Source organism: Fukomys damarensis, unplaced genomic scaffold (genome assembly GCF_012274545.1).
Source record: "Fukomys damarensis isolate Sample0158 unplaced genomic scaffold, DMR_v1.0_HiC HiC_scaffold_21, whole genome shotgun sequence".
Lineage (NCBI taxonomy): Eukaryota > Metazoa > Chordata > Mammalia > Rodentia > Bathyergidae > Fukomys > Fukomys damarensis.
This window is the reverse complement of record NW_022900933.1, coordinates 9,314,140-9,386,228: the sequence shown is the minus strand read 5'-3', so window position 1 is coordinate 9,386,228 and position 72,089 is coordinate 9,314,140. Positions and strand designations below refer to the sequence as shown.

General features: G+C 45.4%; 1 long non-coding RNA gene across 1 annotated transcript; it reads right to left on the bottom strand.

Annotated features, from left to right (window-relative positions):
- Nucleotides 1–28,598: 28,598 nt before the first annotated feature.
- LOC104847570 lies at nucleotides 28,599–65,328 on the bottom strand. The gene is made up of 5 exons (XR_776187.3): nucleotides 65,166–65,328; nucleotides 43,966–44,168; nucleotides 43,223–43,302; nucleotides 29,660–29,853; nucleotides 28,599–28,972 (listed from the first exon to the last, which is right to left on the bottom strand). It is a non-coding gene; the product is annotated as an uncharacterized LOC104847570 (long non-coding RNA).
- Nucleotides 65,329–72,089: the final 6,761 nt, after the last annotated feature.

The window sequence follows — 72,089 nt, the reverse complement described above, 5'->3', positions numbered from 1 at the left end:
CAGTTCTATCATTATTTTGTTTTTCAAATTGTTCCAGATCTAACTATTGGCTGCCCCTTCAGATGGCTTCTTATATCTTTTTTACAAGCACCTCCTTAATTTCTAGTATCACATGATTATCAAGCTCATTTTGTATTTTCTATACCCATATTGTTTTCCCCCTAGAATTCTGGGTCCTTTTATTAGAGAAACCAAGATCTGAAAACTAGGTGTGTTCATTGCTTATTGGGACAGAGTTAAGAAGCCACACACACACACAAACACACACACACACCCTTCTATATTTATTTCTATAGTGATCTGTGTATCTCAGAGTTCATACCAATACCTCTGATTCTGATCCAGCAACACCGACTTAGTCTCCTATTTCTCCTTGCATTATCTGTAGCTCCTTTCTCTAATGTGAGAAGATGGATTATCTTGATCTTAATTCAGTTATTCAATTCTGGTGCAAGCATAAAGAAGTTACAGAATTGCTCACTTATGCCCTATGAGAAATGGACTTACTAACCATAGAACAATATCTGGGTGCATATTCTGGTTTTTTGTTTTTGGTTTGGGGTTCTTCTGTCTTTAATCCTACAGAATCGAATCAAAATAACTGTTGTCCAAAGTGACTTAAGTCAGTTCTTTCCTTACCCAACCTCTGTAGTGTTTTTCACTGTAAAACAGTTATGTTTGCATCCCAGTTTTTGTTCTGCCTACATCCCAGTTACTTTTAAGCAGGTGTATATTTTGTGTGCTTGTATAGCATACGCTGAATCTCAGAGTCAAGGCTGTACAAAAGATGCACTCAGAATCCCGTTACCTCCTCCCTCCATCACCACATCCCCATTCCTACTTCTTCCCACGCATCCCTTAAGGTAGACAATCTCATCAATCTTCCCTGATCATTTTTACATAAATAAGCAGATGCATGTGTGTGCTTTGTGCCCTTCTTTCGTGCTTTATACCCTTCTTTCTTACATAGTATGTAGCACACTATTACTATTTTTGATTCTTTGCTCTTTTTCTTTTTCTTCTCTTAACAGTACATCTTAGAAATCACTCCAAATCAGTTCTTGTATATCTTCTTCCTTTTTTCCTAGTACTGGGGATTTAATCCAGAGTTTTCAGACTAAACTACACCTTCAGTTTTGTTTGTTTGTTTTTAGATAGAGTCTCACTAAATCACTAAGTTGCCCAGGCAATTTAAGTTCCCTTGGGCTCAAACTTTCAATCTTCCTCTTGAGTGCCTTCCAAAGTGCTAGGATTACATGCCCAGCTTAATTCTTTTATACAGCTCTATAGTACTCCATTTGTAGAGATGTCACAGTTTATGTAACCACTCTTCTATAGATAGGCATTTAGGTTGTTTCCAATATTTTGCAATTGTAAATGATGATGAAACAAACAAACTTGTATGTACTCATGTTTATGGTGTTTGTTGGAGATATACATAGCTTCCTAGAAGCAGAACTGCTGAATCAAAAGTAAGTCATATGTTATTTTGTAAGTCTTACCAAATCCACCTTCTAAGGGGTTATAATTTTTAATATTCAGGGTGATAAAATGGAAGTATACACAAGACACTTTTGCTATGTGCCCTAGAACAATAGATCCCTTGGAAACAATGTGCATCTATTTAACTTGAACACTATTCATTTTTTTCATGAAACCAAGTTTTATTTGAAAAAAAACCTGACATATCAACAGTTGTTGTTCAAACTCGGGATCTTGGCAGATTTCCTCAGTAACAAAGTGAGCCTGAGAAAAATGACAGCAAATGTTGCCAATGATACAATCTGAGCTTTCAAGCAAAAATGAGAATCTTTAAAGCGTGAACTCACCACTATGAATTTCTCAAAACATAAAGAATCTTTGGATGAGACTGATGGTGATGTTTATGGCGGTGGTTCCTTATGCTGGATAATGAAATGCATTGACATTTGAGGATCTGCATAACCCAAAGGACCACATTTTCTCCATGACGAAGGCATGTGTTATAAAGTCATGCTCAGGTAAAAAGATGCACCCAAGCAGTGAGATGAGCTACAGGACATGGCATGAAATTCCATACTGAAAAAAAAACCAAAAAACAAAAACTAAGAACCTGCAGTTTGTCATCTCCTTGCCCATGTTTATCACAGTGCAGTTCACAATCATCCGGCTATGGAAATAGCCTAAGTGCCCATCCACTGATAAATGCATAAAGAAATAAGATATACATACAAGTACACACTGGAGTATCATTCAGTCACAAAGAGGAATAAATAATCTCATTTGCGGGAAAATCAGCGGAACTGGAGATTATCATATTAAACAAAATAAGCCAGACAGCACATTATGTCTCATATGTATAATCTAGAAGGAAAAAAGAGAGATGACATGAAAATAGAAGGAAGACTATCAGAAAAAAGAAAGGAGCAGGAAGGGGGAGGACAGGAAAGTCAAAGGAGAGTAATAGGAGGTAGAGATTAATGATTATTCTGTAACTAATATGAACAATAAAAAGACACAGATGTCTATCTAATTCCAGTGTAATATCCAAGAAGAAACTACACAGTTAACTGGAAAAGCCATTCAACTACTCCTTTTTCCAACCCCATAATTATGTGAGGTCAGATTTTTCTTCAGATTTTTCGACCAAAATATCACATCACATTGAATGCAGAAGCAAATATGAAATGAATGGTCTTCTTTTAATCCAGATATTAAAGGCTTGCAAAGTAATGTCAATCTTGTCATTCCTTTCATGGTTGAATAATATTTCATTGCATATACTATATTTTAATGGTGTTGGTATTAGTTTGTGGACATTTGGGTTGTTCTTTTGTTTTAGTTTTTAAAAATACTATGCAAGCATTGTACCTATTTGAGTCGCTGCTTTCAAATCTTTTGCACATATACCTAGTAGTAGAATTGTGTTCACATGGTAATCCTGTTTTTTAACTATTTTTGCTATTCCTAATAAATTTAAACTTTTAAAAAATGTCCATTTTAGCTCATAATACAGTAAACATGAATGGATGTAACCCATATAAGCAAAAGATATTTGGGGGATCTTCAATAATGTAGGTGTGAAGAGATTTTAAGATAAAGAAGTGTTGAAAACATTGCTACATAGCAATTAACATATTGTGATTTTTTTCAGTAACATAAATGTACCTCAAAAATATAATATTGAGTGAAGTAGCAACTTATGGTAAAATTAGGAATAAACATAACTACCAAAAAAGTGAAGGGAAGTTTGGGTGGAATTACACATCAGATACTGATTACCTCTAGGAGGACAGACATGGTGACAATCAGGCAAGGACACTGTAAGGGATGCTCACAGCGTCTATTTCCTGGGTGATGGTCACTGTATTTAAAGCTATTCTTTACTTTTATGTTTTATGTGCTTTCAGTGTTATGTGTTTTCACAGTGCAAAATAGGTTGTTATTTAAAAGAAAAAAAGTTAAAGAATGTTAACAGCAGTGAAAGACAATAATCCAACGGAGAGATGATAGCGCCAGAAATAGAGTGATTTGGGTGGAAAAGGAGAAAAAAATGGGGAACGGAATCACCATGACTGCTTGGCCCACAGCCTGAGACTGAAAAAAAAAATGGAGCTGATCTCAAAAGAGAGGCAGAGGTGTGGCTATTAAGACAGCAGCCAACAATATCACCAATACCATCTTATTTAGTCACATTCCCCCTGCACCAAATTCTTTCATTGAACTCAGTTTATTGTTACATATTCACAACCAAAAATCATTTATTTTTGTTAATTGACATGGCTTTTGGATATCATGCTGGAATGGAAGTTCCATGAACTTCCAAAGGTCTAAGTCTCTCTTTGCAATGCCCCTACACACACACACACACACACACACACACACACACACACACACTCCCCAACTGGGTGTTGACCTAGGTCTCCAAGGACCCTAACACTTTCACTTTTGCATGCCCTAACCCATTCCACACTAAATAAGTCATCATAAAACACACCAATCGTCCGCATTTGCTATAAGTATTCGGCTGCAAAATTTCTGAAAATATTAGTGATTTATATGATTTTTACACTCGTGAGCTATTCTTACGGACCACAAAAAGAGATGATGGTGTATCTTCGGTGGAAGCACAACCTTTCTCAGGTCTTCTGATCCATGAGGTTTGTACCTTTTATTGCCTTTGAGATATTTTACAGCTCTGCAAATTGTAGAGAGGTGACGGCAATGCAAATCATTCGGGTTGATAAACAGGAAAATACATTTTGTCAGGTGAAGAGACAATTGCTTTCCTTCCCCCAGTCACTATAGAAAAAAACGGCTCCATGTTCATTTACAAATCATGGAAATGCCCAGCAGGGTTCAGGGCATACTTCTGCAAAATATGGCATTTTAGCATATTGCATCTCTAAGATGAAGGAATCTGAGGTCTCTCTAACATTCCCCTGCCCTTCTCCTCTGAAGCAGGGCAGAAAACTCTCCTATGCGGGGGGCTGTCCCTACATCTGGAGGAAAGCTGTGTCATGATCTCTGAAGATGAAGGGACACAGAGGAGTCTGAACAAACGGACCTTGCTAAGTTCCCTCCAACTCACTCACGCCCTTTGTCCTACCATAATCTTCTACAATGTCCACTCTAACATCAGACCTACGTTAAACACACACACACTCAGGTTTAACCATTTTTGTCAGGTCTTTGTTTTGTTTGTTTGTTTATTTGTTTGAGACAGGGTCTCACTATGTAGTTGAGACTGACCTGGAACTCACTAGGTAGCCCAGGCTGGTCTCGAACTCACAGTGATCCTCCTGCCTCAGCCTCCCTATGTTGGGATTACAGGTCTATGCCACCATGCCCGGCTTTTCAGGTCTTTGTTATATGAAGGCTTCTGTGTCACGCACACACAAAAAAAACTTAAATTAAATAAATGTGCTTATTTTCTTCTTGTTAATCTGTTTTTTTTACAGGAACCCAGCCAATTACCTTGGGATGGATATAAGAAACAATATTTTTCCTCCCCTATATCTGTATCTGCCTCTGTTCTCTAAAATCTCTTTTGAACTATTTGTAAAATTCTAATAATTCTCCTTTCATTGGGTTAAGTAAAATTATTAACATGCATTCATTTTATATTTGCGTGAGAGCCATGTTTACCTTTAAAAATGCCATTGTTAGCTGGATGTGGTGGTGCATTCCTGGAATCCCAGCACTTGGGAGGCTGAGGCAGGAGGATCACCAAGAGTTCAGGGCTATCCTGAACTATGTAGCAAGAACTTGTCTTAAAAAGAAAAAAAAAAATGCCATTGTTCTTTATCAGCTTTAGAGACTGTCCACCCCTGAGCCCAGTGGATTCATCTGACAAGCAAAGGAATCACACAGAACAAGAGAAGGGTATCCCCAGGCAGCCCAAGCCCTGCTCTGTAAATTTTGGACCCCCAGAGATGAATTTGCGACAGCTTAGAACTTTGTTGACTCCATTTCTCTGGCTCCCCTCATCCTACCAACGTTGTGTTTTGCTTTGTTTCATTTGTTTTGTTTATAGCTGAGAAGTTGTTCCTCCAGGGTGGCAACAATAATTAAAATTTGGTTTATGGCCTGATCATTTAATGATCTCTGTAAATAGATTAATAAATTATAGAAATCTATTTTCTGTTAGTAAAGAGAGAAGAGAGAATCTGGTTGGTTAGTCTGATTTGTTTGTTGATTTGTCTATTTTGAGTTCAAAGAAATGTGTGCCCACTAGGAAAGAGATCAGCTCTTTGATACCTGCCCCAGTGTGTTTTTGAGCCCCTTATGTCCCTGAACCTGAGTCAGAACTTATAGAATTGAAGCTCTGAGCTCTCTTTGTGTCTGTAATTCAGACTTTTACTTCTTGTGTGAATGTAAAATATTTTCCTACCTTGAGAGAATATCAATAAATTAGAAATCATCTTAAGGAAGTTTTATTCTGATCGACTTAACCAAATATCCCCAAATTTTTATAAAATGAGACAGGCTTTCTTATATTTTAAATGTACTACATCAAAAAAATTCCTTTGTAAATTTAATTTAGAAGCACTTTAAGAATACAAATTCATATAATTAAGGTAAATCTTTGGCAAGTGAAACTAGCTTAATGTTTGGTTTAATAAAACAATTATATCTTCTCTGATTTATCTGTGTTGAGTACAATAGAAGCATGCATTTTATTTTACTTAGCTTGCTTTTTCCTATAATTATCAGGTTACTGGCCAAATAAACTATGTTTATGTAATGTAAATATGTGTCCAGAAAAATTGGATCAAGATTTTCACAACTTATTTCAAATATTTTTTTTTATTTTTATTGAGTTTATCGATACTATACAGTACAGTTGCATTCATCATTGGGATCTTGTACCTCTACATGATAGATCTTAGTTCTGAGTTTACCCCCGTACCCCTGACCTCCCTTCACCCGCTCCAGCCTCCTCTATTTACAAAGACTTTGTTTCCATTTTTTCCTTTTCTCATATTTTTTCTTTTCCCTTTTTTCCTTTCCCTACCCTTCCCACTTCCCCTACACCTCTAGCACTTTTCTTCCTATTTCACATTATCAGTTATACAATTTGGATCTTATTTATACTTTTAGTTTTCACACCAGAGAAACTATTCCAATGTAAGTTTTTATGTATATGGCTGAATATTGAACCCAGGGCCTCATGCATGCTAGGCAAGTGTTCAACCCTTGAGCTACACCTCCAACTCATGAGTAATTATGTTTTCAGGATCCTTAGGTAGGTGTAAGGCTGTAGCTCACTGGTGAGTGCTTGCCTAGGAGGGCATGGAGGGAGAGGCGAGGAGGGCAGGAGAAGGCCCAAAACCCTTGGGTGGTTTGAAGTCATGAATTGGCATCGAGTTGAGTTAATAGATATTCATTTGCTAGATAGATAGTTTCTAAGATAGAATACTACAACTTATAATTAATTACATACTCTAAAGGGGCTATGTGATGGGCAATGTTAATGAGCATGTTCACTTTTGCCACTTTAAGAACACGTAAAAGACGTGTATAGCAGTAGAAATTTGAATTCATGAGTTTCTCTAGTCTGCTATAATGCTGGTATATGGCAGAATGGTCACAATTATCCATCCTCGCACAGTTTTCAAAATGAATGTTAGTGATTTTCTTTAAAATTATAACTAATCTGATTTGTGGCTGCACTTAAGAATAACAGTGACTAAAAAATCCAAGTGCATACGTACTTTGATTTTTCAAGAGAAAAGAGTACTTTTATCCTAAAGCTTGTCTTCAAGCTTTTGGGTGTCCATATGATTTCACATATTTGGGACTTGCTGAGGACCCCAAACAATGTACGTATACGTGGCTATAGCTATCGATATCATTAGAAATTAGAACTGAGACCTTTTAAATAATTACTTATTTAATTTGAGGATAGTATTGATAAGCTAATTCAACAGTTACATAAATGACATCTTGGAATTATTGGATATTTGTTAGGATCTCTGTCACTCTCCTCATCAATGAGACAAAACACCCGACACTCACAACGTAAGGGAGAGGAGGTTTATTTGGGCTCAGGCTTCAGTCCATAGTTGGCAGGCTTCAAGGCACAACGGGAGGGCAGAGGGCCCTGGCGGAGGACAGCTGCTCATGGCAGGCAGACGGGAGCTGTGAAGGAAGGGGCAGAACCAGCAAGGGAAATAGCCCCTTCCAGGCCACACCTCTTCTGACCTGCCTCCTTTGAGGGCAGCTGTCATCCTAACAGCAAGTCGGCTAGGAACCCCATAATCTAATCAGCTTCCAGAAGCCCCACCTATGAGGTGGGAGCCCCCCTTGGGGGATATCTAGATATAAACCATAGCAAACCCCCTGAGATCTGTCCTAACACAAAGTTCTAATTTTTTGTAGAATACGTTAGCACAAAATGAAAGGCACAACTTGGAATGTAAATTCCACTTGCCTTTATAGGTAATACCTCTGTCAGAGGAAGTCATGAAATGTGTAGAAGTCTTAGCAAAGTTCACTTTATTCTGATGAGTTTGCTTCCTGCTTTACTGATGAATGCCTTTGCTTATGATGGCAGTGGCTAGTCTTTACTTTCTCTAAAGAATGCTTACTTTACAAAATTAAATAACTTTTTCTGTCTAGAGAGAAAAGATTCTATCCTAGAATTCTTTCTTGTGTTTTGTGTTGACTTTACTATATCCTTGATTATTTAAGATGTGAAAAGAACAGTTTCCTCATTTATGAAAGATGTAAGTTTCTTTGCAATTGTATTGCCATCAATGTGAATTTTCAAACACTTTATTGTCTCTCTGATTAAGGAAGTCATCAAATATTATCTCTCAGGCATCCATGAACCAATTTTAAGCAAGAGTTCCAATTCCACTGAGAGCTTTTTTAAAATATTGCCTTCCCCAAATAGGGTCCTAAATACAGTAAAAAAAAAAAAAAAAGAAAAATTTCAGGATATATTTTACACCTAAAACTATCTTTGAGATTTCCCAGAAAGCATTTGGGGAAAAAATAGCACAAAGGTTTTTTTTCTTTTCTTTTCTTTTATGCTGTAAAAAGAGAAGTATTAGAAATAATTTTGCTTGCTTGATATGTGATTTATGTAAAAAATTTCATGGGAAGAGCTTCAGAAGAGACATAACCTGCCCTGAGTTGAATTTCTAAGAGTGAGATAAATACCTCAAAAATTATATTCTTTGTGGGAAGTCCCTGGGGATTCGTCACTATTCTTACTTTCTATAATATGTTTTCCCCTCAGGGGAAGCACTGATCAAAACTTGTTCCTCTCAAGTTTTCCTATATTTATTAGTATCCTGTGATGCTTTGCATGATGATATTAAGCAACAGCAGTCTGGTATTATCAGTCATAAATTCAATTATTATTTGAAATGCTTACTTAGCCTTTCATCTGAAGTTGCAAGTTTCAAGGCTATTGGTTCTCGGTTGGGAATACATATCAGATTTATCCATGGAGTTGTTTTAAAATATAAAATAAGATCCAGACTTATCAACTTTCTTCTTTGATATTCTTGGCTTTTTTTCTGGGTATACTGCATACATTTTATCTTGGGATTATTATATTATACCTCAAGGTTTTTCCCTTTAAAAAATTATATGCATACATTTTTCAAAATCCAATACAGCATTTACTGGCTTCTTTGCAAATGTTTGAGTTCCTTAGAGATGTTTTGTATATATTTTTGAATGGCTCTATCATTGTTTTATATGCCATAAGACCTTTCATATTTCCAAAGTCTGAATCATAAATTAATCACAACCAGGTGACTTTGTTATCCCCAGATTGCTTTCGCTTTACTCTAATGCATCCCTGACACAAAGCTAGGAGGTTCAGGACAGAATTTATATCTTAAATAAAGAAACACAGTCAGAGCCTTGTAGAAAGAACCCGACCAGGTATAAGTTACATAACCCTAATTTAAATGTCCAGAACCCAAAATGCTCCAAAATCCAAAACACTTGGGAGCACTACTTCATGCCACAAGTGGAAGATCCCAAAACTGACTTTAAGCTTCAAGTCATGGTCAAAACAGAGAGTCTGGGAGGGTAGCTCAGCATTAGAACACTTTTGAAGCATGTACAAAGCCTTCCTTAACTTCAATCCCCAGCACCACAAAAGAAAAAAGCACTAAAAATATTATACAGAATTGTCTTCAGGCTCTATGTATAAGGTGTATGTAAAACAAACAGTGAATGTGGGCTGGGGATTTAGCTCCGTGGTGCTGCTGTCAGCCTCCCAAGTACAAAGACCCGAGTTTGATCCCTGGTACTAAAAAAGAAAAAAAAAAAGAATGTAGCACTTAGATTTGGATTCCATCCCCCACAATATTTTATTATGTGACGTATTATCTCTTATAGCAAATATTCCAAATCTGAATGTGGGACACTTCTGGGCCCCAGTATATTGGATGAGGAATACTTAACCTGCACTTCAAACTACTGACTTTCCAAGAACAGACTTGCTTCAGAAGTGACACTGTTCAGCTGTCAGAATGGTCCCCTGGCTGAGCTAAGATCGCCATACTCTTCTTAGTGAAGACTGCTCCATGAGACTGCTAAACTAAGTCTGGAAGAACAAGAATATGTTATAGGACTGACTAAACTGGTGATAAAAACTGTGTGGTTGTGTGGAACATTGTTAATCTCATTTTAAAGTTTTATTTTCTGGGTCTATAAGCAAGCCAATCTCTTTTTTCCTTGTATTTCTAAAAGCTGCAAAAATTTAGTAAACTCTGCTTTTATAAGCTCAAATGAAAGATTTTAAATGATATCTGATTCTCACTGAGTCCCCCAAGTCCAGAAATTCTTAAAGGGTCTCCGTACTTTTTAAGGCAGATAGTTACTTGCACAATTTGGTAAGAATTGGTCCTGCTTTCACAGGATACAATTAGGCAATTTGACTGTGCAATCAAGTTTTCGTCTGAAGCATTGTGTCTGAGAACAGAGGTCAATCAGCTGTGACCACCACTTTGCTTTGAGAAACAGGAGTCAGCCATATTAATGGCAGCAATAGCCATTAATGGCCTGTTCCTAGCTGACAAGATTCCAGGCTTTGCAATAAAACAGTTGTGTCCTAGCAGACCAGGACCTTTGGAGTAATGGGGACCTTAACGGGAGGAATTCACCTAAATTCATAGGTACTGCAGGTGATATTTAGTTGGGAGAGTTTATTGAGATTGGTTTCCTAGTCTTAAAATGGTAAATAGAAGAGACATTGAAACCTATCTGAGATGCCTTATGAAAACACCCAAGGTTAACTTTTTGACATTGGTAGATACTCAATACTATGTGACTAGAAATTTGCAAGTTTAAACAAGATTTTATGCTACATGTTACCCTCACAGCACTCCTGTAAGCAGTTGGGCCATACCTAATTGAAGTCAATCTTATTTTGTTACCTAGCATTATCTTTCTTTGAAATTATATAATCACAAAGGGAGAGGGAGAGACAGAGGAAAACTATGGATGACTCTGAAATGTATCAAAAGATTACCGGATACTTTTATTGGAAAACTTAGTGATGGCTAGAGTATCCCACTTGGCTTAGCTGATTCTGCGTGCTTTAAACAAAATTTTCTGTGTAAGTTTTAAACACAGAATGATAACACTGAAAATAAGTCTCGTCTATAAAAACACAAATTCTGGCTGAGGGAGAGACAATCGATCCCTATCCCCTATTATGGAAAAAGCCAGTTTTGTAAATTCATGGTACGACCTACATATGTCTCCAATCTTTGAATTCTCTTTTGAACTAGTTGCAGCTTCTTACTGACTTCCTCATTAATTGATAAGATAAATAAAACATTTGACATACATTCATTTTGTATATTTATATGACAGTCACTGTTTTGTCTTTTAGAAAAGTATCCATTCACATGTTCAATTCCTCACTTTGTCCTTGATGTGTAAACTCCATTATATTTATTATTTATATATACATTGTGAGAGTTACATTGTCAACAGTTGACTGGTTGTATAATGTCACTTTAACAGACATTCAATTAAACATTTATTAAAGTTTGCTTCCTCTCCTGGAGTTAATTTAAACTTTCAGACATTCTCATAGCTACTTGACAAGCTCTGAAGCCCTGGGCATTGTGCCTACAGGGCAAAATCAATAAAATAACTGAGTAGTCCACTCCACAAATATTTGTTGAATGAACGAATGAATTATAAATAATATTTACCATTTTGGTGGCACTTCTCAAGTTCTGAACACTAGTATATATTTCAGAAATAAGGAATACAACATGAAAAGTAAATTAAGTAGGAAGGTTTTTCAGAAATAATAATAGTTATTATCATTATCCTTTGACATATGCAAAATAGGCTAAATAAGGTTGAATATTTTGCCTATTGTTTCATAGCTCTAAGTACCTGGAACAGTACTGGAACTCAGGTCTCTTGACCTTTCCACTACCCAGGATACTGTACTGGGTCTCCTGAGGCCATGCCATCAAGGTGATTAAAACCTTTTCCTTTTGTCCCTTTACCCTCCTGCCCCATTATCCTTGATATCCATAGGAGACAACTTGCTGGAAAGTGCAAGTCTCCTTGGATCTTAAATTCTGCAAGTCAAGATAAGAGCCCAGCCTGCCAGGAGTTCTGCATGTTACTTAGTTCCTGGATGAAACTTAGATTATTAACAACCTTCAACCCTCTCATTGTTGGGAAGGAAAGTGAAGTAATGAATATAACAACTCTGTGTAGTCCCTGGAACAGAACACTCACGAAGCAGAGGACACGGTCACATGTGCTTCCAGAGTCCCCCTCCTCTGTGACCGCTCTACAGCCTGGGAGCTGCAGTGGCGGCTGTGGTTCTGCGAGTGGGGATGGGGCACAAAGGAACTGGGTTAGGGAGGAGAACATGGTGGTAGGAAGGCATAACTTGTGTAATCGTTTACATCTTAAGGGGACTTTATTTCCCAAGGGAACAAGTTATTGGAAAATTAGAAGGAAACCGCAGCAGGAAGAAAATTGCAGCGGGAAACAGGGCTAGAGCTTTCATTGGTCAAAAATCTCAGTGCTATCGAGGCAAATAAGATCCAAATCTGCCTGAGCTCCCAATGTACTGAGTCTGAATCCTTCTCCAGTACTCAGCAATAACTGGAAAAACAGAGACGAGACAATCAAGACAAATGGGGATACAACCTATACTGAGAAGTTGTTTGTTGGCAAAAGGAGTAAAACCTCTGAAGGGTTTTTGTGGCTGGGGAAATATATCTGTCCCTAGTGTGCACAGAGTCCCAAAATCCAGCTCAGCAAAAGTAGCTGACGTGTCTTCCATTGCTTCCGTGATTTATCTAACTACATGTTGTACAACAGGGAGCTCCGGGTTAGGGCTTACTTCAGAGACAGAGGCCTTGACCTGTAGACCAGGAGAGGAACGGGCACAGAAACTAGGGGTCTAAACACACTTCTGAGTGAGCAGACTGATGACTGCACTGTCATAGAATCACAGGCAACTGAGTTAGATAGAAATATTATAGGCAGTCAGATAGGGCTATGTCCTCAAGAGAGTCACGGAAAAGGTAAAACACCACGACTATGGCTGGAGACATATCTGTTAAAGACCGGGCCATGTCAGGCGTGGGGGCACTCGCCTGTAATCCCAGCACTCGGGAGGCTGAGGCAGGAGGATCACTGTGAGTTCGAGACCAGCCTGGGCTACATAGTGAGTTCCAGGTCAGTCTCAACTGCATAGTAGACCCTGTCTCAAAAAAACCAAAGACTGGGCCTCAAAATAAAGACAAGGTGGCCTGACCTGTATACTTCCTCAAAAGCCAAACGCTGGGCCTAATGAAGTTTAGATAGATAACAGCCACCCCAGTGGGTGACCACCTTTTCCTAGGAGAAATCTTTGTTCTTTCCATCCACACTTATGTGACTTGTTTCCAAAGAGGACTCTATCACCTAAATGACTGGATTTGCAACCTTATTGGTTGATCATGGCTGTGGCCCATATTATACCAGTATGGGTTTTGCTCTATAAAACTCTGTAAAATGAGGTCCCCAGCTACCCACTCAGGACCCCTCCTACCCCTCAGAAGCGATCCTATCAATAAATATCTTCCTACTCTTAACCTCCACTGTTTCCGTAATTTATTCTTTGATTTTTAGAGAACGCGAGCTTGGCGCATTAGCTAACAGATTGGGGATATAATAGTTCATGTTTAATCCCCAGTATTATTTCCTGTATCGATAGCATGGGCCTTGCACTCAATAGTCACCAGAGTTTGAGATCAAGGACAAAAGGCTTGGAAGAGATACAGAGGGAAGGTACCATTCAGCATGAGACGGGACCCTTACTCGGATCACACCCTCCAGGGGTCCTTCCAGACTCCACACCTGCACTTGAGCCACGGACTTGAAGGTGTAGCCCTGGCAGCTGCAGTGTAAAGGAGAGAAGAAGGGACCTGGGCTTTGTTGGCCACTAACAAGACACCAGCCTCCAAGTCAGCACTGCCACTTACTAGCAGAGCGATTTTATTTATTCAGTTTCTCTAAGCCTCAGTCTCTTGATTTCTAAATTAGAGTTAATAATATGTGTCACTGTAAATGATTGAAGTAAATGGAGATTAGAACTACTTGCCTCCTCACGGGCTGTCTCGAGATGAAATGGCACAGCCTAATGAAATACAGACCAGGTACCTGGTGCTAACAAGCCCTGAACTGGATCCTGGGTTGTTCTGAGGGAGGCAGTGTCACCCCATCTTCTCTTCCAGAATCAGAGCCAACTAGATGCAGAAAACATGCAGATCGAGATACCACCTTTGGAGCCAGTAGAGACAGACCAGAGATAGAGGCACAGACCTGCACCTAGGTGGCTTCCTCACATTTTCCCTAGAATCAGCAGGGGCAGGAGGTTTTCCACTCCAGTGCTGATGCTCGTAGGGAGAAGATCACATTCTTTAGAGAATCATGAAGACAGGGGAGTTATGTTCTTCTTGATGATAATACACTGGACTTCCCTTCAATCAGGCAGCATGCACAGTTAGAAACCTCACACGGGATACAGGTGTGAACCTTCCTTCTCAACCCAAACCCTAACTCTGCAACTTGTGGTCCCAGAACATTTATACCTCCCACCCACATACGCGTGTCTTAGCGGGGAAAGTCTTCATGCATCTGGTTTTCGGCAAAGCACAAGATCCCTGAGTGATTGGTTTATCTTCTTCACACTGAAGCCACATTCGCTGACTTTCTGTTCTCATCCATGACTGTAAATGTCAGAGTAGCATTTGAAGCACATCTTTGGTTTTTCCCTCTGCATCTGCTGTTCCTAAGAAACAGGTGCGGTGCAGGAGCCTCGCTGGAAATCACGCCCAAGGCCCCAGCTTCCTCTCCTCTCTTCAGTGGAGGCTGGTTTCCCACCATACACCTTGCACTGGCTCCTTCTGCTCTTGTTGATTTGAACTTCCTGCTTAATACTAGGTCATTTCAAACAATCTAGGACAGTGGTGGCGAACCTTTCAGAGCTTTCAATAATAACAAGCAGCCCGCTGCGGCAGGCATGCCATAGGGTTACCACCACTGTTCCAGGCCTTCCTCAAAGTGATAACATGCAAGCTCACACACTTATGTGTGCACACACATGTGTGCACACACTCACACTCACCCCTGATAAGTGCTCTCTCATTATAAGCAAAATAAATACAGTGGACCCTCAAGTCACTACTGGCCTGACATTGGAACACATTGGGTTGACTCGTTTAATAGACAATTCATCTGACTCTTGTTAGCTATAGCAGGTACCCACGTAAACATCCAGATCTCGGCTGTATTGACTTACAACAAATTTGAGTTACAACCAGACCTCAGGAACCAATCAAGTTCACAAATCAAGGGTCCACTGTACTCACTACATCCCACCCCTTCACCTAGGATCCTATTTCTGTCCCCCGAGTCAAAGCCAGACTTCTCTGGGGAGAGTCGTCAAGACCCCCTCAGCCCATTCAGTCTGGCTCTTTGGTCCCCTGAAATAATCCTCACAGAGGCGATCAGTGAGTGACCCAGAAGGTGTTAAATCCAGCAACAGCTTCTGGTCCTCTTCCCTGATGCGCCCAGGAATGTTCCACACTCTGCAGATGCTCCTGACTATCTGAAGGTGACTGACATCACAGCCTTGCCCCACAGTGGTCCCGATCGGGTAACCCCAAGTCCAGGAGTGGTACAATCATCTGACCAATGGCACCATTCAGAATTAATCTGGAGCCACCCACAACACCTCTTTCTCTCTTACTCTATCTGACCCATCCACAAGTTGTACTGATTTTGCTTTCTAAACCTTTCTTAATTCTATATCCATTTCTTCCTCAGTCACTCTCCAAACCACTATCTTCTTTCCTCTGGTCAAAAATAGCAATCTTTCAACCAGGCTCCCCCACAGATCCTCTAACCCTGAGTGAATAAAAGTGTACTCTGCACCCCCACACACAGACACCTTCTTAAAGTCAGTCTGTGGTTGTCCATTGCTCTTAGAATCCAGATCCAGATCCAACAGGGTCTGGACCTGCAGAGTCACAATGTTACTCAACTCCAGGGGCCACCATTCATATTATAGTCTGGATGAAAGGTCCCTTTGAGGTCGTAGAGTGCACAGCCTGAGCAGCTGTATAGCCCTGGTCTCTCTCTCTAGTTTCATCTTTAACTGTCTTTCCCTTGTTCTCTGTATTCAGCCACGTAGCAGTTTCTCAAATGTGTCCTGTTCACTCCAGCCAACAGTGTTCTTTCTTCCCTACTTGGTACGTTCTCCTCATACCCCATTCCTCTTGATTAATTTCCAATCAAAAGTAATTTCTTAGTTGGGACTGGTGGCACACACCTATTGTACCAGTATTCTGAGAGGTCGAGGCAGGAGGTTTGCAAGTTTGAGCCTAGCCTGGGAAACAGCGATTTAGTGAGACCCTGTCTCAAAGTTAAAATTTTTTTAAAAAAGGGCTGGGGATGTAGCTCAATATGAAGGCATTAGGTTCAATTCTAGGAAAAGAAAAAAGTCACTTCTTCAGGGAAGACTTCGGTATCGGTCAGGATCACCCAAAGGAGAGAGCACGCTCCAAGAGTGATACAGGGAGCTTAATGAGGGGCCAAACTGCAAGGCTAAAAGACACCAACAGGAGTCTGTGAATGGGTGGAAAGTACTGAGAGGCCAGAGGAGGGATCTGCGGCTGGGGAGAGAGGGCTCCTGGCCACATCTCTGCCACCAGCACAGCAGCATAACTCTGCCCAACCACAGCCCAGCAGAGGGCCAGGCACACAACGCCCCCACTCTGTCTTCCGTGCTCTGAGCTCCTGCCACTGCCCTCTTCCTCAGCATCCACTGGATGGGAAGCATCCATTGGCCAAGCTCTCCCAAGAGTCAGATGGAACAGAGGCCAGGGCTGCTCCGCAGGGTCAGAGCAGCATGGAGAAGAGGGGTGGCCTGGCATGGGAGAGAGCGTCCTGACCCCCTCTTCCCGAAACTCACCTCTCCTGATACAAATGCTTTTGTAACACAGCATTCCATTCCCTCAGAAGTGTCCTTGTGTGCAATTACGTTTCCTTCTGAGAGTAGTATTTGCTTAATAGCAAATCCTTAGCAGTAATTATTAGTTATTTGATTACATAATTTTTCATTTCAAATTATGGACAAGATTATTCCCTGAGTTTATGCTAGTGAGTGCCATTGGATTTCCCATGCTGGTGTGGAATAAGGACTTGCCCTGCATGTGTTGAATGAATAGCAACCATCATTAACTACTGATTGTTTCTATACTCTGGTCCAGTTGTGTGAAGACCAAGGGAGAGTAGGGCTGGCATTCATGGAAGGGCAAGGCTCATAGCACAGAAGGGAACACTTGCAGCAAGGGCAGGGAAGTCCAGAACCTTCCTTCCACATTCGGTCTTGGGTCTTGATGAAGCTTCAAGGCCAAAGCCCTGGCTTTTCTTCTGCCCCATAGACAGCGTTCGTGACAAGGGGCTTCAATGGAACGACGCAGAGGGGTACAAAACAGGAAATGCATCAGTACTTGAGTCCGTCTGGGCCCTGCCCTGCTCGGACTGATTTTGCTGTGTGCCTTTGGGTAGTTATACAGCTCTGTATGCAGCTCTCTGAATCTGTCTCCAGGGAACAGGGATCATGACTCCCCTTCTCCCTGTGATGACGGGGAGCAGTGCGTGATGCCCTGCGTTATGTGCAAGATGATTTGTAACTGAAGCCTGGAAGATTATGGCTCCCTGGGTTTCAAAGGCCCACAAGACAGTTTGCATAAAGCTCGCTTTCTAATCTTGGCTGGGGGGAGGTTACTCTTTCTGGAAGTAAAACACACACCTCCCCACCTCGTTTCCTAGGAAAGTTCCTGGTGTGACTCTGTTCCCAGAGATACCCCACTTCCAGGACAACCGGAAACTTCCCTTCATTTCTCACCGTGCCCCCTTCCTCAGCCTGAGGGAAGCATCGAAGGGCCAGCAGGAATCCTGAGCCCCCACTCAGATGTTCTGCCTCTGCGTGCTGCCCACTCCAGTCCCTCGGGAGTTAGGAATGCAATTACGGAAGATGAAGTCACCTCTCGTTATGTTCTTGGATCTTGCAGCTACAGCAGCTTATACCCGTGCTTGTCCCTGCTAACTGATAATCAGCCTTCATCCCCACAATCTTAATGTAATATCCGTCAAACAAAGCCTCTCTTTCTTTCCTCTTTCTTTCTTCCTTTCTGTTCCTCTTTATGGTTGATCTGCCCTGTAGATTTCCGTTACCTCCCAAAGTCATCGTGGATCTCCTTGCCTCTCCGAATAGAAGGCCGGGTGCCGTTAGCTTTGTCATTTTGCCTTCAAAAAGTCTAATCTTTGTGTTACTCCCCTCTCTACTTTCCTTAAGTTTTTAGTAACAGAGACATGTCAGAACGGAAATTGATTCTAGTCTGGAACAGGCTGCATTACTGATGGCAAATATATTGCTGAGGCCGAGTGCTTCACCTGCACTTGACACAAACCCAATCAGGATATGCGGACCCTAGGATATTAGTCTTTTCTGCAACTTCACAGTTGGTACAGAAGAAGGCACAATATTGATGTGTGTATATCTCCATGTAGTTCACACCCAAAAGTGAATGAGGGAGAGAGAGATCGCTGACATTTATTCTTGAACAAGACATGTGAACAGCCCAATGCCATCTGACAGAACAAATATTTACTGTCCCTGCAGCAGCCCTGAATGTCAGTCCACAGAACACAAAGACTCTGATCCAAAGCTGACCAAGGCTCACCAGAGATACCAGCCCCCATGAGCCGAGGATTAAGGCTATTACATAACAAACCACAGACAAGCTCTGTCTCATTGGCCGTGTATCCAAACTGGGCATTTTATTTTCAGTTCCTGCATTCTCTACGGGTTCTCTCTCCTAAGGGTGAATACTTGTGAGGCCTTTCCATTCTCCTACACTATGATCTCCAGGCTAGCCTTGCACGCAGCAGTCAAGTGGATTATAGGAGCAGAGTTCTCGTCCAAAGAGAAAATTGCACTCTTAAAGACCTGTAGGGACGTCACTGCTGACTGTAAACCAGGAGATGAGAGGCTGGTTAGAAAAGCACTCCAGACATTTTTGAGGCAGAATCATCAGCAAACTGCACAGTGAAAGGGTGGGGTGGGAGGTTGCCACTAACAAGCCTGACAGATGCACTGGGACCTGTCAAGAAGTCATGCTTACTTCAGCAACATTATTTCTTTTAAGACAAGAAATTTCTGATTAATAGCTTCCTCAAGTGATGGTGTTTAGTTGACACTGGCCACAAAGACGTCTGAGAAGTTCTGTGCTCTGTCTCTTATATGAGATATTTCAAGTGCTGCTGGCAACACTGGGGAGCAGCTCTTTGTCTGTCTGCCCCCTACTTCTCTAGCCGACCTGCTTTTCCAGGGAAGTGGTATGAATCAGTCAGGCTGCCTGCTTCTGAGGCTTCCCGGTTTGATTACACCGAGCAAGCTGTTTAACCTCCCTTGCCTCCATATCCTCCACTACCTAAGATCTTAGAAAGGAATTAAAGGAGAAAATGTATCTAAAGCTCTTCTGTGGCCTGGGATTTTTGTGGCAAGCACTCATTAAATGCTTGCTCTCATTACTGTCATTTTGACACACACCAGGCTGGTTGGAGCTGAGCAGGGGAGGTGATGGCGTTCCCTGGCCTCAGTCTCAGGACAATGGGCTAGGCCGGGCAGACAACACTCCCCGAAGATGCCACATAGCAGAACCTGGGTGGTACTTTGCATAGCAGGGGGCTTCGCCAATACGATCGAGTTAAAATCTGGAGATGGGGCTGTGATCCTAGAGTGCCCAAGGGGCCCAGTGTAATCGTATGATCCTCATCACACGGAGGCAGGAGGACCACAACTGGAAGCAGACCCGACAGCAAGAGCAGACATCAGAGAGGAGAAAGGAGTCCATGATGGAGGTGGCAGGGTGTGATCCAAGGCGTGCTGGCTGCCTCTAGAATCTGGAAAAGCCAAAGACACAGACTCTCGCAGAGGTGCCAGGGGAGCACAGACCTGCTGTGCTTTAAACTAGTGAGTCTTCGAGCTCCGGAACCGTAAGGTAATGAATTTGTTATTTTAAACCATGGTGTTTATGGTAACGTGGTGTGGTAGCCCTGGGAAACAGTTACACTGAGTGATGGTGGGGACCTGTGGGGCCACTCAGGAGCAGAGGCAGGAGCACTGCAGACAGGGAGGACAGCCCGGGATGCGGACCCCATCCCACAGGGGTGGGAGGGTCACCCCACAGAGAAGGGCAGCTGCCCGTCTTTCCGTAAAGTATCAGTGCCAGTGGAGGCCTTCACACAAGTCCTTGGGGAGACCGGAAACTTGCGTGTCACAGCGACCGCATGGTAAAGTGGAAGACAGGAACTGGGAACGTAGAGAGCTCCTTCACAGTGCTGGGCTGCTGGCATCTCTGTCCTCAGAATGCCCTGGAGGAAGGTAGGTTGGGAAGGTGCGTGCAGTTTCACGTCCTGCTGAGGGACTCCTGGTTTTCTGCACAGGCTTCTGAGACCGTCTCACTGTGCGCTCCACAGCTCTGTTCTTTTTCCCATATCCCCTCCCCGCTCGCTCATCAAAGGTGCTCAGTGAATGGTTAAATGCATGGACTAGTGAGTAATTGACTGGGCAAGGAAAAGGAACCAAACATTATCGCAAATATCACCATTTCTCTTAATTTGGAGGTGGGAGGCAGGAAGTAAGATGGAGATTGGGGAAGTTCCTTTTCTCCTTTAATCTCTACAGGAAGGGTCAGCTGAGCAATTCCCCTGCCTTCAGGAAGACATGCTGCTGGTGTCCTCGGGTCTCAAACAGAAAGGTGGTTCCAGGCCTTTTGTTGCTGCTACAGTTGCTATGCAGACAAACGCTCCCAGCTTGCTCAAAATCCGAGGGGGTGGATACAAATAACCCCTAATCAATGTTGCACGTGCCAATGGCCAAAACAAAAATGAACCTTAATTGAGCAAGATTTGGCATTAATCAATGATGTGACTTTAGTCAGGCAAAACTGACAGATTACTGAGCTTGGCACCCAACTGTGAGAATTGTTCTGCAGAATGCCGGCTGTGGGTACGAGGCACATCTCGCCAGGCCCAAGACCATAATGCACTGTGAAAAAGCACTCCTGTTCTCAAATCTTCGGTTTTCTTTCTTTCTTTTTTTTTAAATTATGTTCTAGCAGAGCTTAACATACTTTGTAACTCCAAGCCCCTTCACAGGGAGCTTGTATTCCATTATATTACAACAATCATTTCTAAGAGATCGTTGGAGACAGTACAATCTACAGCCAGAAAGCTGAGAGAAAGAAGAGCTCAGTCACCAAGAGCAGTGAGCCCAAGAAGTACATTGGGTGAGACGGTGGCCACCCGAAAAATACATTATAGATCTTCGTAAATCTCCACCTAAAAACAGAGCTACTAAACAGCACACCAAGAAAACCTAGCCATCAACAACCTTATCACAGAACTAGCTGGATGAGCTCCATGCGCAAGCAGGTGGGAGTTGGCCGCCGACAGCGCTAAGCTCAGTGGCTGTGGGGGATAAACAGGGGAACCCGACAGAGCCAGCAGAGGGCAAGCACTGCAGGCCTGGCTGAGCTGTGTGCAGTCCCACTGGGGAGCACAAGGAACGTGCAGTGGGCTCCAGACTGTGAACCTGGAAAATGACCAGCAGGGCTTCCTTCCAGGCCAAGGCCCCCTGTGAGAAGAAACTGATAGGGGAATCAGAACCAAGCAAGGGTGATGTGCAAACTGACTCTGCAAAATCCGGCTGCAGACATGTGTGCTGATGTCCCTCTCTCCTTCCTGCATGGGTGCTACACTGGCTGTTGCTTTCCTGGGCCCTCTTGTTGCTCTCAAACCACTATGTGGGCACAGTTCTGCAGCTCCCGCGCTCATTGCTCTCTTTCACACTGGTTTGGTACTCACTCTCTGACGTCATGCACAATGCCAATCTATTAGTCCTAATTCCACCCACTAGAGCTACAAAGAAGACTCCTTCCTCCCTTCTCCATATGATGGGCTTGAAATATTTGACAGCACCTCTTTTTTAGGCCAGGCATCTTCAGTTTTTTCAAAAGTTCCCTCCAGGTTGCGGCTTCCAAAATCCTCAGCCTTGGCCACCTGCCTCTGAGCTCCATGTAATTCAGAGAAATAGCAGGGCAGACCGAACCAATGCTACTCCTGGTCCCAAAGAGCTGGTGTTTAAGATCTGGAACTTCTACCTCCTGGACAGCCTGTGGCCCTCTCAGAGCCTCCATTTCCTCATCTACTATATGGTTAGATTGAAATATCCCCCAGAATTCTTACGTGTATGGAAATGATTGGATCGTAGGGCCAATACAGCTGCCTTATGCTTAGAAGTTGGGGCCTGGTTGAGGTGGGGTGGGTCACTGGGGTTCTTGTCCCTGACTCCTCCTTTTCTCTTTGCTCCCTGGCTTCTTTGGGTGAAGCACCTTCTCCTCCATCGTGCCCCTCTGCCATCCTGTTTCTGTCATGGAGCCAGCTGACCATGGACTGAAACCATGAGCCCAAACTCACCTCTCCTTTAAATTGTTTTTTTTTTTAATTTTATTGAGTTTATTGGTACATTTTAGGGATACAGTACAGTTACATTCATTGTTGGGATCATGCACCTTTACATGGCAAGTCTTGATTCCCATTTTTTTCCCTTCGTCCCAGTAAGGGGAAAGTGATGAAGACCGGGGATAATGTTAAATCACAGGTTTACTGTAAAGCTCATGAGCTAATGAATGCATCCTCTCTGAGTACTCTAGAGGTGAAAATATACATGTGTTTGGGTATCATTTTTCAAAGTTGTACAATTGGTGACACCTCACATTACATCTCTGGAAGAGATCATTGCAGAAGTGTCTGCTCGGGGGAACATGCAGTGGGACCATCTCCTTATTGTATTCTCTGGGTTTCTTCTGTTGCAGTTGAAGTTACACAAAGTTGGCAGGTCCTTACTGAGCTGGTGGTCAACTGAGCCAGAGCCACTGCATTTATTTTAGGTTCTTAATTATCTTAGACAAGGTCATACATATTATCACACATCACCTTAATGAAGACAGCTGCTGTCAGCCCACACAAAGGGCCTCCTATTTGGAAACAGATCGGCTCATCACTCTTTCCCCAACTTGGTCACAGGATGCTTTATTTGAGGGGTGAGAGAGTACAGAGATTATTGTTTCTCATTGTTATGTTCAAATAGATCCCAGTCTCATTTTCCTCAATTTAAACTCTAAGTTATTCTCGCCTTTGGCCAGTTCTCCTTCTTCTGGATAAAAACTCCATACCCATTGTAAGATTTAGCACATCCTTCTACTCAGCCACGACTTCCCTCTCTCACATTTCACTAGGGATTCCTACCAATGACGAGACTGTTAAACACATCTACCACAGGGCCCGTAGGTTCTTGAGTATTTCCTTAATTACTGCTCTCAAATTCAGCCATTTTTAAAAGTCAGCAATAAGATATTAGGAAATACTTGTGATTAGCTGCTTTAATGAAAGGGTGCTTTAAGAAATAAGAGGCAAAGCACGTTATTCACTTTGGTTAAATAAACTGAACCTCCTGGGGGCCTGGTTGCTTGGCTCTACAGGCCAGAATCAACAAGCTGATGCCCATGTAGCTTGAAATGCCAGCCAAGAGCTTAGGAAGAAATCAGCGGCTTCCTGGGGACTAGTGTTGAAAGTCAAAACACTCACATGTTACTGGGGTCATTTTCCTGTACACACTGAGAATGTACACAGCTTCCTTTTATACCTGATCTCTAACAAGAATACTAACCTCACACATTTTATTAGAGAAACAGTGACAATAATTTACTTCTATATAACAGCACCATATAATCATAGTAAGACAAGGAATGAATCCTCACCTCGCAGGACTTTAAAGAGAAAAGATGTTGGTGATAAACAAACAAGGAACTTTGGTGAAAAGTGCCAGTGGTGAAAGGCCCCGGGTGATATTGATGGAACACCCACGAAACCACCTTTTTTTGAGAGCATTTGAGAAGCTAAGCAAATAAATGACCTCCATGACATTTATGCCTGTGTGGCCAACTCTAGGTCTTGTTTGGCTGTGTCTTAACTCCAGATGTGTGTGCTGAATGGCAAAGACAACGTGGACGGACTTTGTCTCAGTGCCCCTTACACTGATGCTGCATTGTAGTTTATGATTTTGGAGAACTGCCTTTCAGTTGGCTTAAGGGTGTCTCCCAAAGAGAATGAAAATGCTGTGAGTAGAAGAGCTGGACTTCAGATTCCTTCTCTGGCTTGGCACGCAGCTCTTCATCCCTGGCCCTACCTAAAGCAAATACCACACCTAACAGACATCGCCTCACATGGACTCCAAGAAATCAATGTGGTGCAGTCTTGAATTGCACAGCACTGCGTAAAAAGGGCTATTAAGAGGAGGGGATTAAGGCTTGGGAACTTTCCTCTAAAACCATCTCTTTTTGAGCTCATTGCTGACCCTATGGTTTATTTGTCCCTTGATATATTTTTGCCTTGGCTATATTTCATTTTTAATCAGACCATTAGGGTTTAGTTATTCTTTCCAGTAGTAAGTTGAAGAGAGACCATTTTTTAAATTGCCAGTATTCCAGAGAGTCAGGTTTAAGGTCAAAAGTCACTCCTAGATAAGAAAGGTTAAGTGTGGATGTTCACCCAAGAACCAGCAGGGCAAGCCACCTGCCTCCAGCCAGAGACAGCATGGATCACAGAGAAGCCTGCTTGCCATCTGCAGCAGTTATAACATGGCTGTTGTTGGAGGCCAAGTCAATATTTCCCCCATTTCACAATCACCTGATTATATGCTCCCAGGGAGTTCCTGGAAGAAAACAATAGATCAGCAGGAAAGTGAAGAAGATAAATGAACATAGACCATGGAACAAGAGCCAAATCCTATTAAAGGCTCAGCTAACCTCATGTCATAGGGGCAACAGTCTGTATGAGGCAGCTGACTCTGTTCTAAAGCTAGACACACCTGGAAATGATCCTTTTGCAGCTTGCTTGGCCTCTTTCCCATAGCCAGACCTCACTGCCTTGCCTTATACAGTATAGACCACAAATTCATACATGATCTACCTGACCCAGAACCTCCCTGACAATGACTTCACAGTTAGGGACAGGTCACCATGTTTACAAACGGGTCTCAAACACACAGAAGAAGCTAGAGAGGAATGATAGAGGAGGAGCAGGCCCATCACCCAGTCACCATCCTTCAGTGTGCCTTTGGCTGAATTTAGTGCGACAACAGAGACCCTCTCATAACGGACTAGCAGCTCCCCATTGGTCCACATCACAATGGTTAAATAGTGGTCTCTAGAGGAGTAGACCTGAGTTGGCCTCAAAGACCCTAAGTCTAGAGGGGATCTAAATGAGGATGATGGGTAATGCTTCGGCGCTCTCTCTCTCTCTCTCTCTCTCTCTCTCACCATCACATAAAGGAAATTTAGAATATGGATCTAAATGAGGATGATGGGTAATGCTTCGGCGCTCTCTCTCTCTCTCTCTCTCTCTCTCTCTCTCTCTCACCATCACATAAAGGAAATTTAGAATGTAGCTTTCCTCAGACCCACAGGGCTAACCACCATTTATGAAGACTGAGTCTAAGAACTTCTGGCAACATGTAGGCAAACATATTTGTTAAAAGTTGGAGAATACAAATAAGGAAAAGCAATCACTGTCTATGTCCCAAGCTACGTCTGTGATGAAAAGCACCACTTCTCTCTACTCTAAACTACTTTCTTGTAAAAGCAAGAACATTAATAGGCACAATTAGTCTCCATGCCAATTGGTGGGATGACTGAAATACCACTGACTAGGTAAGCCCAAGACAGAGAGAGGTAGCCCTTTCCACAGCCACCTCGGCAACTGGTAAAGAACACTGGTGCGACAGTTTGGAGACATGGACAATGTGAGCTGCACTGGGAGTGGACACAGGTGAAGGCAGTCACATTAAGTTCCATTCCATTTAACAACTAAACCTATAGAAAAAGGAATTAAAGTGTGCTATGTACATGTACCAACTCCACACAAGGAATGTAAGCATGTACTGTGGCCTAGTTATTTTTTTCATTGCTAGGACAAAATACCTGACACCCAGAGTTAAAGGAGGAAGGGTTTATTTACCTCACAGTTTACAGAGGTTTCAGTTCATAATTGGCTGGTTCCAAGGCAGGGTGGTGTGGCAGACAAGCATCAAAAGAGAAACAGCTCATGGTGGGCAGAAGGTAGCAAAGCAATCAGGGATGACCACAGCTCTGTCTCTCCCTTACATCTTATCCAGGCTACTTAGGGGAGGCAGCACTCACACCCTTAATCTTATTGTCCTTGATCCTAGCACTGCACCATGAATCAATTCCAGCATCACACGCTCTGGATCCAGCCACCTCTGAAAAAGGCCCCCACACCTATGACTGCAGGAGACTTTGGGAGGAATCTAGACCCAAGCCTAGCAAGCTAGTAAAGAAAATTATCTTAAAAATGAAATAAACAATAGTAGAATGTTTAAAAATAATTGAGCTTGACCTTCATTCCGGCTCAGGAATGTATTCTAGTACAGGAATTAGCTTCTGACATTTCAGGATTTGGAGGACAGCCATAGTGGGGCAGACATGTGGCTTCTGTTATTTTCCTTTGAGGAGAGAAACAGAGTAAGGGGAGATACCAGAGAGGAATCATTTGATTGCATGAAAGTCACTCATTCAAATTTAAGTACAGGGAAATGTATCCTAAACATCTGATCTATATGAAATATGATCCAAGAAAAAGGAAACCAAACAGACTCCGAAGCCAGGACCAAAGCCTAGACCTCCTCCCTAGTGAGGGTGAGTTCTGACCCTTCACACCTGGCCTTTCAAAAGAGGAAATCTGACTAGCTCCCGAGCGGTCTGGGTTGGGTCCTTCTTGGTTGACTGCAATGACGGTGTGAAGGAGATGGCAACTAGGGTAGAAAGACAACCTGTTGGCTGGTTGGGATAATGTACAAGGGGTGATTGAAAACTAAGGTGCATATTTAATGTTTTTTAAATGTTTTGCAGCATTACGTTTTCATGAATCCCTTTTAAAACACTCCCCTTGCTTGGAGCACAATTATCCCATGGTTCTTGCTATTTTCTCTAGAAGTTCTGGAAATCCACCTTCATGAGTATCTTTATGAGATATGATCAAAAATATGGTGCTGAGTGCTGCTAGGTGCCATCCATTGGAAAGGCAGACCCCTAAAAACATCACTAAGTGTTCCCGTGCACCTTATTCACCAGATCTGGGGTCGACTTCTGGCTCTTCCTCAATGCCAAAATGACCGTAAAAGGTAAAGGTCAGGATATCAAGGCAATCATTACAGTGCAATTAAAGACACTAGGGCACAGTATTTTGAGGGAAACTTTGAGGGGGATTAATGGCATTGAATCTTTTACTGTAATAAAAATTTTTAAATTTAAACTCAAACTAATATTTTTAGTTTCCTGATACAGGGCCTTGCTATTTAGGCTGGCCCTGAACTCATTATATAACCTAGGCTGGCCTTGAATTCATGGTAATCCTCCTGCCTCAGCCTCTGGAGCACTGAGATAATAGGGATGTACCATCATGCCTGGCTCACACTAATTTTTTTTGGCCACATCTCATAATTGCTCCAAGAAGGAAGAATGGGAGCAGGAAAGGTTTGATTGGCAATTCTGCTGCAGAAAGCTTTCTGAACCCTTTAGCAATGAGACATGATTCTTATTTGTATCACAGCAATATGAACAAAAGGGTAGAGCTGGAGCCAGGAAACCTTCCCAAGCTGGGCACTGAGGCAGTCTGAGAGAGACCAGGTGCCTTGGGTCAGTGCACAGCTATTTGGGAAACCCAGATGGGCATTAGAGGAAAGGCCAAGAAGAGCTGCACGCTGCAGATTAATTACAGTCTTGAAAGAGCAGACTCTCTGCCCTCTCTCAGACCCTGCCTCAACTGTGTTCTTGCTGGGGGAATGGTAGTGGGTTGGAGGTCAGTGCCTTTACCAGGACTTGTCCCAGTGTGTCATAAAGTCTCGAGGGCAAGGCAGGAGAGGCAGGTTGACATGCTGTTCTACAATCATCTGGAAATCTAATTTGTGGAACCCGTAGCCATCTGTTCCGTGGATAATGTGCCAAGGTACCTGCCAACAACAGTACAAGTTTTCTGCTGTTGGGTAACTAATTGCATCTATGGGACCAACACAGCGTGAGCCTCAACTGGTAGAACGTGACCTTCCACTACATTACTACTTCAGATGCATGTTCTCTGACATTCAGTAGGTATAGGACAGCAGGATAGAGAGTCTCTAACAGCAGGATAGAGAGGCTGGAGCAGCCCCGTGACCTCCAAAATGTGACATGATAGCAGGTGTCAGGGCAAGCATTTTCCTGGAGCTGGGCAGGAGATCATGGTTCAGTTCTACCTCATTTTTCCTTCCTGAGAATCTGGGAAAGGATGTCAGAGTCTAGAAGAGCTTTGACAATGATACCAGTGGCTCCTTTATACCTTCTGATATTTTTTTTCCTTTTAAAATCACCTTGTTTAGAGACTAACAGGAGTGGAATGGGTTAGGGTAAACTGAGGCATGACTGGGACCACTGAATCAGGCAAAGTTAAAGCAACAAATGGAGTTTATTTCAGCCTAGGTGTAGGTGGGCCAAGGGCGAAGAGACCATCAGTGCCAAGAGCGGGGTGATTTGGGTAAGGGAGGACAGGTGCTCGGGGGAGAGCAGAAATTTTTGAGGCTTGAGGAAAGGAGGTTGAGACTTGGGGAGGGAGAAGTCTGTAAGGGCACAGGATGTTTCTTGTGGTTGCTGGGCACCCAGGCCTGCAGGCATTGATGGATGCAGTGGGCACATGTTCCTCTCAAACCTGTGTCCTGGCTCTGTTGTTATACACTTCTTGTAGGTACGAGGAGCTCGGTGCAGGGCAGCGTGGTGCACAGTGCTGTGAGATGTCTTTCCTGTTCTGCCTGGGAGAGGGTATACAGGACCTATGAAGTAGGTGTCCCTCTCTCTGGAGATGACGTGGTAGTCAGAGTTTTCTAGTTTAAAGCTTTGATTGTAAATTTCTCTACAGTAATGAACTCCTCGCAGGAAAAGACCTCTTATCTTTTGCCATCACCCACAATATAAGCACCCTGAAGGGAGACAGGCAGTGGCAGTGGCACTGGCTTCTTACCACACTCTGCAGCCTCCCCCAGAGCCTATTCACCCACAGGCAAGGTGGTCGGAAGATGCTGAGTAGACCGATCTTAGCTATTCTGTGATGTTTATCATGGAACAGGTGGATGAATGGATATCTATGTTACCTAAAGGGACTTAAATGCAAGTGACATTACATTTTGCATCGTTAGCTTTGGGGTTTGTATTTAAAGAATATATCAGCATCAACAATGTATCCAAACCATGAAGCATGGTACAAGCCTTAGTATCAGCTGCTCTGGTTTTCCAATGGACCCGGGACAGATCTATCATACCTGTTTCCTGGGCTCTTTCCGCCTTCTCATTAAATCCATATCGTGCTGGACTGGCTCTGAGTGTTTTCCAGACAGAACAGGGCCTAGCACACTGCCCTTGTGTGCAAAACACTTAGCGTTTGTCTCAGTGCAACCAACGGAAAAAACCAAGGGATTAACCAGCAGGGGGGATATGCTTACCACTGCAGAAGCTAAGCCGATAACAAGCAGCATGGGCGAAATGCACTTCTGACTCTCAGGACCTCCGGGGGTCAGCGCCGAGTGCTGCATGGAAGCTGGGGCCAAAGGAGCTCCGCAACCATTAGGCTGGAACCACCGTGAAAGAGAAATCCGGGACGACTCAGGAGGACTGGATTGACCTTCAGAGATGTCTCCTTTATCCATGGAAACAGAGGTTTCTAGTCATTTCAACAATCCCACAAGACAAAAATAACATACCTAACAGTCAGTTATGGAATGGATTCTATGCAGGAGTTTTGGTGCTTTTGCTTGTAATTTAAGAAGTGACTATAGTGGGCCTTCTGGCTGTGTCTTGCTTAGACCTGGGTGTGTATAAGCTGAGTAGCAAATGGCAGTGACAGGAATGTTGACCAAGGATTTACAATTCACTTCTGCTGTCAGTCAGAGGTGACATCTGCCCCAGGATTGTGCTGGTAAATGTCTAACAACTGGCTGTCCAATAAAACTCTGACATGTAGTGTTTGCCTCTTTTAATAGTGTAAATACTCCCAGCATGGCCGATTGCAAGATTCTAGCATGATACCACTGAATACAGCGCTGAGAAGACATGCAGATAGACAGACACAATGGGCACTAAAAAACTCAAATGCGTAGGTGATTATAAAATGCAATCAAGTAGCAAGTAATACGTTTTGAGTATTTATTACATTTGTTTGAAACATACTTTACTTAGGGCCGGGGATTTAGCTCAGTGGTTCAGTGGCCTGCCTTGCAAGTGCAAGTACCCGAGTTCAATCCCCGGTACCAAAAAAAAAAAAAACATACTTTACTTAGGGCCGGGGATTTAGCTCAGTGGTTCAGTGGCCTGCCTTGCAAGTGCAAGTACCCGAGTTCAATCCCCGGTACCAAAAAAAAAAAAACATACTTTACTTAAATGTGACTTTTCACTATTTAATTTTGAAACATGACTCTCACAACTGGTCCCAAAATTTCTGAAAATTTAGCATGACTACTGTTCTGTATGACTCATCCCCAAAATACCACCGCATTCACCATCACAGCAGCTGAATGCAGATGACAGAAAGCAAAACCCACCAGCTTTGGTGGGGCTGCAAATCTTTATTTTTCTATAACTATAATTACATCCAAAGAAATCAATTACTTTTAACAAAAATTGCTATATAAAAATAATAACAAGGAACAACTAAAGAGTTCTTGTATAGCTTAGTGCCCTATTAGAAACAAAATATTGGTCAATAAAATTCTCACATTGACACAACATTGCTATCTAAAGGCTTTCAATGTCATCTGATATGGAATAGAAATTGCAGGGCTGGAAAATTGCACTAAAGCAAGGTAGCATTAGCAGAACTCTAATCTTAACTTAAAACCCTAAAAGATTTCAAAAGTACTAAGAATTTTCAGAGTCTCTTAATTTCTATTTTATTCTGTTGACTATCTTATATTCTTTGACTAAAGTCTAAAAATATGCCTTTTCTCACTGATGTCTCGGAGAGTATCTGAGAATGCTTTTTTAATATATCTACAAACAAAAAGAGGTAAAGAGTCATTTTCCTCTCCTGGGGAGGCCAGAAACAGATATAACTAAACTGCAAGAAAGAATTACCCCTTTCTTTATAGTCTCTCCAAGTCTCTTCCAGCTCCAGAGCTCTGTGAGTCTACATTTGCCAAGAAATATCTTCTTGCCATCAAGCGGCTGAAGGAGTTTGCTTGGAAACTTTCCTGCAGTCAGGACTGCTGCCCGTGGCAAGGGATTCAAGGACTTGGCTGCAGGTGTGTGCTCAGCTTCTCCCACGTAAACAAGACCCTGTGGTCCTTCTTCCTGGGACTAGCACAAGGTTTTCCCTTTTTCAACCAGACTGTCACCATCAGAGGTGGTAAGAAGTAGAGAGATAATGAGAAGCCAACGGTCACACTCATGCCGATTTTTGTCTGTGTCTGGAGGTATGATGCTTTGGAATTTCTTGGGACACAGCAGAAGCCAGTGATTAAGTGCAAATCTCCAAGGGCGATGCCCCAACGCCTAATTTCCCACCTGTCAGCTGTAAGAACTCTAAAGCTTTCTGGGACAGGTGTGGCTAAGGAAATTACTTGATTCCCTTTTCCCAGAATGGACTTCCCGGGCTCCTCCTCTGGTTCCTTGAGACTGTCTTGTGCCTCTTTACTCCTCAGTGTCCAAACCCAGGTCCCAGGGAAAATTAAGATCCAAGCCCCTAAGACTGCTGCCACTTTTATTTCCATATATCACCTTTGTTAAGTTCTGGTGAAGGCAACTACTTTAGACTTTTGTTCAAAAGTTATCAATTTCAAATGCAGTTTTATGTGGTGAAATGCTACCTTAAGTAGGCATTTACTTGACTCATTTTTCTAACGGAGTAAGGTCTGGTTCAAAACAGCGGAGTTAGCTGATTGTCATCTAATGATGGTTGCTAGGAAACCATTCTGCAGCAAATTAGAATCCCATAAGCTCTTCCCCTTCTTCTGAAGTCCTGTAGAATTAATGTGTGCACGATTCATTCATTGGTGAATCAGTACTACCTGGGGATGTCTTTCCCCTCTTATTGTTAAATTGTTACTTAAATAATTAACTTTTTTATAATTTATATCTTAGCTGTGCAATTAGTCTTTAAACTCTCAGCAGATGTCTCTTTGTGTTTATACCTTTGAATCTCTACTCCCAAATGCCTAGCCACCAAGGCCTGCCCAGTATGTGCTGATTGTGTTTGAAAGGAGGTGGTCCCATGGAAGAAATGGCTCCAGATAAGAAAAAGAACACTCAGAGTATGTTCCACTGGTGATTAATGAGTTTGCAAAGCTGTTTTGTTATCCTTTTGCTTTTATTTCTGTGTTAGCCTTTAATTTGGAGCCCACAGAAGAGAAAACTTGCTAGAATATGCAAGAAGTAGTTCTAGGAATCGGTGCAATTTCCCTGGAAAACAGTTTGATAATATTTGATAATTTCATACACTATGACACACAGTATCCATTCTGAGACACAGAAAATCCTCACACATCTGGAGAAATTTGCCAAGAGTTTATCCCAGCTTTGTTCATAACAGTTAACAAAATGGAAACAACTTAAATTTCGATTAAAAAATAAATTAAAAACAGTGTCACTTTGGGAATACAGCATGCTGCACTATCATTCCACCCAAGACTAGGTCATTCTGTGCCACGTTATACATACTTCAAATAAGCTGGAGCTGCATACGTCTACCTGGTAAATCACGGAGCAAAATAAACCAATTTGCAGAGAAATGCATACCATATTGTACCATTACTATTAAGCTTTAAAACACGTCAAGCCAAACTGTATATGAATGTACCATACAATCAAAATTTACAAATATGGATGGAAGTCACATCAGTGAATTCAGCACAGTGATTCCCTTTGGGGAAAAAAAAGAAGAATGGGCAAAGGTAAGCCACATAAAATTTCCTGGAGTGTTTTATTTATGAAAAAACTATATTCAAAGAATGCATAGTGGAATGTTCAGCTGGACAAAGCCGGCGGTAAGAACATGGATGTCTGCTGTACTGTTCTCCGTGCTTGTTCACTTTTGATGCATTTATTCACTTTGTTTTCAGAAATCTGCTTTAGGAACAAAAGACCCAAGACTCTTTTGCAGGAATGGGACAACGTTGCACCAAGCTGATGGGGGAGAGATACAGGGTCATTTTCAGTTCAGGGACTTGGTTCCTGCTGAGTTAGATGAATTCATTAGAAGTTTTATCTACGTACTAGAAAGTTTACATGAATTGAATCTTTTAAATACTGGCAGTAAAACAAAGGAAGGCCAGGCAATAAGGCTTGTTTTTTTTTTCCTTTAATATAGTAAATAATAAATCTTCCTTTATTTTGCTTTGTTTGAATAAAGTTAATTATAAAAGCAGTACATCATTTTGGCAGCTAACAATGCCTTAGAGCAATGGATCTGAAGCTTTAATGAGCATAAAAATCACCTGGGATGCTTGTTAAAATGAAGATTTCTGAGCCCTAGCCCCTCCCCATCCAGTGCGAATCCAGTACACCAGGGTGGGCCCTGTCATTTCTGTCTTTAGTGATCACCCCAGCTAGTTCAGTCCTTTAACAGAGTAACCAGAGTAAACTGGGTCTCACAGGCAGATTGTCCTACCCACGAACCAAAGATCACTGGTGCCTCCAACTATGAAAATATACTGCAAGCACTGCATTACATTAGCAAATAAATGGATCCTTGAAAATTCAAATCTACAAAACTATCATACACAGCACACTGTTCAGCATACATCTACTCATTTGCCAGATATTTACTGGCCATCTATTTTGTGCACGGTACTCCTTTGCTCATTTTTATTTGTGCTCTATGTGAATTTCTTTACACATGCACATATGCAGAATTTTATATAAGTGCATAAATATGCCTGGCTGATTCACCATCTTTCCCAACAGACACACACACACACACACACACACACTCCAAAGTGACACTGATATGCTAGGAATACTTTCTTGGGGTAGGAGGGCTTTCGAGAAGGGAGAAAACTTTTTACATGTAGTACTTTTGTTTCTCTTCTTTGTTTAACCACCCCTCCCACTCTCCTTGCCTTCCATCCATATGAGCCCCTGCCCGATAATCCATGTCAGGGACCTAGTATGTACCCATCAATATGTTTTCTGATGCCCACTGATCATACACACATTTGTACACACCCGAACACAGCAGACCTGTGCAGACAGATGACTCAGTGTAGTGAAATGAACTGTCCTCTGCCAGGAGCTCATCTTTTGGGGAGACAATGTACATCTGCAAAACTATCAAGACGAAGGGCATTGTACCCAAATGGCACATGATATAATAAAAGATACATAGGAAAAATCTCAACACTTCATGTGCTGTAGGCTTAGGAAAAGCAGAAAATAGAAAGTATAAGGAGACATCAAGAACATTCTCTCATTGCATGACCTTCACAGACCACCAGGTCAGAATCAGCTTAAAACCTGGGTCCCACTGCACGTGAAGGAAGCCTCTTGCCTTTGGAAGACAGAGCAGATGGAGGGTCCTTCCCTGAGGCAGAGCTCCCAGACCCCAAGAGACCTGTGGGGCTGGAGCAAGGGGAAGTCCAGGCAAACAAAGGCACAGTGTTTATCAGAGCAAATGCCATGGTGATGTTTTCAGGCACAATCACGTCAATGTTATTTGCTCTAAGAAATGCATTTCCAAAGCAGATGCTTCCCACCATCTATCCACTTGGCTGCCTCAGAATGAAGCCTTCCCTTCCTCGGCCCACCAGGAGGGTGTCGACTTGTGTCGGGGGCTGGTGTAAAAGGGCAGCTGACACCTCCTCTTGGCTGGTGAAATGGGCCTCTGCCCTGGGAGTGCACGCTGAACTCACAGGCCTTAGAGGTCACAAGTCCTTTCAGGTCAGCCGTGGGACTGCAGCGAGAAGGGGGGTGACACTTTGGGAAGAAGCAGATCAATTAGAGCCTAAGGTGAGCAGCAAAGGAAAAGAAAAGACGCAGAGACCACAAAAAAGCAGCAAAACTCAACCAGCAGCTGGGTCAGGAAGGCCAGGGAGACTGTGTTGCGTCAGTGGTTCTCAATTCTCCTTGCTTGCCAGGCAGCTTTGTTGATCTAGGCTGGCTGTTATTTTCTCAAGCTTATTAGGAGAACAGAAATGTAGAGTCATAGGGCTCCTCTGTCCTGGGTGGCCAGGTATCAGATGGAAAAATAAAGTCTTCTAAGCAAAGAAATCTGAGTTAGCACTTCAACCACTCAGTGGGGATAATCAGAACTGGCCAGGATCCGTGGAGAAATAATTGTTGCAGTCCTACCAAAGAAAGGTGGTGTAATTTAAAAGCTACTGCACCTGCAATGAATACCTCAAAAAACAATATATAGTACAGGAGGAAGGAAATGCAACAGCAGTAGCTTATATCCCAGCCCTAACACCCACTGGGAGACACTGGGCAAGCCCTTAACCTCCCTGAGCTTCTGTTTCTTCATTTGTAGAATGAGGACTTTAACATCTTCCCATTTAACTCAATGATCACACAGGACGGTGGCCTCCAAAGCAGTTTTAGAACAGTAAAGGTTATAAAACAGAATTATTTATGGAACTGCATTAAATCTTCTGCTATTAAATTTGAGTCTAGAAGCCCATGATGAGGCCTCAGGAGAGATGTATAAACTCGGGAACATTTAGTGAAGACACCAAGGCAGTGCCTGATTACCTGCTGAACGGGGCAGAGAAAAAGGGGTCCCAGTCACTCAGAGAAGCAAATGATGGCTCTGGGCCATGCAAAGTGGAAATCTGAGGGAGAGGATGGGCATTGAGTCAGTCCTGGAGAACTTGAACAGTTAGAGGAAGAACCCAAGCGATGGCTTTAGTAGAGGGCAGAGGAAAGTCATCTGTGCCCCCAACAGGGAGAGATCTCAGTGGAGCTGAGCCTAAAGCTCTCCTTTACTGAGTGACCTTCTGGTGTCCTCTGCTGACCACATCGCCACTGAGATAAAAGATGGAGAAGCCACAGGGAGCCCTCCAGCCCTTCTTTCCCCAATGCCCTTATATTAGGTTTATCTCCCAAGACCCCAATGTTGAGAAAATGTTTTCTACAATTACAAAAAAAAAATGTGAGCAATTATTCAACTACCTTCAAACTACTATGTAATAGGATAGAGTGAAGATGACAGATAAAAAACGTATATGTTATCACCTTTGCCCTATTTTCTGTGTGTGCCTGTGTGTATGTAATGTACAGTACTGGGGATCGATCCCAGAGGTGAACCTACACTGAGGCATATCTCCAGCCTACTTTAAAAAAATTTTTTGAGACAGGGTCTCAGTGCTGTTCAGGCTGGATGTGACCCTAAGATCTTCTGCCTCAATCTCCCAAGTTACTATAATTATAGGCATAGCCCATCATGCCCAGATCCCCATTTAATATTAATTCAAAATCTATATGGCTCCCAATCGCCTTTTCAGATTGCCATGGGGTAACCAGTGCCGCCACGCCAAACTAAGAGCAGAATGATACCCAAAAAAGCAAAGCACATTCAGCACTATCTGTGAAAATTTCCAAGAGACTTTAAAATAGTTCAAATATCTTTGATGAGGCCTACAAGTCCAGATCTCCAGACCTAGAAGGCCATCATTTTTCTAGAGGGTAAGGTATATTATCTACTTAACAATAACAGGGAAGTCTAAATAAAAATATCTCGACCGATTTTTATCATGATTCTCAGAAGTGACATAAAGAAGCCTGAAGAGAAGCAAGAATGTTCCTCTTGGACCTTGTGCTCATTTTTCACATGCTTCAGAGACTAGAACCACTTGAAAGCACTCCGAACCTATGCTTCTTGGCTGCTGGGAACTGTCTGATCACCTCCTGCCCATCCTTCAGTGCTCCTTTTCCCAGCCAAGGGTCTTAATTGTCTCTTCATCCCAGCTCCAAGCAGGACTATACTCTGACTTGCTTCCAGGCCAGGCAGCTCAGCAAGCAGTAAAGTGGAAGGATTGGCCCAGACCAACCAAACCCCTAATTGGGCTGACTTATCCAAAACCGCTCAGTTCCCTGTGGCTAAGCTGAGCTCAATTTTTCTGCCTCCTAACATATTTTACTCTCTATTTCTTTTGGGGGTGGCAGAACTTTTAATATATTAATGTAAAATAAAACTAATCTCAGAAATTCTACCGTGTTTTCACAAAGCATTGTTATAATGACAGAAGGTTTGGGGCCTAAGGAAGCTCATTGAAAAATAAAAGTTGAACAATGAAAACATATTAGAACCTCTCCAGAAAAGATCAAGAACTCAAGAAAAGTCCCCTAAATTCCAGATAAACTGAGAACAAAACTAAGAGAAGAGCAGTTTGCTGATGGGAATGTCCTTTGAAAAACTTTCCTATCTGTCAGGTCATCCGAGCAGACTGCCTGCCAGGAGAGATTGCCATGGATGGGATGGCACGGATGGCTCAACCTGCAGGCTGACGGGTCCGCTGCTGTCCTGAGTCCTCTTTTGGGGATCAATAGGAATTCTCCCCTTCAGGCCCAGTCTCCCATACATACACTGAGGACCGAGCTTCTGAATTCACGGCACCAAAGCCCCAGTCTGGAAACGGAGAAGGTCCCCTGATGAGCAAACCCAACTGGAGGATGGGGCCAAAGCCACCTCCCAGCCTCTGTTCTCAGGTGACCCAGACTGCACCGGGGCACCCGTGGCTCAAGGGCCTTGGGAGGATGGTAGTGAAGTGCAGTGGGGAAGGATGCGAGCATTGGTGTCAGAAGCCCACAGTAGCTGTGTGACTCAGGCAAGCAGCTCAGCCACTTTTAGTTGCATGGTCTCCATCTACAAGAGGTTGGCAGTGATAATAATAGCACCTCCTTCCAAGGGTCGTTGTGAGGATTAAATGGTGCTTAGCATGGCAGCTGGCACATTGTAAATACTCCATAAATGTTATCTGTTGCTATTAATACCCAGCAGGCTTCCACCTCATTGCTTTGCTTTGGCAAGGATGCTGCATTGTACTTTGCAGTATTCAGAGGCAGCCTTCTTTCAACCCTGTCCTTCAGCACCTTGGCCAGAGACAGCGCCAGGCTCCCCACACGCACACCCTACCCGGAGGTTGCTGGAGGAAACTACAGAGCAGGATTACAGGATCCATCCTGCCTTCACGGTAGTCTTCAGCCTCTTGACTAGCCCTGGGCCTGTCTGTCTCTCTAGGGGACTAGGAGCTCAGAACTTCAATCACATATAAATGGCAACAGATCTGGGAACAAAACCAATACATCTTCTGTCCCTGTGGTTGTTCCAAGAAAAAGAAATCCTTTGATGGCCAAGGGGAGCCCTTGATTCTAACCTCTGTTCTGGCCAAATCCCAGTGTGGTGGAAGACTTATCTGCCTAATATGGTGGAGTTCTGACAAAAGAAGAAGTCACTGAGGACTGACCCAGCCACTCAGGGCTCTTTCCTCTCCTCTCCCAAAGGGAATTTGGGTGGAAAACATCGATTCAGTATCAAAATGCTGGTTTAATGAAGGCTCCTGGAGGCAACTGGGGTAGCTGTGACTCCACAGCCTTCTGATAGAAACGGGAGCCAACAAGTGCGTCCTGGGTATTTTCTCAAGTTGTTTTCTTGAAGCTTCCAGTGCAGCCAGGCAATTATTTCTTTGCAAAACACGGGAAGAGCTGAAGAGAGAATTTCTGAGAAAACAGGATTGCTGCAGCAGGAAAGCAGAGCCAGGAAGAGCAGAGAGCATGGAGACTATGGTAGTAAGGGAGCTTGTCAATGGCATATATCGCGCAGATGAGAACACTGGACTTAGGAAGGTCACAGCCAAGGGAAGCCGACATGAACGAACAATAGAAATAACGTGACAGCATACAGTCAGGGTGTTCGGGAATTTTTATGTGCCTTGAGCATGTTGTTCAACTTCTCTGTGCCTCAGATTCCCAGTCTACAAAGTGAGGATATATTTATTGTAAGGATTAATCCTTGTAAGCACCCTCAAACAGTGCCCAACATACAGTATGTGGGCTTCTCTACTCCTGTCATCACAAAAATTATTATTATTAATTATTATTATTAATCATCATTACCTTCTCAGTGTGATGCCAAGGAGGAGTAAAGAAGATGTCTCTCATAAGAAGCGCAAAGTTTGGGGCTCATTCAAAATTGAAGGCAATGCCTCCAGCAGCCTCTTACGTGTGGCTTTTACGTCCAGAAAGAAGACATGACCTCCACAGGAGGGTAGAAATTCCACCTGCCAAGAAAGGGGTCCCCGGCCAAGCAGTGGCCTCTCCACAATGCTGCAGGAAGCCCCACCTGGCTGAAGGGAGACAGCAGTGATGAAGGTGGGGAGCATTCAGAAGGCCAAGGAGACCCCGTGGGAGAGGAAGAGTGGGAGAAGGGTGACTCGGCAGAAAATGGACAGAAGGGGAGGCTTCTGATGTCCCGGGATCCAGGGCACCCAGAAATCCCCTGGGAGTGGCCAGGGAGAGATGGAGATGAAGGGCTCAGCAAACATGGCTGAGAAGATGAGCTTTACAGGGAATTTCGGCAATTGATACGGGAGGCTGCTTCTGTCCAGTTTTTTTTTTTTTTTTTTTTTTTTTGGTACCAGGGATCGAACTCTGGTCCTTGCACTTATGAGGCAGATGCAGAACCACTGAGCTAAATCCCTGAGCCCAGCTTCTGTCCAGTCTTTGTGGCGTTGTTTTATCAAGGCACTGTTTTCAGTGCACGTCTCTGCAGAATGTTCTTTCTGATATCTGCTGCAGCAGCCTGACTTGGGATCCACCCAGGAGCTTACGCTGGTAAATACGGAATGGAACTGAGGGTCTCTGATGATGGGCATGCAGGGCCCAAACATTCTGCAACCCTGGCCCTGGGAGCCCTTGGGCTTTGAGACTCAACCTGGCTAATGTCTTCCCTCCAGTCTTCAAGCCAAAGAGGTTGCTCCAAGACATAGACCAGGACCTGTTTCAATGTTCTGTCCAAGCTATTCTCCTCTGGTTTAGTCGTGCTACCAGGTCATCTCACAGGGACCGGGATGGCTCTGGGATGCCTGTCCTTTCTCTTTCCATGCAACACTGGGCCAAATGTAAAGCAGTAAGGGGCAAAACTCCGGGCTCCTGAATACCGGAATGATTACCACTGCACATCTGCAGAGACCACATTTTCATATCTGCACCTGCGTTCCAACAAAACACTTAGTGTGCACAGGGACCCACAGTGATTTCCATCAACTGGTATCTAGGTTGTAGGTCTTTTCCTGGTCTTGCCTGGCCAGTGTGGGGCAGGAATGGAGGAGATAGTGAGACAGAGTGTTCTAGAATCCCCAGAGGGTTTTAGTGGAGATTTTCAATTAGATTGCAAATAATTCAATGCAGGAAGATAAATACATGCACAGCTTGCCCTATAATAGGCTCAATATGCAGGATACTCTTCTCTTCTGTCCCCTTCCTTCCCTCCTCCTTCTCGTTTTTGCTTACATTGTTTCCTTTGATGATTTTTTTATCCACTCATATCCCTTCAAACATCATCTGGAGGTACATAATTCCCAAGGGCACGTTTCTAGCTCCTCCTTTGCCTTGATCCTGGTTCCACAATTCCAGACTTCTCCTAACTCTCTCCCCACAGTGTGGCACCATCTTTTCCAACTCCATATCCCAGAACTAAATTCGTCACACTGGAATGCCTCCGAATGCCTGCTGCTTCTCCTGAACGCCTTTCCTCTGCTGGGGCATCACGTGCCCTCAGATCAGAAACTCCAGTCATTTGATCTCTTCCTCCTCCCACACCCAATATTCCATGAGCTTCCAAGCGTTGCTAATTCTACCCTCAAAAGGCTTCTTGCTCCTGTCCTCTTCTTCCCATCCCCACCATCACTGCCATTTCCCTCGCGTGGCCTTCATCACTTCGAGCTCAGTAGTTTCCTAACTGGCCCGCTGGTCTCATTAACTCCCTGCCTCCCCCTCATCCTTCCAGATTCTGTCAGCAGATTAATCATCTGAAAGATCGTGTTTGACTCACGACCCCATCAAGAGAGCAAGGAGACCGTCTCCTCCAGTCACTGCCTCCAGAATAAAACATTAATTCCTTAGCCTTCAAAAGGGCGGGGGTGGGGTGGGGGGGTACGGAATGTGCCTTTCAGGAACCAACTCCAAATCATAAGTGGTGGCTGAGTGGGTGCAGCATGGAAAAGGACTCTGAGGCTCTGCCCAGCTAGTGGAAAGAGTGCCAGGATGCAGTGGTCATGTCCTTCCCGAGCGCTGGCAATGGGATATGAACGCCTCCAGTGGCCCCCCACCACTCAGGCTGCCATCACTAGACCTACCATTGTCACCCTTTAACCCTCGGAGCTCTCCAATCTTAAATGCAAAAAATAAAAAAAAAGTGAAGCCCCTTCCTCCAAATCTGCCCTATACCTACTCATTTCTATGCAGGGTTTGTTCTTTCTTCCTCCACTGAATGTGCCTCCTACCATGTTAAGCTATGCAACCAGTTTCTCAAGGCCCTATTCAAATTCCATCCACTCCCTGAAACCATCCTTTTTTCCCCCAGGCTAAATGACATCTACCTTAAACTTCCTGATCTGTAGTTCCTGTCTAGTGTCACATTTCCCTTTTCATAAGCAACTCAGAAGCACAAGTCATCTGGTTTGTCCAATGTTTTACATATAGTAGGCAAATATTTGTCAGGTGAATAAAGATTTAATTGTGATAGGTGTCCTTAATAAAGTCACGATCCATCAGTTGTTTTAATTACATTAATAATGCAAACATCCTAACTGAAGCACTGGATCATTATTAGCAATCAAAGCTATAATAAAATTACAATCTGAGCACCAACTTAGCTGCTCTTCACTTTATTCCGGAACCCTGGAAGCTTTATTTTCGAGCATTCCAGCCCCTCTCTTACTGGGCTCCCTAGAAACACATGTGTGGAGCATAACTGAACCTCTCCAGGGTTTGTTCTCCATTGAGGCGGTATCTCTTTGGAGATCTGTCTTGGTAGCATGACACCATTCGGGGAATGTGGGCTGATTTTGTTGCAGATGGGTGTGCAGCTTGCCTCCTACAAGTTCGTTTTCGTTGTCCTCTAGCTTTCCAATACTCAAAATAAGTTCACTCAGAGCACCCCCAAATTAAAAGGAAAAATACATACCCCGAATAAATGCACTAAAAGTCAGATGGTGGCTTCTGACCCTGCAGAATCAGTTTAAGAGAGGATCATCTACTGGTGTCACTTATATGACCCATTAAAGGTAGAGCCCAGTGATCCCTCTGAGCATCAAAGATTGCCGGAGAGATTTTTTTTTTTCCTCAGAATTACGTGTTGATTCCTGGGCCCTGTCCTGTGAGATTTTTGATTTAATGTGTCTACAATGGGGCCTGAGTTACACATTTTAGAAAAATATGTCCAGGCTATTCTGGCATGCATTTTTGGAAGCCAACAGGATGGGTGAAAAACAGGTAATTGTGGGGACTTCAGGGAGCACTGTGCTTGCCTCCCAGCTTGGAGCCTGCGGTCTAGTAGGGCTAGGGCTACCGGAGTAATTCCTAGTTCTCTTCATTTTCAGGCAAGTAGGTGTGGGAGGCCCAGGAATCTGCATGTCTAACAGGCCCTCCATGAGAGCCTGGTACAGGTAACCAATGACCAACCAGGGTAACCCTGCCTTTCTAGATTTGAGTTCAAGCCTAGCTTTGGGGTGCCCCATACAAGCAGTAAGAGCTTCTAAGGATGGTTCAAGGGCCCCCCTCCAACCTCTTTTGTACACAGAGCAGCCACCCCTAAGTGACCCCCACCCCATGAGCAGCAGAAATGGCTATGGTGCCTTGGTTCCTTGGCACCTGTAGGCACAGTGGCCTTTAGTTCTGAAACATGTAAGATACTTTGCCTAAAGCAACAGAAAGTGGAACCAACAGCCACAGTCTCGCTCACAGACAGGCTCTCTCACACTCTCTTCAATAACTATACAGCAGGAGGTGATGATGATATTATGAGAACTAAAATCACATTTCCTCCTTCTCAAATCCCAGGGCAATGCTCCCACACTTACATGACCTTCTCTTTTCACTGCTGCCCAAAACTGGTCTCTCCTTAGTCTGAATTGTCCTCGTCTTGGAGTCTTCACATTGCCTTTGAATTAAAGGAGAGAATTCAGCAAGGCAAGACCAGGCCTATCTTGCCCCTCAGCCACACCCTCCCCTTAGGCCTGCTGCAGACTGTCACTGTGGTTGCCATAGCAGTGGCCCCTTCCCCCACTCCTAGAAGCCTGGCACAGTTGGACCCAGTCCCACTTCCGCTACCTCATGTGGGTCATTTGCTCAGGGATTATCCACATCCTTCTTTACCCTCCCTGATCCTGGCAGGTGGACCATCTTGGAATTCTTAGGAACCACAAGCCAAATTCTTCCAGGCTTGGTGGCCAGTTTTACTGGGTCTGTCTACTGCTAAAGTATATGTGACCTCCTTGGGAGAAGTTTCGGACTTAGTCTGTTTTCCAATTGAAGTATTGACATGTATTCCTGTTGTGTGTTTGTGTGCACCTACGTGTACGTGTGTGTGTGTGTGTGTGTGTGTGTGTGTGTGTGTGTGTGTACACATGTACATGTACAAACCTTAGCTATTGCTGTCTAAGAAGCCATTCCAAAACTCGTGGCCAGAAACAGTGAGCTTTGGTTGCTGGGTACAAGCCTACACGGAAACCAGGACATCTTCTGGTCCCAGGTGGACCTGCTCACGCAGCTGCAGGCAGCAGAAGATCAAGTAGGCAGTTTAACTTAGTAGACTTGTACATACCTGCGGCTCAGCAGTGTGAGATCTCTGATGCTTGCAAGCTGCGACAGCTGGACTCTCCTCCGAGTGGCCTCTGTTCTTCCAACAGAGAACAGAGCATGCTGGTCTTGTTCCCAGGGTGATGGGGTTGTAAGGATAAGAGCAGTAGGGTGCACGGCTTCTGGAGGTGCAGTCTCCGGAGGTCACACCACCACTTCTGCAATAAGCTACCAGCCAGAAGATAAGCCTATCTTCAAGCGCAAAAGAAACAGATCCCCTCCCTTCTGTAGGGAAAGTGGCAGAGTCACAATAAAAAAATAACCAAGTGGATGTAGAGAGGGGAGAAATGGAGCCACTTGGGCCAATAGTTGACCACAGTATGGAAAGTTTCAGAGCTGTGAAACAATTCAGCAACTAATTCCTAATTATGTTAACGTCTCCTGAAGGAGCAGACAATGAATAAATGAATGAATTGAGTGTGTTTTAGCCTTTGGATGTGGAGTTAAGCACTGCCAGCCCATCCCACCCCTGCAGGCTCAGGACTCACGCCAGATGCTTCTATCACATCACCGATTCCCATTGCAACCGGAGACCCATCGATTCAGGGTTTCCCAGCCACTGGGGTGCACTGAAGTCAGCAGGACTGCGGTCCAAGCAGTGTAACCCAATGCTGGAAAGATGTCACCAACCGCACGGAGCTCAGCAGAATAACAGGATTCCTCCCTGGCGCTCTGTAGCCCCAAAAGCTGCTGAGCCCAGAGAATAAATACATAGTGATGACGTCCTTTTTAAAAACAAGTGGAACCGATGAGCCTATCCAGGGAACTCCGGATATAAATACGAATGACACCTGGAAACACCATCCTAGCCCAGCTGGAGGGAAGCTGTACCAGTCCCTGGGCAATGCCAGCAGGTCAGATGGCAGGGAGGGGACTCGATACACTTCTACCCTCTCTGCCTCCCCTCGCCCACGCATCCAGAGCCTACAGCCACATGGTCTCTAACCTGCCCCCTCATGTCTCGTGTTTGAACAGTCGCCTCCATATTTCAGGTTAAAACATAAAACGTCCTGTTTCCAATGCAGATGGAGCTTTTTAATCCTGGGGATGCAAGATAACTCCATCCAAAAGAAATGATTCCTCGGTGCACTAAGTGGCTGGCCACAGGGACCCCGGAGTCACCAAACTTCCTCTGTGCATGAAAACTACCTACTCTCCTCCCCTGTGCACCGTGGTCCTTTGCCCTCCGCCGGCTCAGCCTCTGACGGAACCTGGCACCTCTCTTCCTGGTGTATTTCACTGACACCCCCAGAGCCACCTCAGGATCTTCACAGCCCTGAGTCCAGGCAGCTGATCTTTTTCCTCTCCAAAACACAAGCAGTGAGAGCAAAGCCCCCAACCTGTCTCCTGCATACATTATACATAAGCCCCACACACTCCGTGCTACTGCGATCAATTTGTTCATTTCAGAAACAAGACTACAGCTTGAAAAAAAATCCAAATACTAAATAATTAACTCGAGGACATCTTCCAAGAAAAATATAAGAATTCAAAAGAGTAATCTTCCACTTCAGTGATTTGGGCCTCTGTTAATTATAACTTCTTATTCACTGTGATTAATGATTGCTAGGATGACATTTAGAACAGAAAGTTGAGGAAGAATAGCAAGGGAAAACTTGTCTTCATTCATGCTAAGTCCTAACCATAGAACAGTCTTTCCCAGAGGAAGTGGCAGGACTTTATGTCAGGATCCTTTGAAAACCAGCTGTAGCAAAAACTAGGAGAACTTGCTAAAAGGAGCAATTGTCCTCTAGGGAGAGGTTAGAAAGGATTCAAAGAGCCATTTGCGTCCCCTTTCTGAAGTGATAGGCAGCAGTGGTAATGGTGGTGTCAACATCAATAAGAAATATAGACAATACAGATTTGAAGAGAAGATTTTATTTTATTTTTTTAAATAAGTTACTGCTACCAGCTGAACAATATGAGACTCCGTTTTGCACCAGGAAGCCTTTCTTTCATATATTGTATTTGAATCTATTTTCTTTTTCTCTATGGGATAGACAGTTCTGTTGCTCAATTTGAATGGAAATCATAAAATTCATATGTCACCAGAGGGCCTAGAGAGGTCCCCCAAAGAGAAGATGGAGATCTCAGCTGGCCCCATTCCCACAGAATAGGTTCGTCAACTCTCATCACAGAAAAAGTATTTCAGGATGCATCTGTAATTGTAATTCGAAGAAGCACGGACAGATTTATTGGGCAGAGTTGCAAAGTAAGAGAAAATAGGCAAGCGGTTTTCACTTGAGGAGCTAACTGAGGCACAGCTCTAATGGCCGACTAACAAAACAACTGGCTTTTACGTCTTCACTGAGGCGGGCTCAGAGGCTGGTCACTTCACTGGGGCATGAGTATGGCCTCAAGTGGGAGGAGACTTCCTCCTACTGTAAGATATGGATCAGCGGCGTTCTCACCCCTGGAGACATCCCAGGAATCCCCCTCTGTTCCGGCATTCCTGGTCCTTGCATTCCTGGTCCTTGCAATACACGGGGCTAATGAGAAGCCACATTCCACACACACTTTGATAGCAAGGGAGGAGGGGAAAATGCTTCCATCTTTAGTGCATGGATTAAGCCTGCCAACGGATGCTTCTTGTCCCATGAGAGTATCGGCCCTATTTCAAAATGAAATGAGGGATCCATGGAGGCAGGAACAGTGTTGAGGGTTACTGTGCACTCAGACACATGTTCACCAGCTGAGCAAGATCTCCCAACTCCCTTTGCCAATGCAAATGCGGCTACAGAAAGCCCCACGTAAGGCTCAGCCTGAGTCCCCATTGGGCACAGCTCCTTGCACCACACACCAGAGGCCATTCTGCCGGGATATATCTTGGGCAGGAGTAGGCCACTTGAACCCATCAGTGTGGAGAGGGGTCTTTCTCACCGCATGCCAGCCAGCACATCTCTTAGCATGCGCCACAATTCCCCAGGCCAGGCTGGGAGAGGCACCACTCCAATCCCGGCAGGAATTCCCCTGAGGGCCCCTGCTGTCCTTTGCTGGATCATGCCGGCCCACACTGTCAGACTGGGCTTCCTATCTGTACTCCAGGGTGTGTATCAGTGCTGAGGGTAACGATGATAAAGGTAAGAGGGCTACAAGGGTGCTGGTCTTATTTCTTCCAGGCTTCTCTGCCTCTGCAAACCCAGACAGCTGGACAGAAGCACTTCCTCTAAGCCCCAAGGGCAAGTGGCTGTGTGCTAGAAAGCCCACAGAGTGAATGCTTTGCTTTGCACCGGTAGTCAAAAAATGAGAGACGTTCATCTGTCTCCTGTCCCAAGAGGCCTTTTTATTGGGCGTCTGGACTTCCTAGTCTGAAGGAGTTTTCCTGGCACTGCAATCAGAGTTAGAGGCAGGAGTTCCAAATGCTCGGGAGATGGCCACAACCCCGAGGCACCTCCCACAGTGGAAGACTAGGACAGTTAAGGCTAGTGCAGGGGCCAAGAGGAGGACAGTCTGTTCCAGCAAGGGAAATGGTGATTTCCTCAGGGCCAGAATGAAGGGGTGACAGTGTCTATAAGAGGCGCACACTCCCCATCCCCCGAAGCAGAGTGCCCGGAGGTGGCTGGATCTCTCTCTGAAGGGACACCCTGTGTGCACGGCCGGGAGATAGCGTGCCTGCCTCTGCCAGGTCCCAGTGGTCACACGGCCATGGGCCTTGCCCTTCCTCTGATCCTTTCCACAACAGAGACCCTAAGGCTGTGGTGACCAGGGGCCCTGCCCCAGAAGCCCATGTGCTGCCTGGGTCCTCTGAGATTTCCATAAGTTTCCTTCCCAAGGGAAGGAAGGGGCTAACCGCTAACTCATCCAACTTGCCATTGGTGAGTGGCAGCTCAGAGTCAGATGGAACTGTCTTTAGAACAGTGACAAGGTGGCGGTCATTATCACTACAGTCACAGTGAAGAAATTAGGGGAGATGAGACTTCCAGACCCAAGGACAGCCAATGCGTCCTCCTACGTGGAAACACAGAACCAGTGCAGAGGCTGTTATTTCCACAGCAAGTGAGAGCCCAGGCTACCTTCTTGAACACAGGGCCTTCCCTCCCCTCCTTCCTACCTCCGCCCCCTGGCCTGCCTGGGTGGGCCTCAGCTGCTCCAGGGGGCGCTGGAGAGCCACTGCTCTGACAGAATTAGAGGAAATACTCTGGCTTCAACTTCTTCCTCTTGTCCTTCCTGCAGGGTTTGGCCCAGAGTGGGCAGTCAGTGAGTGATTTATCAGCCAACCTTCCCCTCTCCATCTTTAAAGTCTAAGCCAAGCTCCTTGTCCATCTGCCAGAGGACGAGCCCAGGCCTGCCTTGTTGGGCCGCGCCTGCCGTCCCAAGCCCAAGTCCTGGGCCAGATTGTATAGTCTGTTCTCAAGCAGCTGCTCTTGACCAAATGAACAGGACCTTTCCCGGACAGCTTTGATGTGGTTCTCTGCTCACTTGTTAATTAATTGTATCCTTCAGGGCAAGAACCTGTCTTCTACTCCATTGGCATCTGCAGTAAATACCAGGTGAAACACTGCCCCCTCCAAAGTCCCAGGGCCACTTTCGTACCCTGCAGGAAGATGGTCTCTGGGTCTAGAACTAAACCCCACTGACCGCCCCCCCCATGCCCTTGGTCTTTCTTGCTTAAAGCCGAGGTTGTGCCACCTCCTTACCCAGGTTTGAGAGGAGTCGGGGAAATCGAAATTGCCCTAAATCAGTATTGTGGGGACATACTGATTTCAGGAATGGAAGCAGCCAACCAGCACTAGTCTATTAAGGCCTGATTTGCTTGGTTTGACTCTATAAGTAAACAGTTTTCTCAGCTGGGATGGATTTATAGCCCTGCCAAGGATTTCCACAGCTAACTAGACCAGCCTCTGAATCCCTTTCTACTTTTGGGTCCTACCAGGGGCAAAGTCCTTCATGTAAAGGAGATGCAATTATCTACTTTGCCCTCCAAAATCACAGCTCTCATGCCAGGGTCATGGCATGTGCCTGACATCCCAAGCACTCAAGAACCTGAGGCAGGAGGATGGGGAGTTTGAGGCCAAGCAACCTAGCAACTTAGCAAGGGCCCTGTGTCAAAATAAAAAAAACAAAAACAAATAAAGGCCGGGGATTTAGCTCAGTGGCTCCACCGCCTGCCTTGCAAGCGCAAGGACCTAAGTTTGATCCCCAATACCAATAATAATAAAATAAAAATAAATCACAGCTCTCTTCTGAAGAGAGTGTCTCCTTTTCCTTTAACTCATTTCTCAGCCTAGAATTTCTTGCCAACCTATTTCTGCAAGCACCACACACACTGAGGAGGACACAGGAATCTGAAATGGCACCTGGGCTCCCCAAAGATACTTTCCAGGCTTTTCCAACATGCCCATCCCAGGAAGGAAGCAGCACCTAGAAATTCAGTAATTAGACTTCTTGCCAACCTATTTCTGCAAGCACCACACACACTGAGGAGGACACAGGAATCTGAAATGGCATCTGGGCTCCCCAAAGATACTTTCCAGGCTTTTCCAGCATGCCCATCCCAGGAAGGAAGCAGCACCTAGAAATTCAGTAATTAGATTTCCTGGAATTAAGTAACACATTCCGTGCTGAGCAGCCGGGGTAAGCAGTGTATTCTCAGCTCATCAGCATTAATTAACAGCTGCTTTTTTACACCTGACCCATTTAAGGCACTAAGTCCCAGGTGACAGCTTGTAGCCACCGCACACCTGTGCTTTGCATAAGGGCCTAAAACCCGCAGCAAGGGCACCCACAACTCACTGGGCCCTCCTTTCTCACTCTGCTTAAGCCAGGGTAGGGAGGAGCTCTGCCAATTAACCAAAAGGGAGAATCAAAAGCCTGCAGGAGGATCGCACCTCCGTGAGCCCAGCATGTGAGAGGTGGTTGGTGCCGTGCACCTTTCTCCCCTTTGCCATCTCTGCCCGACTGCCCTGCCCTGGCTGCTGGCGGCCTGCGCCTGTCTGCTTCCAGCACAAGTCTCAGCAGCCGCCAGGGAGCTGCTTTGGTCTTTTCATGAGAGTACAGCAGATGCTCCTGGTCCAGCTGTCCCAGGTGGAGCCGAGGACCTCTCCTCTGCTGGCCTGAAATGTTACCTTCCCGTCACTTCTGTTGCCTAACCTGCCTCTTCAGTTCCTTGTAGCCAGCACTCCAGCTGATACGGCCTCCACTTTCTGTCATCCTAGCTTTTGGTCTCCAAAAGACAGAGGAAAACGTCCTTCTTCCAGATCTGTGGTGGGGACCCTGTGTCTGCAGTTAGGACGTAACAGCCTCTGGGTCCCCAAGAGGAGCATCCGTGCCCCTGAACACAGCAGCTGGTTCACTCCGGGGTGGTATGAGCATTGGAAGAGAAAGGTTATTTTCCTTCTGTAGCGTGAGACCTACAGACCTCAAAAGCCAGAAGCTGTTTGCCTGGGATGGGGTGGGGTGGTGGGTGTATGAACCACACGCACAGCAAGAGAATAAAACTAGCACGGGGGAGGGCAGAACAGCAGCTCAGAGAAAACTAAGATCTTGAAGACACCATCTGCGAAGCGGAACTGGGCGCCCAAAATGAGAGCTTCTTCCCAGCCTCCTCATTCTGTGAGCTGCTGCCTTGCCCTACGTTTAGACTATTAGACGATGGAATTTCTTCACTGGTAACCACTGATTCACTAATGCACCTCCCAGCTCACACCCTGGAGGCATTTCTAGTATTATTCAAAGTTCATTCAGTTGCAAGTAACAGAAACTCTGTTCCAGACAATTTATACCAAAAAAGGAAAAAAAACACCACTGGCCTTAGGGACATTCTCAGACAGCATCGCTGCTCCCTGGGATCTACAGACCCCGACCAGGCTGGCTCCTTCGCTGCTGGGATTCAAGACTTTCAGCCTTGCAGTATGATGGAGAGATCAGCCTCAGAGAAGGGCACATGACCCTACTTGTCTGTCCCTGGACCACCCTTGCAGCTGGACTGAGGGACTGTGATCCGTCTCTTGTGCATCACAAGCCCACCACACAAGCAGGGAGGGGAGGTGTGTCACCAGAAGAAGGCACAGGAGAAAGAAGGCAGTGAAAACAGAGCCCATCCGATCTCCTATGCAGAGATTTGGGGAAACTCTGCCTCACTAAGGCACCCCTGGGGAGGCCCAAACCACACACACGCACACGCACACGCACACACACACGCACACCTACGGTCATCTCCTGCCTTCTGCCAAGAAGGCTCCTTGCAGTTGATGTCACTGGATTTGAGGGCTGCACTTGGAGTGTTAAAATAGGGTTTGCTTCATATTGAAGCTGTACACATTTACTTGCAGCTTACTTTTTTTCCCTCCTCTGTTATTTGAGTCTGTTAATTAGAGGGAGGGGCATCAGTCTGTTTCCAGAGAGCGCTGTCCACTGAACAGCAACCTCAACCAGCGGGTGAGGCCTCGCCCAGCCTGCCCACTTCTCTACAGTCTGGTTAGTGTGCACCCACCTCTCTGTGTATGTGTGTGTGTGTGTGTGTGTGTGTGTGTGAACGCACGCACACCTGCATATGGTGTCGCGCATGCGTGTCTAGACCTGAGGCGCGTGGGAACCAGGAGAAAGTAGCAGTTCCCGTCTCTGCGGTGCCCCTGGACCTGCTCACCACAGCCTAAAGGGCCGAGATGGTGGTAGAGCTCTTACTTGTAAATATCACTGAGACTTTTGAGTGGAGCTTCTAAGAACCAGAACTGGGATCCTGGGTTTACAGACTCATTTTAACAGCCTGTTTGTTTTACCCAATCCAGAGTACTTAGGCAAATCTACCAAAGACTCTCCTGCCAATATTTCACACATCGACAGGGTCCTGGTTAGAATGTGAGGAAGCTGGACGTTGTTTCTTTCACAGGAATATGGAGATCTCATTGGATGAGACCTGAATAAATACACACACCAAGAATCGTGTATGTCTCAGAGCGAGCCCCACAGGACTAATTGAAAATCATTCATAAGTACTATTTAGAAAATTACCAACCACGCCATCATAAAATTTTAATCCCTCAAATAATTTTTAATACTATTTAGTAATTGACAGTATTCTGAGTAAGTAGTAATTAATTATTTTGATGAATCATATTTTAGTGTTAATGGGCCTCCTTCTAAAGGAGTATATCTTTTGTAATTAAAACATTTAAATTAGTTATAAGCACCTCTATGGGATTCAAATCTATTAGAAGCAATTTAATCACCAAACTTTGAATGTTATCATTCTCATCTTAAAACTATTTTAAAGTCTTTCATAGCAAAACCCACGTTTTTATTCAATATCTAATATCCATGCCAGTTACTCATATCTGCATTTGAAAATATTGTAATTGTTCTTAATAACAGCTGCTGATACCAAGAGATTTGCCACATAATTCTAACCAATAGTGTAGCGTATTTGTATAGAATGTACTAAGCCTTTTTTTGTTTGTTTGTTGTTTTTTGAGACAGGGTCTCACTATGTAGTGGAGACTGACCTGGAATTCACTATGTAGCCCAAACTGGTCTCGAACTCACAGCGATCCTCCTGCCTCAGCCTCCTCAGTGCTGGGATTGCAGGCGTGGGCCACCACGCCCGGTAGAATGTACTAAGCCTTTATTGGTGTACACGCAATAACTACAGGTCGCCACTAGAGGGAGCAGGACCAAGAGGGTGAAAAGGAGGAAAAAGCAGCAACAGTTATCTCTCAGTGTGGGGAAATTGGTTCCAGGACGCCCTTTGGATACCAAAACCCATGGATGCTCAAGTCTTATATATAAAATGACATAGTGTCTGCATACAGCCTACACACATCTTGCCATATACTTTAAGTTATGTCTAGATCACTTATAATACCGAATACAATGTAAGGAGCTGTTGCAGTAATATTTAAGGTCTAACGACATGGGGGTGGGGTGTCTGTATATATTCAACACAGACTCAGATTTCTTTGTAACATTTTTGACTCCCGTTTGGTTTTATCCTTGGATGCAGATTTTATCCTTCAGATCCAGAAAGCCAAATGTATACTGATGTACTCGAATGAAGAATGCATTTTGGTTTGACCCTTTGGTGCTCATTTTCTGGAGGCCACACCCAGGAACCTAATTAGCAGTACAGCTCATGATTCACTAACATGAAGATGCTTTATTTGGAAAGAGACCTGAACCAGTCATGCTCGCCTCTGAAGAAAGCAAGCTCATTATCATTGTCTCTCTCTCTCCACACTAAACACTTGTGCGATACATTCCAGTTTTCTGAATGACTTCATATACATTATCTTATTCAGGAAGCAATGTGGTGTATCAGAAAGAAAATTAGACTTGAGTCAGGAAACCTGAATTGCAGCCTGGTCTCTCGTGCTAGAGGCTGTGACCTTGGCCGAGGGACTTAACCTGTCTGGGCAGAAGCATCCTCGTGTGGAACAGGCCAGTGTGAAAACGGATGAACTCTACGGCTCTTTCAGTTCCGAAACCCTACCATTTTATGATCTAGCCTGTGTAAGCGGCTGCCTGTGTGTGTGCTCCTGTGAGTTGTGTCTCGCTTTAAATGTGAATTCTTTCAAATAAAAACAGGATCCTGGCTTTTTGGAGAGCACTTTCCCTTTCTGCCTTGGAGGAATAATGCAAATGCCAGGGACAGGCCCACATCCTGAAAGGGGCCCCGTGGGACTCTGCAAGTACCAAGATTGGGTTACAAAAGCTCATGTGTATATGAAATGTTTCCATCAACTTATAAAATAAAAGCCCAGTAAAAGCAGTGGCTTTTTATTATTATTTAGATTTAAATCATCCCCTACAGTGTTGAAAATCAAAGGCAACCTCCTGAGTTTAAGGAGCTCAAAAAGAAACGGAAACTGAATGTAGCAAAGGAAAGAGATGCATTTGACATCATCGTCCTGCCTAAGAGGCCGTCCTTGTTCTTTGTTTTTGTGTGTGTTTCTCTGAGCCCAGCAAACAGCATAAATGTTGAGTGCTCATGAGAATGTTATGGAGTTCTTTTAGAATTTATGAATTCTTTTTCTCTTAACATTGGCTCCTTTGTATCATTTTCCCTAAATTAACACAAAGCAATGCTGGTCCCTAGCCTTCAATTCTTTAGCTTTCTTGCCCAGTTATTTACGTGTCCTCAGATGCACTCCCTGCATCTTGTCCATGTCTCTAACACACCATTCTCAAACTTCTACCTCAAGAGAAGAACACAAATAGAGACAGAGCCAGGGGAGCAGGGGGTGCTCCGGGAGCCACTGTGGGGTGGGAGGGTTCAGTTTCATGGGCTATGGAGTCAGGGTGTGAGAAAAGTAGCGGAGCTACTGGAGTGTTTTGGGCAGAGGGCTGAAGTGGCATGATCGGATTCATATTTTAATGGGCTCAGCTGGGCAAATGTGTTGAGATTATCCTGAAAGGAACAAGGGGGAAAACACGGAACCCATCAGGAAGCCATTGTTTTGGTCATTTAGGGGTTAGTGGAGACGTGACCAGGGCAACAGCGACAGAGGTGAGGCGCAGTGCAGTGATTCCCAAGTACAGCAGCGAAGAAGCCTGCGTGTGCAAGAGGAGAGCTGGGGATGACACGCAGACGGCCGTCCACTAGAAGGCCATGGTTAAAAGCAGGGATGGGGGTCAGCGGTTTCCCATGGGCTGCGCTGCCTGTGAAATCCTGTGGCCCTCTAGTGGGGTCAAGTACACTAAGCCTTAAGAGAGAAGTTGGGGAGTTCTCAGCAAATCGAAGGCAGTGAAACCTGTAAGGCTGGAGAAGACCACCAAGGTCACCAGGGGACTGGCTAGAAATGAAGAGAAAATAACCACTGAGCGGTAAAATGTTTGGACTATGTGGAGCCCAGACTTCAATTAGGTTGGATGTAAGAAATGACGCAAGGCTGGGTGTGGTGACGCACGCCTGTGATCCCAGCACTCAGGAGGCTGAGGCAGGAGGATCGCTGAGAGTTCGAGACCAGCCTGGGCTACATAGTGAGTTCCAGGTCAGTCTCAACTACATAGTGAGACCCTGTCTTAAGAAAGCAAAAAAAAAAAAAAAGGAAATGATCAAAAAGTTGGAGGTGACTGGTGCAGGGAAGGGAAGGCTGGTGCAGCCACTGAAGACACTCTGTCTGGTCCCCACGGACACCTGACCACTGGCCCTTTTGCTTTGGTCCTCGTTCATCTGCACGCAGTCAATACTCCGCCATTAGGGACATCTGAGTGTCTATGAGCTTAGATGTTTCAGGTAATCACCCGGATCAACAAAGCCTGGGTTTCTTTCTAGGCCTTTGTGTTTACCGGGTCTCACTTCGTGAATTTAGGGAGAGGAAGTAATGGGGTCTCCACCTGAGGCTTAGCCGCCGCAGTCCAGCCAGCCGCACGGTGTTTGAGCCGGTGTGCCCAGCCCAACGCATTTGCAGCTTCAGGAGTGTAGAGGGTCCTTCCTGCCGGCTCCTCCGGATCACATATCGCCCCCTAGTGATTATCCGGGGCTCTTCTCCCCTAAAATCGCCACAGGTTGCTATTATAGTGAGGGTGCTGAATGGCCCCCAGAATCCACATGTTGAAGACTTGATCCCCAGGGCTGAGCGGTACTGGGGGACGCAGAACCTTTAAGAGCTGGGGCCCAGTGTGAGCTCTTTAGGTTATCAGGGCTACACTCTCAAAGGAGACAGCAGGGCCCCAGCTTCCTCCATGCTCTTCCTAGCCATGAAGACGTTTTGCTCCACCATGGGCTCCTAATGAGCAGAGGGTTCAACTAGTCATAGGTTGGAACTCCCAGAACGGTGAGGCCAAAAACCCACCTCCTTTCTCTTCATAAGAGAAACCACCTTTCTTGTTAGAAGTCAACCACCTCAAGTATCTAGTTATAGTGACACGGAGCTGACTAACACAGGTGGTAGGGCCACCATTTACACACGTGCTCCCAGGCTCCACGTCTAGGACGTCAATCACCCCAGGGAAGAGCTGCTTTACTCCTATAAGGGCAGCAGGCTGTGGAAAGCATGCTGCTTGCCCAAGCATCAGAGCCAGTGTATTGCCGTGGCTCCAGGAGCAGTGGGCTTAGCTGGGTCCAACCACCAACCCACCATACAGTGTGGACACTGGAACAGCCTTCTTTCTGAAGGGCTAACTTGCTTTCAAATGTCCATAAGAAGAGACATGGGTTTGCATAGCATCTCCGTGATCGACCTCCCCAGGATGTCTTAGACGAGGTATAAGGTTGGGACTAGGCTAATAAACTCGTACCACGTACGTGACTTCCTGTGGAAATGGCCTCCCAAACGAAACTCCCTCCTGAGGCCCCTCATGTCAAAGTGACGATACATCTACAACACCCCGCTTTCTCAGAGCGCTATTCCAGGCCATGGCAGAGAAAGTGACCCGGCAGTGAGGTGAGGGGAGTTTACTCTAGTTCTTCCTCAGGTGCAGCCATGGGAAGGTAGCCTGGAAGCACATGGTCCCTTCTGAGAATATCTGCCACCCACTCCACCTTTTGCAGATCCCACCCAGAGAGGACCACAGTCTCCCTCACAGCGCAGCAGGCTGGGGAAGGCCAAGGTCACTATTGCCATGGTTTGGATTTGAAATGTCCCCCAGAACTCATGTTCTAAATAATTAGTTACCAGCTCATGGGCTTTGGGGAAGTGACTGGATCCTGAGGGCTCTGCCTTCCTCAGACAGATTCATCCACTCGTGAGATGGTACTTTGATGGCATTACTGGGAAGTGATGAAACAAGGGCTGCGTAGTTGGAAGGGAACGGATCCTGAGGACATGGCCTTGGGGACTGTATCTGGTCCCCACAGCTTCCTCTGTGGTGCTCTCGCTCTCTCTATCCCTCTCTCTCCCTCTCTCTCTGTCTGTCTCTCTCTCTCTCTCTCTCTCTCTCTTTGTCTCTCTCTCTCTCTCTCTCTCTCTCTCTCTCTCTCTCTCTCTCTCTCTCTCTCTCCTTCCTTGCCACCATAAGATAAGCAGTTTTTCTCCACCACATCCTTCCCATACTAGCACGATGCACCTGACTCTGCCACTGATTCGCAGTGTTGCCCTGAGCGGGTCACTTGACTCAGTTTTGTTATTTGTAGAAAGGGGAAATAACAGCACCTAATGTATATGGATTTGTGAGGGAGGATGTTAAGATGCTGAGCCCAAAGGTCCACAGGAAGTCACATTTCCTCCTCAGAAAAGGGGAGCTCCTTCCTCCTGCACCCCAAAGATCATTACATGTAACACACAGAGCACCTGCAAATAGGTTGTGTGTATTTTTCTCATTGCCTGGTTACGGAGCAGGGTCCAAAAGCCTAAGTCAGTGTGACTCTACATGAGCTGCTCTTTTGCCAGAGCTCTGGGGGCTCAGCAAGAGCAGATGGCTGTCAGCTTGATGCATCTCAAGAATTGCACCACAGTCACATGGTACACATTCAAGGCACTTTGAGGAAAAGAGCATACTCTACAGTGGCAAAGTGGTGTCACTGCTGAGGTCCTTTCCATCTGAGGGACACAAAGAGCCAGCTCTGTCCTAAAGGGGAAAGGGAGACAAATCATTACCCCGAGCCTTTGAGATTTTAGGCAATAGTTTAATTGCTGTTCCCTAAAACTTTTTGCCAGGACTACAAACAAATAGTAAGGTTGATAGGTGGGAGTTTTTTATCAGTCTTTTTTAAAACTTGTCCTTTGACTGTCATTTCATAATTCTCCTTATTTACTTCCTTGTACCTTTTAGGTAGAGCGGTCAAATTGTATTCTTTTTTCTTCCAGTAGAATCAAGTGAGCCTTTGATACGTTCAAATCATAACCGATTTTTGTCTTCTTTTGCCAAGTCAGCTGAGCAGGTGGGAAAAGAGCCTACAGGGTGCATGCGTGTGTGTGTCTGTGTGTGATGTAGTACATGTGTGGTATATGTGTACATGCATGTGGTATGATATGTTTGTGTGCACCTGTGTCTATGTGATATGTGTGGGTGTAGGGTCTCTGCATGTACGCGCAGTGTACATAGGTTTGGTGTGTGTATATCTGTGTTTGTGTAATACAGTGGTGTGTGTGTGTGTGTGTGTGTGTGTGTACACGTGCGCACTGGCAGGGCAGTGAGCTGGGAATGGCATGTTTTAGAGTGAGGCCCTGCCCCGGCTTTGATGAGAGCTGCGGGACCTGAGTGATTTTCATACATCATCTCTAAATCGCATTCTACCCTGTAAAGGTTGTTTAAAGATGAGGAAACTGATTGTTAGAGAGGTTAAGCTTAGGGAACTCGCCCCAATCACACAGCCAATACTTGGGGTAAAACTGGGATTCAAACCGGGCTGGCGAATTCCGCGATCCTGCGCGTTTTGATTCCACTGGGGGCTACATTAATGCTCCCTTCTGCGGTTTCACTTTTTTCCGTGTCAGTGTCCTGTGGTCAATTGCAGACTGAAAATTTTAAAAGGAAAAAAACAATCTAGGTGTTTTCCACTGTACACCGGCTTGGATGGCGTGATGGAATCTCAGCAGCCCCTTCATCCTGCCCGGTGGGAATCATCGCTCTGTGCCGCGCCCCCATGGGTGCCTCCTGTCTGCCCATCAGACACACGCACTTCTGCTCAGTTATCGCTTAGCTGTGATGGTGCTGCACTACTAATTTCACTTAACAAAGGCTCCAGATCACGAGTGTAGCAACGCTGGCGATTTGGAGGTGCCAAAGAGAAGCCATCAATCCTTCCTTCAGGTGAAAATGTGAAAGTTAAACTCTTATTAGTCTATTGCTGTAACTTTCTATCTTAGTATTAGTTATTGCCGTTCAAGTTTTACAGTACCTAATTTGTAAATTAAACATCATCATAAGCGTGTTTCTATAGGAAAAGACACACATTTGTACCCTCCATGTTTCAGTCAGACGTTAAAGGTCTTGGGCCAAACTTATCCCCGAGAGACAAGGGAAGATCACTGTACACCGTGTAACCGTTTAGGGAAAACTAAAGCATCAACAGATTTGGTCATATGCCCTTGCCTTTCGTGGTACCTTTTCCCCGGAGTTCTCCCTAGCCATTAAATTTGTTCCAGTTTCACGATTTATCTGTGTGAGTGGATTTAAGAGGGAAGCAGAGTGGAGATTCACAATTCTGCTTATTCTGGGACTCAGTGAACTACCTTAATTCTTTCTCTCCTCTGGACCTTTGGGGGTTAGTGAGAGATAACGAAGAGAAAGAGAAAAGAGACAACTCAAAACAACCATCTTCAGGGAACTGGTTAAAGGAGGAACGGGGCACAAAGGCATTAGGTTTGGTTCTGATTGATTTGTAAACCGGTAGTCATGAAAACCCTAACCCAGAAGAACACAGAATGGAGAATTTATGGGAGAGGATTCAAGGACAAGACATTTGAGCGGAGGCAAATGATTGGACACAGAATGATTGCCCGGTGCTCACAGAGCTGACTTGGCCACTAGCCTCTCACAAGTGGAGAGCTGAGGACACCCTGGCTCCATGACTCGCTCCCCACGAGGGTGGAGACTCAGTGCACCTGAGAGCTGTGAGGGAAAAGCAGCCTGAAAAGGGCGCGCATCTTGCAGCCAAGCAGCTCCCAGCTCTACTCCCGTCCAGCTCTGCCATGGGCCTGTCATTTGGCCAGAGAGACCCTGCAACTCTCTCTCTCTGGGCTGTGGGACACAGGTCAAGCCCAGAGAGCAGGCATTGCAGCACACTGGAAAGCCTTAAAATGTTTAGAGAATACAGGAAAGGCAGGCACAAGATGCAGCTTTAGATTCTAGGATGCCTGGGATGTCTCAGTCTGTGACTACTGAATGAAAGAACAAACACACGAGAGTGATGAAAAGTGTTTCTGAGCCCGGAAGAAGTGCCAGTAGGATTGCCTCCCCTCAAAAAACCCATGGCGTGTTGATCAGGTTCATTGATTCATCCAACAAACATTCACTGAGTGCCTACTATGCTTGAGAAGGGCTGGACGGAACAATGGTGTGCAAGGAGGGGTCCTCGCTCTTTGTGTAAGCGATGTGCGAGGTGGCAGTGACGGGAAATGAATAAACAAGGCCAGGGAGCGACGAGGGCTATGAAGAAGGAAACGTCCATGGTGGGAAGAGCGAGCTGCATCCGAGGGCCCTGCGGTCAGCCAGGGTTGGGGTCAAAGCCAGCGCTACCTCTCACTAGCAGCGCCTTTGCTGTCTGGGTGTCATCTTCTCTAGAACAGGGCCAATAAAAGCTGCTCAATAAAGTGCTTGCTGGAGAGTTAAAGGCAGGCATACAGCACGCCCACAGGTAGAAAGGCCTCTCACAGTCAGTGATGATGGGGTTCTCAGTCACGAGGAGCACTCACTCCAGGAGTCTGAGCAGCAAAAGCACCGAATAAAGGATGGCTCAGAGCACGTTCCAGAGAATTAGACTTGCACTGGAGTAATGCACAAGTGCACCTCTGGACTGCTCCAGGGGAAGCACAGTCACGGCAGCTACCATGGCCTCAAGACAGCTCTGCCGAGACAGCCACCACCGTGGCCAGATGTCCCTTACTTGTTTGCCAGGCTAGAGGCCACCCAGCACCTCATTCCTCAAGTGCCAAATATGCTGAATACAGACACGTCTGGTTGACAGCTTCTAAGCCTGACCTGCTTCTTGGGGAGTCGAGGAAAGGAAATTTCTGGTTTCTACCTGTGCACATAGTACGGAAAATTCTTCAAGGCTGGGAGGAGCGCTGTGTATCTTAAGCATCCAGGTACAGAGCAAAGAATCCCATGGCTGGTCCACCTAATCAGTGGCCAATACTCTACCTTCCTTCCCAGTCCTAAGAAAATAAATCAGCATGCACAGAGGCCACTTGTGGGGTGAAGCGTCTATTCTCCTGATTTTATTTAAAAAGAATGGAAAAGGATAGGGGAAAGCAGTGATATAGCATTTTACATCACCAGTTCTGCAAATGTGAAGGTCCAACAATATGGTGCACTGATGAACATGCAGAAGAAGAGAACTCTACTCTTAAAGAGTTGGATGGATGCAGCCACTTTGGCCTGCAATTCAGAAGAAATCACTGAAACTGAAAATACTCCCACTCCGTGACCCAGAAATCCCACTAGTAGAGAAATCCTCAAATGTACATACAGAGACATATATAAGAATGCTCATTGCAAAAACTGTTTGCTTCAGTGCTGGAAATTGAAAGTGACCAGGATGGACATCAACTGGAGAATGGATAAGAGTATTGCCATTTATCAAATAATAAAATACTCTTCAGCAGTTATAAGTGGAGTAGGACTACATGTAGCAAGGTGGAGAACTATCTAAGACATAAAAACTGGGTCACAGGGCACAGAAGGAGAAAAGATAGACGAATCATGCCTCGATACCAATTAGATAAAAGTTAAAAATACAAAACCCCACAATCACACGTTCACGAGTGCACATCCACTGCCAGGCACACGTGGCTGCAACACACACTGCATCTTATCTGCCTTGGTTACCGTTCTCATGGCTGAGACAAAATAGCCAACATCCAAAGTCAAAGGAGGAAAGGTCTGTAGCCCTTACAGTTGGTAGAGGTTCGGTTCGTAACCGGCTGGCTCAGAGGCAGAGCAGCATGGCAGACGGGCATCACAGAGGAGAAACAGTCCATGGCGTAGCAGGGCAGGCAAAAGGCAACGAGGAGAAGCAGCAGTGAAGTAGCAAGTGACAGCAGCAGCAGGAGCAGAAGCTGCAGCAACCCTCCTTTCTGTCCCTTATATTCCATCCAGGGTACCTGCCCTTTGGGTGCTCACACCCAGGGTGGGACACTTTTAATCACAGCATCACACACTCTAAATCCAGCCACTTTCCACATATTATTATTATTATTATTATTATTATTATTATTATTATTATTATTATTTTGTACCAGGGATTGAACTCAACCTTGTGCTTGCAAGGCAGGCAGCAGAACCACTGAGCTAAATCCCCAGCCCCATAAAAATTGGTGCTGAGGATCAAATTTAGATCCTTCACACTGAGCTACATCCCCAACACTTTTTTGGGGGGATACCAGGGATTGAACTTGGGACCTTGCACTTGCGAGGCAGGTGGCAGAACCATTAAGCTAAAAGCCCAGTCCTCCAGCCACTTTCAAAAAGCCACATCTATGCTCACACAAGGCTTTAGGGGGACACTCAGACACAAGCCATAACACACCACAATCAAGATGGTGTGCCTCTCTGGGACAGGAAGGAAGGAAGGCTTCAATTACATGTGAAAATGAGGTTCACATGCTTCTTTATGTGTTTCTTTGTGTGATTAAAATGTTTCACAAGTTTTTAAAAGCTAATAAAAAAATGGAATTTGTAACCTCTCAACCCTGGGTTAAAACTCTGACTCTACCAACTAGGAAAAAAACATTTTTTTACTTCTCTGACCCTCAATTTCTTCATCTGGAAATGGAGCTAATGCCTATTAGGCTGAACCATAGAGCTAGCCTCTTTCCCATTCAGAATTGTCTCATAGATCTGGAAAGAAGATGCGGTTCTTTTATTAAAATGGAGTACCACTCATCCACAAAGAATGAGAAGCCAGAGACATTTATAGCTAAATGGATGCACACTGAGGACATACTCTCAAGTGAAATTAATAGGACTCACGTGTAAATGCCAAACAGTTTCTCTGGTGTGAGAGACCGGAAGTGTAAATGAGGATCAAAATGTATAACAGATAATGTGAAATAGGAAGAAAGGGTGCAAAGGGGAAGGGGAGGTGGGAGGGGAAAGGAATAAATACGAAAAACACAGAAACAAAGCCTTTGTGAATAGGGAGGGGTGGAGGGGTTGAACAGAGGGCAGGGGAAGGGGAAAAATGAGAACCAAGATACGTCCTGTACAGGTACAAATTCCCAATGGCGAGTGTGATCATATTGTGTACCGAAAATGTGCCAAAATTGTCCACGCCAGCAGCTTCATAGGTGTCCCCTCCTTGCACTCAGCACTCCAAGGTAAGACAACAGAGAAGGGACCTCCTGCGTCGTCCTCAGTAAGCTGTCACTCACAGAAAGCAGAGGCATTTTGCTGGCAAGTTTGGGTGTGCCCTGGCCTGAAAGAAAAGGAGGAGCTGGACGGGCTCCTGAGATCTGCTCACCCCAGGAAGTCAGGAGTTTACCGGCCAGCCCCCAGCTGCCCAGCCACTGAACAGCAGGATGTGGACAGGTTGCAGCTCAGCATTTCCATATACATATCCACCTGTCAGAGACAAACGAGGCTTCTCTGGCTCACATCTGATGGAGGCACCTGCAGCACCCACCCAGTGCAAGGCAGCACCAGCCAGGGAGCAGGCTGTGAGGTCAAAGCCATCAACTAACCAATTGTAAAAGGAACCTGGATAAGCTCTCCACTGACTGTAAGCAGACCAGATGGGCCCCTTCTCCAAAATACTGAACACGGGTCTTCATTATGCTCAAGACTGAGCAAATTGCCTAGTGAAGATTCCCAGTGGGTGCCAGAAATGGCAGTTTATGGGTGCTGAACAGTCTTCTTTTTTCTTTCTTTTTATGTGTGTGCATGTGCGTGTGTGTGTGTGTGTGTGTGTGTGTGTGTGTGTGGAGGGATCAGTGGGTGAGGGCAGCAAAGGCTGAAGAGGATTAATGATTAAAGGCTGAGGGAAAAGACAGTCTAGCCAATTTGTGCTGATTTTCTTCGGTCTGAAATAGGGAAAGCCATGGATTATTCAAGCTTAATTGATGCTTTTGTGGCAAAGGAGCGAAAGGTGCTTAATTCATATTTACACTCTCTGAGGTCCATTACTAAGCTGTCACCCATCAGCCAAGCCAGTGGGCTTTTCTGTGGTCCCCACCTACACTTTCACAGATCTGTACCAAGGAGTCTGTCCAATCCCCGGCAACTGGCTGCTCAGGGTGCTGAAGAGGAAAAAGTGGAGTTGGAAAAAAGCTGAAGAAACCTAGACAGAGAATGGAGCACCTTTGGTCTTTACAACTTAACAATTTAATTTGTCCTACTCACGTTGCTATTTTTCTAGCCTTAACCCTGAAATAATATTTAAGATCTTATCTAAAGTTACAGCAACTCTGGTACACAGATTTAAAATTCTCGGGCAAGTCCCTGACCTCTGGAGTCTCGTGAGAGGTACAAACCTTCGCTGCGGCATTCTGTGAAGATTATGAGTTACGGGAGAGGAGTAGCAGACTGCACGGCCCGTCAAGGTTAGCTCTTTCCCCTTGAGTTGATAGGAACCAGTCCCTTTATGACCCACGGCACTTTATGGGCTCAGGAGGAGGAAGAATGTGTAAGAATCTCACGAGCAGTGCGCGATGGGTTTGGTTAACCGCCTAATTCTGCCCATTTTTGACCCAGTGAATATAAATGTAATGCCCTTGAGTATAAGAAACCTAAGGGAGAACCCAGCCTAACCTGCACAGGAACGAACTCCACGACATTATGCAAAGGAGCTAGCCCTTTGGATCAGGTGTGAACCACCCATGAGGAGAGCGTGAAGCCAGGCCCCAGCGCAGCCCGGCTGCACCCCATTTTCTGAGGAGTGGATGCCTTTGAATTCCAGCTGTTGTTGTTAAAAGCCTTTTAAAAGGGAGGGACAAAAAACAAGAAGGGCAGAATGTCTGCACAGTGAGAAAGAGCCTGCCAGGCAGGGCTCAGCTGTGAGTCCTCTTTCCACAGCCCCTCACCAGCCAACAAGGCTGACGGGGATGCATTTGCATTCAAGCAGGGCTGCCGCTCCCCCAGCGCCGCCCAAATTGCCCAGCTGGGTATTCACAGGGAATGCAAATGCAAAATGAAAGCTCCAGAAAAATCAATTGCCTTCTACAATGCACATGTATTTCTTTTGTAATCAGAAGACAATAGATCTCATAAAAAAGAAATAAAGCAAGCCAAACTGATTAAGCTATACAATTGAGGCAGAAAGTTTGTGTACATTAAAGCCTAATCTTTGCAAACAGCCGTGGACAGAGAGACTGAGGGGACACATACTCTGTCGACAAACCTGCAAGTAGGGAGCAACAGTGTAGTGTTGACCAGTAAGGCCCAGCGGGGAACAGGGGACAGTTTGGGATATTGACACAAAACACAGTAAAGAGAGATAAGGAAGAGAATTGGACCCAGAATGAGGCCGCCTTAGCACTACTCATACCTGCAGGGGATTAGCTGTTGTCAGTAGGTAGGACTGGCCTAGCGGGACAAGAATTACAGGCCAAAATATCCCCAGGTCCTACCCAAGGCAAAGTCACTTTAATGGTTTTTAGCATGGCTATTAGACCAATCTCTCCCACCTACCACACTGACTCCGCCTCTGCCTTCTTGTGCATCCCTAAGAATCTTCAAAGCCATCGACTGCAGTCAGTCTCTGCGCCTGCTCTGGGCTCCGTCCACACTCTGCTCCACTGTCACTGTCTGGGCCCCGTCAGTGGCACACTCCTGGTGCTCCTCGTCCTCTCAGGCTGCTGATCTACAAGTTCTTGGCTGGTTGCCACCACCGACTCTCCCCAGATGACTCATCTGTGCCCCATTCTGTGCCACGCCCCCCGGGCCTCCTTGTTGTTCTTTAGCTCCAGGCTCACTCCTGCCCCCAAGAGCCTGCTTTCCTCATTCTCTTCAGGTCTTGAGTCAGGAGACACAGCCCTGTGACGTCTAAAACTCAGTTCCCCAGAGAGTTATCACTTTCTACACTGCCTATCTATCTTGTTGCTCTTGACCCCACATGAGAACTTAAACCCAACAAGGGCAGGAACTTTTGTCAGCTTTTCTCATCACATGAACCCAGTGCTAGGTCAATAATTACTCAATGAACAAATCAGTGAGTGTGAAAGGAAGAGAGACGGAGGATGATGCTGAAGGACCCGGGAGTATAGTAATGTCTCTGACCCTCACTCAGCTTGCACAGTGACACTAGGGGAACGGCCCAGAGACTACACTCACCATTCTGCTCTGTTTCCCACAATCTGGAATCTGAATTTCAGTTTTTAAGCCACAAACCCAATTCACATGTTCTCTGAGAAATCAGGCTCCCAGTGACCAAATTATAAAATCAGAAATCCCATTTACTTCCTCACGGTAGGAGCAAAACAAAGCCAAACTGCTATTTGGACAGAAAAATCACTGAGTGTGTGAGACCAGTACCTTCACTCCCCTGTGGGAGAATCGACAGGAATCAGAAGACAGCTTGGTGACAATGAAACAAAATGGACAAAAGTGAGCCACAGAAGCATGGTTCTCATCAGATGCAGATGACCTGTGGGGCAAGTGGTTCTTAGAACTCCTACAGATGACATAAAACCCGACTCCATTGGTTTAAGCCAAAAGACTCAGAAAGCCACGAGGGAGTTTGACCTCAGGCATTGACTTGATGCAGAGCTCAAAGGGATCTGGTTTCTGTATGCATTGCTTGTCCTTGGTTCCTCCTGGTTAGTCTCAGGAGAGCTGGAACATTTTCAGATGGGACGGCCTAGACTTGACATCAGCCTGAGGAGTGGGAGGTACAAAAGGGCCGTCAGCACTGAGCTCTCAGCCACTATGTTCTTTGCAGAAGCAACTTTTTTCCTACATTTTCTTGGCCCAAACTCACTCTGCAGAGCCTGTTTCTCTTCCTTTAATAAATGTAAAACCTTGCTACCATTTGCACTTGTCTGGACCAATTAATTGTCCAGGAAAGAACTCAGGAACCACCTCTAGAAGGAGACTGTAGCATCCCAAACCCAGTAACAAGCTGCCCACTTACAGACTTGGATAGAAGCACTGAATCTGGCTCCTTAGGTGACTACGAAGGAACTGGATGATTAGCCCAGAAGCACAGAGGAGCCTGTTTGGTGTGGGGCAAGTGACCAGAGGAAGGAGAGCCGAGGAGTCAGGCAGGTGAATTCCCTCGCTTCTCCTTCCCACGGCCCATCCTTGGCCTTCTTGCCTGTCACGTGACTAGCTGTGATGAAGCAAGGCCCAGACTCAGACCACTTCCCACCTCCCTCACCTCTGGCCATTTCCCCCCTCACCTTCCTCCCCAGCCTTTTCCCACCCCATAAAGCAGCAGCAGCTCATCTTCACCGCAAGTGCTGCTTTCTAGAGCAGTGGCCCCAACACTTTCGGTACTGGGGACCAGTTGCATGGAAGATAATTTTTTCCACAGACCAGAATAAGGGAGAGGGGTTTCTTTTTTATTATTATTAGTTTATGCTTGTAATACATAATAATTACATTCCCTGGTGCTAGATCACCACCTCAGCTGCACCACAGAGCCTCAGGCATTAGATTCTCGTAACTGAGATCCCTTGCATGCACAGTTCACGGTAGGGTTCAGGTTCCTATATAAATCTAATGCTGCTGCAGCTCTGGCAGAAGGCAGAGCTCAGGCTGTATGTGAACAATGGGGAGCAGCTATGAATACAGGTGAAGCCTCACCTGCTTGCCTGCTGCTCACCTCCTGCTGTACAGTCCGGTTCCTAACAGCCCAGGGATTGGGAACCCCTGTTCCAGAGGACCGCAGACGAAGACATGATTTATTGTTATGTAACTCTCAAGAGAGTTTCCTAATTTATGGTGCAACTCAATATAGCCCCTGAGATCTGGCAACCAGCAGGGTTGGAAGAAAGAAAGTCTCAAACCGAGAGAATAGTATGACCAGAGGCCTAGAGCTGAAGGAATCCAGACTGGAGCAGGATATTGAGGGAAAAGAGCAAGAAGGCTGTCCCACACTCACTCAGGAGGGCCTTATAAGCCAGGCACATGGTGGGGAGGGGGTTTTGGCTCTTACTTCCCTCCAACCCAGACACTGAAATGTCACCTAGGACCCCCTCACCCCGCAGTAAGGATAACTAAAAGAACAAGTCACTTTCCTGGCTCCTACACGTGTTTGGGCCAGAGAAAGGCCAAGGTATGCTGGTGCAGGAAGGAAACGGAGGTCAAAATGTTTGAGTTTGGTCATTCTCCTGTAAACTGTAGAGGGTTTACTGAGCAATGGAAAGAGAGAACCAAACAGATCTCATTTCCAGCCCTGGTCTGGCCCTGTAGAAGACAAATAGTGAGAAAATGAGTCAGGAGACTTTTTGTCCTATGCTGAGAACTGGTAAAATGAGGAGAAAGCTTGGAAAATAAACTCAGTGACACCATGATGGGCAATAGGGAACACAGAAAAAGAGATTTTTTTAAACCAAAAAGTAGGAAAAACAAGTTTGGCCCGGGTGCTTTGAGTGAGCGAAGCTGTCTGAGTAGGAAAGGAGAAATGTGGGCACGGGCTCAGGAGATGGGCAGGAATGACCGCAGACCCTGAGCGGGCCCAGGCAGGCCGTGAGGACAGAGCCAGGATCACGAGCGGTGAAGCGAGGAAGGGTTGCGGGCAGAGCTCTGGGTGTGGGCCGCCTGCCTGAGCGATGCAGAAGGCGTGGACTGGGAAGGGGTCAGGAATCAGGAAAAGCCGTCAAGAGGCAGAGGAAGTCTCCAGGAATCCCCGCAAAGAAGTCCACCTGCCCGAGAGAGGCAAATCAGCCTTCCACGGTGGGTAAACTGAGGTTTCCTGAGCCACTGCAGATCACAGCCCAGAGCTCACACCAATCCTAAACACAAGGCCCCACTGCCTGCTCGGGTCCGGCCTGGCAGCAACACTCGCCCTACCTATCACGGAGCTCTAGCTGGCAGGATCTCCACACCGCCTCTGCCTTAGTCACTTTTTAATCGCTGGGACGCCATACCCAGCACCCATAATTTAAAGGAGGAGACATTTATTTTGGTTCACTTTCAGTCCTTAGTCTGCTGGATCCAGCACAGAAATCAGCTCGGGGTCAGGGCCTGCCCTGGAGGAAAGCTGTTCCGTCACAGCAGCCAGGAGGCTAAGTGAGAGCAGCCGGAGAGATGCAGCTACCAGCTCACACCCAGGGACCCACCTCCTAACCCTGCCCGACAACTCAGTCGCCTTTCAAAAGCCCTGCCTGTGAGCACACGCAGCTCGTGGGGGACATTTAGATATAACCACACCGTCCATCCTCAGTGATGGAGGCCACCTCCGCTTTGGTGGGAGGGCAGAGCCACTCCCAGGGCAGAGCCCTGAGCTTCCTCTACTCAGGCTCCCGCCTCCTTCATCACGATGCCTGGAAAGTAGAGGTCAAGAGAGGCTGCCATCTGCGCTGCTGTTTGAAATGTCTCTGTCAAGATATGTGTCCACCTGGAAATTGCTGGACACCACAGTTGACCTAGGGCCATTTCAATGCTTAGAACCTCTGCAGAGGGGACAGTGATCAGGGTGTTGAGAATAGAGACTTTTGCTAGCGCAAGGCTTCAAAGCTTCCTTATGAACAAGCTTTGTAACTTAACTGAACCCCTGGATAAAGAAGAGGGTCGAATAAGGATTCCCCTGCACCGTGAGCACACAGCCATCGTAAACACTGTGCACCTAGCCTCATTTCATCTTCAAAGTGCCCCTGTGCGGTAAGCACCACTGTAAATCATCTTCCATTTACAAACAGGCAAACGAGGCTCATAAAACTAGTGAGTAGAGAAGCCACATCAGACAGCGCTTTCCATTTCCAGTGAGAAATTCAGCTGACAAGGCTCTTGCAAGCAGACTGTTTCCTCTTGACTCAGAAACTCACACGGACTCTGTGAGAATCCACCCATGTTATGAGTCCCTGAGAGCCGAGACCTGTCCAAGATCTGATGGGTAGGCCCGCTGGGCTCTCAGCTCAGTGTGTTTCTTAGCCATCCCTGCTGTGCCCCATTGGTTGCAGGTGAAAGCGTGAACTGATACAGAATTGTGTAGATCAGAGGCCTCTTTTTGGAAAGATTAGATCTCAATCTGCCAAGTTCCTGAGTATGAAGCAGACATTACAAGAAGGTGTCAGCACATGGGTAGTGACCCCTCCGTGTTTAAGGAAGCTGTAACTGCCCTGTTCTGGGGGTGCCTAAGAAGCAAGGCCCTGAGCCTCCTTCTTCACCTGCTGCTCTCAGCCTCTGCTTCAGCAGTAAGCAGCAAGCTTGCATCCTGGCTGCTGCCTCTGTGCTCCTAAACCTCAAGCTCCATGTCTTCATCTGTTGGCTGTTGCTATAACCAAATACTACAGACCGAGTAATTTATTAAGAATAAGGATTGACTCAGTCTGAAAAATTCCAGGTTGGGCAGCCTTATCTGGTGGGGTCTTTCTTGCTGGTAGGGACTCACTGCAGAGGCCCAGGGTGGTACGGGACATCACGTGGGGAGATGCAACATCCTAGTTCAGGTCTGGTGAAGCCAGAGTCCCACTGAATTAAGGCCTCCCCAACATGGCCTCATTTTAAATCAGTTCCCTCCCAAAGGCCCCATCTCAAAACATTGTAGTCAAATTAAGCTTCCCCCTCTCGGCACCTCAGCAAGGGGATTAATGAGTTTTGGAGGGGACACTCAAAGCCGAGCACCCCATGAACTTGTTCTCCACATCTCTGTCCCAACCCTCACGGACCACTCCCTGCCACTCATTCCCCCATAACTGCAGCCTGACCTTTGGCTCCCAGAGTCTGCATCCATGCTCTCGCCTAATTCGCCACTCTGGGGTGCTCCACCCACCCAACAGGAATGCACGGGCCAGTCTTCCTCCTTTCCGTACCTTTACACGGGTCCACACTTCAAGGACATATTGTTTATTGGCCTAGCCCAAAGCCAGTTCAATATTTAGTTCTTAGTGAAAATATCTTTTTTTTTTTTTTTTTTTTTGCTCCCAAGTTAATTTGAATCATTTGTTGGCAGGAGACCACAGCAATTTCCTTTATGACTCACTTTGCCATGATGTCCTGTCCAAGCAGACGTCTTGCCATTTCTCCCCAGAGAAGGTGGTGTCTTGGGCCGTCCTAAATTCTGGACCGTTCCTGTCTCCCACCTTTAATGGGGGCTGACTGGTAGAGAGGAGCAGACTGTTAAATACCTTAGCAAAAAGTTTACCACTTGGGATAATAACAGTAATAACACCAATATTTGTGTCATAACATTTCAGAACAGCTGCTGGCTATTAGAGCTAAAGGGACCGAGAGGCTGAGTCCAGCCCTCATTTACAGGTGAGAGAGCAGGTGAAGCTCAGAACGCCTAATATCCACAGTGAGCCTCTCAAGCCTGCATGAGTAAGAACCCATCCGCAGATGAGGAAACTGAGGCACAGATTGCAACTTATCCCCAGCGACTCGGATAACACAAAGCAGTCTGTGACTGGACTTCCTTTCCCCCAATCCCTGAGTCGGTGCTCTTTCCTCCTAGCCACCAAGTCTCTCCTTTGATCAAGGAGCCATAGAAGTAACAAATAAACTGGGCCGCTGTGACATTGGATCCAACCTTGCCCGTGCCAGTTTGGAGCACAGTTTTCAAAGGCCCCCCCACTCTCTGGGGTCATCCCTGTTCCAGGTGCTGTCTTAGCTCCCACTCTCAGCCCCCTGTTCCTCCCAGTTGGCCTCGAGTCATGGAGGGTGACAACCCTGAATACCTAATCATCTGTTAGAGGCAGTTTTGAGCTGAGAGCAGAGTAGCTCTGTGTCACTTTAATTAATGGAAAGCACATTGTCTAAGGCTCCCTACAGCAGAAATTCCCATTTGTTGGAAAAGGCTTAGCTCTAAGTGATGTGAATCGTTATGCAGCCCTGTAGGCTACAGCAGCTGGCGAGGACCCTGGACTGGTCAGGACGTAGACCCTGCAGCTCTGCAGGGATCCCCCATGAGAAAGACACGAAGGGCACCACCCCCTGGTGAAAATGTGCTTGCTGTCCTTGGCACACAGGACAGAGATGGCTGGACTTTGAGGACAATTCCTCAGTCTCAGCATAAATCTGTGTTGGCAGCTGCTTCCTAGGGGCCACACAGCTGAGTGCATAGGCTGATGGGGCAATGACTGTTTACCGTGGGACCCATTTCCTGTGGAGGTTCAAGGCCAATTGACAGCCCAGGCTCCAGCTCAAGGAACTTAGGTCCTGTCGGGAGTTCAAGAGGAGAAACTCTGCTATCATTTGTCCGTGCGTGGCTCCTAGTCCCTTCCCTTAGAGTTCTTCTCTTTTCAGTTAAGTCCCTGTGGTCCGGACTCACCTCTAAAGGCTTTGGACTGCCCCAGGGGCACTAACAGAGTGCGCCCAGACCCCGTAAACTAAGTCTTCCTTCTTCTAGGAAGCCCTTTGTGAGCACAAAAATATTCACTTTCTCCTGTGACACCCCTCCTTGCTGTCTTTGCATTTATCACGCTGGACTGCAACTGTGTATTTAGGTGTCCA